The sequence below is a fragment of the Aphelocoma coerulescens genome, chromosome 1A, assembly GCF_041296385.1.
Source record: "Aphelocoma coerulescens isolate FSJ_1873_10779 chromosome 1A, UR_Acoe_1.0, whole genome shotgun sequence".
Lineage (NCBI taxonomy): Eukaryota > Metazoa > Chordata > Aves > Passeriformes > Corvidae > Aphelocoma > Aphelocoma coerulescens.
The window spans coordinates 66643019-66713306 of NC_091014.1; the positions used below are offsets into that span (position 1 = coordinate 66643019).

At 44.3% G+C, this 70288-nt stretch overlaps 2 protein-coding genes across 5 annotated transcripts in view; both read left to right on the plus strand.

The window, feature by feature from the left end:
• Nucleotides 1–5397: 5397 nt before the first annotated feature.
• Nucleotides 5398–57551, plus strand: PARVB (parvin beta). Of its 2 annotated transcripts, none has more exons than XM_069003382.1 (13): nt 5398–5682; nt 26904–26993; nt 28873–28943; nt 35444–35546; nt 38425–38565; nt 38923–39038; nt 44719–44777; nt 46394–46413; nt 48357–48418; nt 49622–49690; nt 50608–50709; nt 52873–52945; nt 57394–57551. In XM_069003382.1, the coding sequence occupies exons 1-13, from the start codon at nt 5568–5570 to the stop codon at nt 57468–57470; spliced, it is 1098 nt and encodes a 365-aa protein (XP_068859483.1). In that variant the 5' UTR covers nt 5398–5567; the 3' UTR covers nt 57471–57551. The 2 variants fall into 2 exon arrangements, with proteins under 2 accessions (XP_068859483.1, XP_068859484.1); XM_069003383.1 differs by lacking the exon at nt 5398–5682 and adding an exon at nt 24363–24469.
• A 4795-nt stretch (nt 57552–62346) lies between these two features.
• PARVG (parvin gamma) overlaps nt 62347–70288 on the plus strand; it is a 21216-nt gene continuing 13274 nt past the window's right edge. For all 3 annotated transcript variants that reach the window (XM_069003384.1, XM_069003385.1, XM_069003386.1), the window contains exons 1-3: nt 62347–62450; nt 67492–67593; nt 68100–68164. In XM_069003384.1, the coding sequence (XP_068859485.1) occupies nt 67515–67593; nt 68100–68164 (144 nt within the window). In that variant the 5' untranslated portion in view covers nt 62347–62450; nt 67492–67514. The remainder of the gene's footprint in view (nt 62451–67491; nt 67594–68099; nt 68165–70288) is intronic.

Genomic DNA, 70288 nt, shown 5'->3' on the forward strand with positions numbered 1-70288 from the left:
GAAGTCGGCTGTTTCAAATAGCAAAATTTGATAGAAAAAACTTTCTCAGTGTGTTTATCTAACAGATACTGTAGCAAGTATATATTTAACCAAGGATTTTTGATGATTCTTTTGTTGTTATGAGATAAAATATGAAACTATGTTAAGAATGTCAACAAATGTTATTAGGTTTTTTCCCAGCACTGTGAACATTTTGACATACGAAAATATTTTTAATGTGAATGTTTAGATACTAAAATACTGTTAGGGTTTTCTCCTAGGAGTTCAAAGTTAGCTGTATTTTGTTGCCTTAAGAGTTCTATTTTGTGCACACCGTGTTTTACTCAAGGTTGCTCAAGTGCTGTTCTTTAGTATGACACAAGAGCCCCAAGCTCAGCTGGCTGTTTGAGAGGGCTCAGCAGTGTTCTGAGCTGAGCAGGCCTAGGGGAAGAGCCCAAACTCAGTATGCACACCACACAGCAGCCAGGCCACAATTAAGCTCTGACCTCTGTGAGAAACAAGGGAGGAATGGAAGAAACTGCTGAAGGCTGAAGAGACCTTTGAGCACATTGTCTGACAGACCACTCTGTGCCACTCGCCAGAGAATCATCCAGTGGGATAAAGGGAGCAAAATGATGTTCCATGGGCCTCTGCCTGGGTCACTGTTTTCCTGCTGGGATTGCACTAGATTGAAAAGTAACATTTTCTTACGGTGTACCACAAGTGCACAAAGGCTATCCAGTATAGGAAGTATTTCTGAATTCTTCTGGAAGAAACATCTGGATTATGTGGTTGGTTCTATGGAATATTGGTATGATTAATACATTTCCATTTAAAATTTGCTGCAGAGGTCCAGATACTTAAAATGGATATGGTAGAAATCAGAATTCCAGTAGAAGCTGCCATAGTGCTCAGTGGGAGAACAGCTTTGGAAAGATATGAATCCATGTTCTTGGTGGTTATTTTTCTGGCCAGAGTTGAAAGGATAGAAGGAGTAAGGCCTGCAGTCAGAACTGTGAATCAGAAGCTTGGTGTTTGCTTAAATGGGCAGTTTTGGATATCATTTTACCTGTGGAGTAGTGAAGATGCTCTTGCTCTTCAGGCATGCTGCTTGCTGTTAGGGACAGCAAGGTGGTGAGGGGTGTCCCCAAACAGCACACCTGGGACGTGCTCGTGGGCTCCTGATTTCATGTCAGCAGTGCTGAGGCTGCAGGTCCCACCAGGTCGCAGAGTCCCTTCAGCTGTGACCTTAATTCACTATTTGCAGCCCTTTCTGGTGGCTGAGGGAGGCCTGGGGAGGAGTTTTGGGACAAGGTTTGAAGAGTCTCAGTGGTGTGGTGGGGCACCCAAGAGGCAGTGAGAAGGTGGCAGTAGCATGTCAGAAGCACGGCCAATATTTCCATCACCATTTCTCAGAGCATGGGTGGTTTACGGCTGTTCTGGTTATATTAAAAAGTTGAAATTGCACTTTATGTTTGGAAATCTGATGGTATCAGGTGCTGCTAATGAGTTAAGTTTCTAGGGGGCTTAGGGAAGGTGGAAGAGGAAGCTTGGGAGGTTGTGAGAATATAAGGGCAGGTTTCCTGCCATATTAAGGCCATAACTGTATTTGATTTGAAAATAGAAGCTTTACAAATAAATTACTATGCTGACCTCAATAATATGGAAGCGTGCTTCAATGTAAGTACCTTTGCTGTCACTCTGTGCCTTTGTTAACACAGTTGCCAGTCTTTGCAGAGGTGTAGCAACTAATGTTTAGCACTTCCTACCTTTGCAAAACACCTGCTGGTTTTGTCAGGCATTTGTGTAGGAAGTTCTGTCCCTATTGTGCCCTTTGAGGGAAGTGTTCAAGTCTCTCTCCCATGTGTGATCCCATGGAACAGTGCATGGGGGGTCAGGTTGGCTCTCCCTTCTCTGGGCTGGGTGAGCACTCACATGAAAAAGTATGAATTTTTACTGTGATGTTATGGGGGAAAGAAAATACCATGACTCTTTTGTGGGACTATTAAGGAGCTGGTCAGATGTCTGGAATATTATCCTAAACTTTGTATGGAAGAGCATAAGAAAATAATCCCGAAATTACAGAATTTGAGTGTACAGTAGTTTGTTCTGCTATTCTTGTCTTGTTTTCAAGAGGGCTGGAGCCTGCAGCCACAGCTTCAGTAGGAATCTTTTTCAGGAGAATTTTTGCACAGCTTCTCCACCATGGCAAACTTGTTGAAATAGTGTATGTATGTTTTATGAGAGCAGTGGTAAATCACTGTTAGCAGCTGCAATGCTGTTGGATAATTTTACCTTAATTTGTGCTGAGTGTATCCTGTGCTTTCTTCGTAAGCAAAAAATGCAACCCAGTCTGCAGCTGGTAGAGCCCAAGTCTGCATGGAATAAATTGTAAAAGCTTTGAAGTTAAATAGAATACATAATAGAAGGCACTCTGAAGCAAATCAGTGGCATCAGTAAGGTGGTACATTCCTACCTCAGTATTTAATAAATAACGTTATTAACCTTGCCCCCCAAAAGCCCCAAACAACGAAACTTAACCCAAACACCAGCAGTCACGCCCTCAGCACATTTTCATTCATCTGGCAGACCAGGAAGAAAAATGAATTGTGTCTTGTGTCTTTGAAATTTCTATCATCTTAGAAAGTCAGTACAGGTGGTGTTAGAACAAGACTGCAATAATTTGCTGGTTTAAGTGGGTGGGTTTGCCTTGCTTCAATATCTGAAGAAGAGAGACCATATATTCAATGTCACTTATTTTGTGATACATCTAATTACAGTAACCTCAGGTAGTCTAAAATTTTGAAAGCACTATAAAATGCTATGAGGTTAAAATAAAGGAAGAAACACCTCTATCAAAAAGAAGGTGAGCAATGTTAAAATGAGCAAATGTGGATTCAGACTTTTAAATGTTCACCTAAATATTAAAGTAGCAGTTCAGCACTGAAAAACAGATTTTAAACTAGGCTTAGTCTTTTCAATGTAATTCTCTAAAATGACATGTTTATGCTCTGGCAGTTTTCTTAATGGGTGTACAGTCATTATTGAAATACTGAATATATTCTTATATATAGGAATCTCCTTCCTAATGAGAGGAAGGTACCAGAGAGAATTTTCTGGCTGCAGAGGGCTGGTATCTCATTCATTATGGAGGGTTTAAACCACATTGCTCTGAACTGCAGGCCACTGACCTGGTGCAGCAGCAGCTGTGTCCCTGTTAGTGGCCATTAGCCAGTTAAATCACTGCACACTAACACTGATCAAAGCAGGGGTGACAGCTCTTCATTTCCTGTTTAGAAGAGCCCTATTTGTTTGATGAGTCCTAAAAAGGCTCCAAGTTTTGTTTCGGTGTTTCTGAAGTGTAATTGACTTTCTGTTGCTGTGGGCTCTCTCTTGTCTCACACAGCCCTGCCTCCTTTCGCTTTGCAGTAGGCTGAGTGCTTTTTCTACTTAGCTACCAACTGAAGCATTTTATAAATAGATAGGACATCAAAGTCAGAGGTGAATGGATCTATCTGTGTGGCTTTATTTCAATTATTAAAAGATACTTTCTTTTAAGTGGTTACATCTTGAGTGCTGTACTGGAGTCAGGGAAGTTTTATTTACCATTTGGTCTGTGTGTGTAAATTAACCAGTTTGTTTACTTTCTTGCTAAAAGTTTGTACTGACACATTTTTTTGACTGCAATTTCATTTTAAAAATCTGGTATGAGAACTGATCGATTTTTATGGGTTTTTTCCCCCCAGAGGTTGGATAAAATGCTTTTTCCATGCTGCCTTAAAGCTAAATGTAACCTAAGACTTCGGTATGCATTTTATGAAATGAAAATATCCACTCTGCTAGTCCTGTTGCAGATCAACATTAATGTGTGGGTTTTGTATCAGTTGAGGTTATTGATGAACTGAAAATTGAGCTTGCAATTGTAAAATGTCTCATGTGGCTTATGCCAGGAGAATGGAGTTGACATCCTTGCTAATTATTTAATTTTGCAAAGTGTTTTTTTAACTGGTATTGATCCCACCCCTGGTAAATTCTCATTTGCAGTCTAAAAGCCTCTACTACGGGCAACACACTGTTGTTGCAGGAAATGAAATTTATTTGTTCTTCCAAAGAAGCAGTTTCAATAAAGTTCACAGAAGTCTGCACTGCCATTTGAAAGAGTCTTTCCAGCCTGGTCATGTGTGCCCTCCACTTCCCTTCTGCTGGCACTTGCCCTTGGGTGACTCCGTGCTCAGTCACACCGAAAAGCTTGGGCTGGGTGATTTTGGTTTTTGTTTGTTGGGTTGGGTTTTTCTTTTAGTTGCCAAAGTGACTGTAAAAAAGCCACTGGAGGTGAGGGACAGGAGTGGGTCTGGGTGACAGAGGGGATTGGCTTGGGTTAAATCTCTAGTGAAACTAACTCAGAAAATAATCTCTGCTACCTTCTGCTCTGGATGTGTCCTGCAGTGTTGCTTCTGTGTCAGGTCAAGCCTGCAAATCTCTTGCATATAAGCTGGGTGTGCAGATCCTGAGCCAAGCTGTGGTGATTTGAATGCGGTTCTTTGTTGGGGCAAGGGCTGCTGACAGAGACGCTGCTTGCAGGAGCACAGCCAAAGGTTGTGTGTGACTTTGGGGACCCAGCAGTCCCCTTAAAATCAGTGGAACTACTTCAGGGACTTAAACAGTATCAGAGCCTAAACACTATAAACTCCTCAGGACATGCTTTTAACGTGTATTCCACAACCCCTTAGCATTCTCCTGGCTGCTGTAAAATGATAAGGAATAAGAAATTCTCCCTGTGGTATCACAACCAGGTTTCTGGCTTGGGCCGTTTCTGTGCACACACCCCGTGCTGATGGCAGCAGCAGTGCTAGGACACCTGGCAGGTGAGGGCTTGGCAAACACAGAACCTACAGCCCCCTTCTGGATCATCCCACAGAGGAGATGTCAGACCTGCCCGGCAACATGCCAGGAGGAGAAGGCAGGCTGGTCTGACCGAAGGGGCGCATGGCTGCAAAATCAGGAGGCACATCTGAATGAAGCCAGCAAGGAATTGCTGTGCCCTGGCAAACGGCACATGCTGAGCGTTTGCCCTCAGTTGTGTCCAATTGTTGCAAAACGTGGAATATATAAAATTGTTCTTAAGGAAGGATGTTCTTTGGTGTCTGATCTTTGTGTGCTTTCAAGCCTAACACCACTCTGGTCCGGCTGTGGTGGGATCGGGGGCGTTGTTTTCCTGCAATGCTTTTTACCCGCTTTTCCTGCACCCGCGTGGGTCCGGCGCACCAGGTGCCCCGCAGGAGGGGCTCGCCTGCCTGGCCGCAGGTGATGTTCGGGAGGGCCCGGGCAGCCTCCCGGTGCCCGCCCCCGGCCCCCGGGGGTGTCCGGGGCTCGTCCCGCCCCCGCCTCCCGCGGACTTCCCGGCCGTGGCAGGGCGCTGTGGCTGCAGCGGTTCCCAGTGCTGCGAGCGGCTGTGAGCGCACACGGCGGGCTGGCCCCGCTCGCTCGGGCGAGTGATTCCCCGCTCCCGGACGTGGTTCGGCTCCGCGGGCCCCGCGGCCCCCGGGCGGGATCGGGCGGGCTCCCCGGGCGAGCCCCCGGCAGAGCCGATGTCCGCCGCGCCCGTCCGGTCCCCGACGCTGCGGCCGCACAGGATGAAGAAAGAGGAGTCGTTCCTGGGCAAGCTCGGCGGGACCCTGGCCAGGAAGAAGAAAGCCAAGGAGGGTGAGTTCGCCGGCGCGGAGGGAAGGAAGGAGCGTGCTCGGGGCCGGCGTGACTTGCGGCTGCTCCGCCGTCCCGTCCCGTCCCGTTCCTCCGCGGGAGCAGCGGCGGAGCCTCTGAGCCGCGCTTTGTTCCGCGGCCCCGCGGAGGGGCCGTGCTCGCCCTCCGCCCCCGAGAGCCACAACGCGGCCGGGGACGGGCGTGGGGGGAGGCTGGAGCGATGGGGAGCGGCTGGCAGGGATGAGAGGCGGCTGGCAGGAAAGGGGGAGACTGGAGCGATGGGGGATGGATGGCAGCGATGGGGAGCGGCTGGAGCGATGGGCAGCGTGACCTCAGCTCATGTCGTACGTCCGGGAAGGTAACCCCAGAACCCGCTTTGTGCTATAAAATAAATTTCTGGTGACCAGTGAGACTGTGGCTGTCATTTTCTTGTGGTCTGAGAGTTGAGGAAGCCACGAGGGAATGGTTAAGTCCACCCGTGTTTCTTTCCAGATCTGCTTCATCCATAGGCTTTATGTTGATGCGGGTACTTTGCCCAGAGTGATTTTCATAACCAGATACATTCATCCAACCCACCCGGCTCTCAAGGATTCCGCATGGGTGCACGTACCCAGGCTGTACGAGTGTGGCCATGTGGGATGTCACTGCTGGTGCCAGCTGGGCAGGGAGGCGAAAGCCTCCCCTTCACTGCAGAGAGCCTGGAGAAGTTCACCAGGCTGAGCCCAATGCACCAGCACCCACACTGGGGGACTCAGTCCCTGTTGCACACCCTGACCTGGGGTGTGGGCATGTGTGCAAGGTGTCCCCAGAGCCACCGGCCCTGGCCAGGGGCTGTGCAGAGATAGCGCCGCTGTTGCTGTTGTAGATAGGGAGGTGTCTCATTGCCAGACTTGATAAAGCTGGCCCCGTCCTGAATACACAAAGTGTGCCCTTCCTCCGAGCGCAGTGTCCTCCGGGGATGGTGTGTGCTGCTCTCTTCGGCTTCCCTGACTCACCAGTGCTGGTTTCTGTGGAGAAACTCTGCCTCCGTGCTATCCTCAGACTCCTGGCATCTGCCAGCAGGAAATCTGTGTGTCCTCGCCCTATGGCTTAATGCAACTGACTTGATGGCTGGTTCAAATTGGCCTTGGTTTTGTCCTAGTGTCTGGTGTGCATAGGGTAGGGCTGTAATTCAAGTTTCAGCCTCCTTTCAGCTGGCTGTTGAGCGCATTTTGCCCATACTGAGTCTATGAATTGCCAGAAACATTCAAAAGACAGCTTTTTAATATTTAAAAACACAATATTAGGCCTTGAAACCTGGTTCAGGGAAATCATTTCCCTTTCCTTCTGCTGGCTGTTTTGGTGTAGCTTACTGGTATTTCCTTTATTATCTATTTTTAATCAAGTTTCCCTGACGTGGTTCTTCTGAGGAGCAGCAGAAGCAGTTGTTCCTTCCTGAGATGATCTCATTTGCTTCCGAAGGAAGATGGTGGAAAAAACTCCTCTCTGGCAGGGATGCTGAGCGTGTACTCCAAAAAAGCGCGTGCCAAAGGTGACTTCTAAGCTGAAACGGGTTGGCAGCTTCCCTTCTTAGGCATTTCAACATCCCCAGGCCCCGTTCTTGAGGTGCCCACTTTCAGCAGGAGCCACCCGCTGGTTTGGCTGAGTTTGCCTGTGGTTTTACTTACTTGGGTGGCCACGGCTCCTGGTGGCAATGGAAGGGCCTCTTTTGGTTGCTGTGCCTGGTCCTTAGCGGGGAACCACATCAAAGCCCCGCAGCTGCGCTTCTGTTGGTGTGACGGGGAGGAAACTGCAACACGAGGGGCAGCTTTTCATGTGAATATTCCTTCCAGTCTGAAATGAGACTGTCTGCAAGCCTGAGGACCCACTGGTGGGTGTGACATTGCCTGGTGCTGCAGGCGGCCCAGCCCCTTTGTTGTGAAGGGAAATGGCTTTTTTCCCTTTGTGGAGCAGATCTCTAGGGGAGGCTGTCCCAGCCATGGCTGTGCAACCGAGAGGGCCAAGAGTGATGAGCTGGGGGGTCTGCACCAGGGGAAGAGAGGCTTGAACGTGGCTTCTGGTAGGGCCTGGGCAGCCTCAGGAGCAAATTTCAGGGCTAGAAACTAATTTTTTTTTTAATGTGAATGTGGAGCAGATGCAAACTGGAAGCTCATCTGAGAGGCATTCCTTGAACGAGTTGCTAGACCTTATAGGAGCCGATGTGGTCAACGTTTCCCCATGTGCTCAGCCCTTGGGAATTCCTGGCCTTCCTCCAGGTTTCTGCTGGGTTTCCCTGAGGGGACCAGCAGAGGTCAGAACGGTCTTCCCAAAGCAAATCCTGCCCTCTCCATGGCCAATTGGAATGCTGGCTGCTCATTTGCTGCAGCCTGAAATCATCCTTGCCTCCTCTGCCTCCATCAGCACCAAAAGCTCCAGCCTGAGGGCTCTTTATGCGTTCTGCCTTTTTATTGCAGCTGTCAGTATCCCAGCTGTGCTCATACAGTGACCTTTAACAGGGTCTGTGTGAGAGCTAAAATTCACTTACATCAATCCTTTTCCTTTTTGTGCACAACTTCTGAGCGACACAGCTCAAAGCTCCTTGTAATGATACTGAAAAGGTTTTTATTTGTGGTTTCCATGTCTTTAATCACAGGTCATAAATAACCATGATGTGTGGCTGCCAACCCATGAGCATCTAAACTTAAAATTTTTTTTGGCTAATTCATAATTTGCTGCAATGCATTTTTGGAGAGGCTCTGTGGGGAGAGGAGAGTTCATTAGGCTTGTCAGGGTGGTCACTGTGAGCTGCCACCCTGGCTGTGTGACAGGAGGGTGGGTGAGGTTCGTAGCAGGCTGGTGATGGTCACTGTGGCAGCATTCAAACTCTGTAATTCAGCATGAAAACAGCTTTGCTGCTGCTCTTGCCTTAGCAGCGTGCTGTGATGCTTTGTGGCTATGCTGAGAGGTGAGGTAGGGTTAAGATTCTGGTCAAATTCATCAGTGTTTTAAGTCAAGTTCTGTACATTGCTTAACTGTTTGAATTTCTACCCCAAACCTCTGCTTTACACTGTTACACTTTGTATGTTTCTGCGTTTTTATGGCGTTTTTCTGGTTTTTATGAACAGACTTTTTAGGCAGCCCTGACTCGAGAGAAAGAGCAGCTCGTGGGGAAGCCGTTTTTACCCTGGTTTCCTATGGAAGGTGGGTGAGTGATCTCACTGTCTGTTTGGCTCCTCCCTTCCTCTTCCTTCCCAGGAATATTTTTAACCCCTAGTTTGGGTAAAAATGCCCCAGGGAGAAAAGTCTTGCTGATTATTAATGCCTGCAGGCTGTGCCAAAATGGGTCACCAGTGAGTATTTAGTGGAGTCCTGCAGCAGGAAAAGCGGCAGGTGAGTTCAACCCTATCATGCTACTACTAGAGAGCCCTCAGGGAAGGGACATGGCCAGAGAAAGGACAGGAAAGGCCATGGAGAGCATGGAGGGAGATTTGTGTTCCTGATCTTACAATCAGTCACGATGCCCATCCTTAGAAAAGTGGGGATGTGTCAGTTCCAGTGCTCTGCGACCACTTTGGTTTTTACTTCTCCCCTTGTCCCCCATTTAGGCCACATGGAAATCTGCAGATATCTAAGTTTGCCTGGTGTTACTGTTCCATGGCTCTGTCTTGGTGTATCTGAGATTTCCATTAGCTATTAGGAAGAAATTGTTCCCCGTGAGGGTGCTGAGGCCCTGGCACAGGTTGCCCAGAGAAGCTGTGGCTGCCCCATCCCTGGCAGTGTCCAAGGCCAGGTTGGATGGGGCTCTGAGCAACCTGGGATAGTGGAAGGTGTCCCTGCCTGGGGCAGGGGAATGGAATGATTTGGGTGTTAAGGTCCCTTCCAACCCAGACCATTCCATGATTCTGTGATTTGGTCTTTCAAGATGTGCCACCTGTTCAAGAGCTCCAAAATCTGCTTTAAATACCTTAGAAAATTGTTGGAGTTCTGGCAGGGCCCATAGAAGATACAGTTGTTAAGCCAGATGATTCCTTAGCTTCTTTTCAGATTTTGTAAAAGATACTGTTTCAGGTAGTGCTGTGTTTCGACTTCATCTGCAAAAGGAAATTGAAAAAATCTGCCCTTTCCTGTTTTTCAGTGATGTTGCTGTACTGAAATAAAGGAGGGGGTTTGCTGCAAGCTTCACTCCCAGCCTACTTGCAAAGCTTGGTTTCCTTTTCCTCATAACATGCTGTATGAAAGATCTGGGCAGCAGGTGTTTGGCTAAATAAGCTTTCTATTATTGTGACTCTGTGTGTGTGTGTGTGTGTATAGCCTATATGGGGAGTCAGTGAGAGAAATAAAACAATCAGTTGCTTAGTGTTATGTCCCAGTGACATGATTGAGGGTGGGCACAGGGGTGAGAAAAGTGCCATTTATTTGTGCCTGATGAAATCAGTAGGAGAGGGGAATGAAGGCGAGAGAGAGGGTGGGATTATTGCAACAGGAGCTGAATAAAGGGAAAGTTTTGTGCATATCAAGGGAGGCTAAAATGCTGTTCTTGGCATCTGTATCTCCATGTTACACTGAGATGTGCTGATGGTGTCTCACGCCCTTCTTAATTTACTTTTCCATACTCAAAGGATGTGGCAGCGAATTTTTAGGTAGATGGAGAGAAAAATACAAAATGTGTAGGGTCTAATTCTGTGGTCCTGGTTCACACAAGTACATTTGCTGCAGACTGAGAGGATGCCTGGCTGGAGGAGCGTGTCTGTGCATTCTGATGTGCTACTGCTGCTGAAATATCCCCACAGCAGACGAGATGAGTGCTGGTTAAGTGGAATTACTTGCTCTTTAAGAAAGGAATTTGCATGTAGCTATATTGAAGCTACATACTGTTCCAGATATGTGTGTATATATAGAAAGTCTGTGCAAACATATCAAGATTCATATTTCAAGTTCGATTTATTATCCTTTCTACCACTAACTTACACAGACATAAATTTCCAGTTGGAACCTGTGTAGCCTAATTGCTGTTTCTCCTGTAGGGCTCAGGCCTGACCTGGTTTGGTTTCAGTCTTGGTAAAGCAATGCTGGTTTGGGTTCTGTGTTCTATTCTGGCAAAAGCTGTACTGGGAATATAGTTTGTGTCAGTGTCTCAGCTGAAATGAACTTTACATGCACAAGAATTGTGCTTTTAACAGTATCATAACCCCCATATTTTCCTCCTGTAGCTGCACTTAGGCTAGGGTGGTTCACCCACTGCAGCTTTAGGTACAGTCTCCTGGTGAGGCAAGAGAGTTTGGAATTACAGCTCCAAGTTTTCTTCCAGACAGGATGCAGCAAGACACACAAAATAGCTCTATAGCTCTTCAGTAGTGTGTTGAAGAAATGCCTTGCCTTCCTTTAAGGAAAACAGACATTTAAAAGTCATTTTATTTCCAGAGTTGCAATCTCTTAAATAAGATTCATTGTAAGAATACTGTTAAGCTTCATCATAAAACCTTAGCAGGGTGGTTATCAACACTTCCAGTTTTCTAAAACCAGAACTCCAATCCTTTTCTCCTTAAAGTCTACCCTTATTTCAGAGCAATTGTTCAATGATAGCTAAAGGATTTATTAATTATGACAGCTGGAGAGAGACTTTTAGAAGGGGGCATCTGGCTGTTTGTGTTCCAAGGTGTGTGTGGGTGAGAGCCCTGTGAGGCTCTGATGTATGGAGAGCTGCACATGGCCTTGATGGGAATGGGGGGAGCTGCAAAGCCACAACTCCTGGAAAGTCTCTCTGAAGGGGGGACTTTTGATCTCCCTGGTGAATCTCTGCAAGGATATCAGGCTGTCTTCTGCAGTGCATGATCATGAATACATGAATCCTTCTGACTTGTGTGCTCGTGTTTATAAGAGTTGTGATATTTAGATCACTTTATTAATATACATGCATCCTCCTGATTTGCACATTGGCAATGGGGCAGTCCAGAAGAGAGAGTATAGTTATGCAGAGCAGTGCTAAATGCCTTTTTATGTACTTCAAGAACTGTTACAGGCCAGCTGATCTGAAAACAGACAAAGCTGGTGGAGTTTTCCAATGCACTGCTCTGAGCTTTGGATTGTACTTTGATGTTAGGAGATTTGGGAGATTAGCTGGCAAGCTTTTTTCATTGCAAAAGCATGTCAGAACAACTTGCTGCTAAGAGATCCGGGCTTATGTGGTCTGAGGCAAACCCAGGGCAAGGCAGAGTCTGCTGGTTGCAGGAATTGGTGTTTCAGCAGCCACAGCTTTGCTGTTCAGCTGGAAGGAATGCTAGTTGTGTACCTTGTGCACACAAGTGTCATGGTCACAGCCGAGGAGATTCAGGTGTGTAGCTGTGGTAGGCCAGCAGAGCTGCTACTTCAGAGCTGCCCATGTGGGATTTGGATGCCAAATTGCTGTCAGGTTTCCAAAAGGAGCCAGTCAAGTGTACAGAGCTCTCAGGCATCACTAGAAACTTTGGCCTGCAAGACTCCCAAGGCTGTCTCTGTCAGGGTTCCTGGGATATGATGTCTTGAAGGGGAATGTGACCATACAGAGACACTGTCATGTATCACAAGGAGAAGGAGTTTTCTGCCTCACCTGTAACATCATCGGTTTGTGATCCTTGTCACTCCTGCAGTGCAGGAGGGGCTGTGTGTGCCTTCTCAACCCTGGAGTCTTGTTCTCTTTTTCAGCCCTCAAGCTCCTCTCAGTCATTTTAGGAAACCTGGAGGTCGGCAAGGAAGAAGGAAGAGAAATCAATCATGTTGTCCAAAGGCTTCTCCTTGTGCTGACCTCATAACTTCAGCACACCTCCAGGTTCTTTGAACTAACAGGATCTGGATGTTTTGTTACAGAAGCCAACTACCTGAAGGTCACTGAGGTGTCTCCAGAGAGTGATCTGACCTGTGCCAGTGTCAGGATGAGGATGATGGCACCAGCTCTGTTCTGCTCAGCTCTCACAAAGTCCACGTGCCTTGCTCTGCACAGCCTTGAGCTCTTGTGCATGGTGACCTTGGTAGTTGCTTATCCCCACCCTCGTACAGCCTCTGCCTGCTCTCTGCCTGCTCTGTGAGTTGTGTTGTGGACATGCACTGTCACTGATGAAGCTCAGCTTTCTTCTCAGGGCACAGCCCAACTGAGTTGTTTACTCTCACAAGGGTTGTGCCTCCGTGGCAGGTTTTCCCTGGGGTCTCTGTGGTGTGTGGGGACTTGCCCTTGCTTTGCCTGCTGGCCTGGTAGAGGCCTTGTGTCCAGAGGAGAGCTACGAGTGTCCAGAGGAGGCTACTAAGATGGTGAAGGGCCTTGAGGGGAGTGTTATGAAGAGCAGCTGAGGGCACTGGGTCTGTTCAGCTGGAGGAGACTGAGGTGTGAGCTCACCAGGGGCTGCAGCTCCTCCTTAGGGGCAGGCACTGATCTCTGCTCTGTGTGACCAGGGACAGGACCCAGGGAATGGCTGGAGCTGTGTCAGGGAGGGTTAGGTTGGATATCAGGAAAAGGTTCTTCCCCCAGAGGGTGCTGGGGCACTGAACAGGCTCCCCAGGGAATGGTCACAGCCCCAAGGCTTCCAGAGCTCCAGAGCATTTGGACAACGCTCTCAGGCACAGGGTGGGATTGTTGGAATGTCCTGTGCAGGGCCAGGAGTTGGACTTCCATGCTTTGTGAGTCCCTTCCAGCTCAGGGGATTCTGTGATTCTGTGGTGGCTGTAGCATACCTGCCTCTGGTTGTTGTCACAGGCTGCATCAGCAGGTCTGCCCTGTGCTGAGGGAGGTGTGAATTGTTGTGGTGAGGAGGACGGAGGTGGAAGGGAATGAGGGGGTGTGTGATCAGTGGGAGAGCACCACTTTTCAAGGGGTTCTGCCAGGTTGCCTTCAGGAGGAGTTTCTGAACCTGGATGCTGAAGCTCTGCTCAGGACAGGCTGCTCAGGGGCCATGGGCAGGGGGTCTAAACCAGCAATTCTGTGTGAGCAAACACTGTTTGCCTTTGGGAATGGGCACAGCACTAATGGGAACTGGGAACAGAAACCTCTGTGTTGCACAGCTAATAGGCCAGTGGCCTCTTAGTGATCTATCTGCCAAGGGTGAAGCATATTGTGCTCAGGTATAGACTTCCTAATTTGTACTCTTCTAATGGCCAAGCAGAAAGCTGCAACCTGAAATTCGTGACTTCTGTTGTGTATGTCTAGTTTGGCTGGACAAGTGTGATGGAAAACACGTGGTGTCAGCCTTTTGTAATTTGAATCCTGTGAAGTTTTGCTCTGAAAACCAGATGTGGAGAGAACATGCACATCTGGCAGCGTGTACTGGGAGCAGTGGGTCTGTATGCTCCGGGCCCTTAAATCACTGTCACTTCCTCCTGGAGGAACAATGGGGCTCCTAATTATAAATCCTGTACACTGATTTGTTTCCATGTGCTCCCTGCAGACCCCTCTCGAGAGGCCTTAGGCTGAGAGGGGAGACCATGGGATTGGATTCTGGTTTTGGCTTTGCTGGTGGTGAACAAACTGGGAATTCAGTTTTGCCTCTCAGTGATTGTTTCTCCAGGTCAAAAAAGGTTTCTTTATAATCCCCAAGACCTGTCTGGCAATCAGATATAGACTGCTATAAAAACTCTTTTCAATGTATGCTGCATGTTGGTTATAAAACAAGCAGACTGTTCGGGCTCCTGGAATCCTAGCTGCTTCTTTAGTGCTTCTTTCATTGTGTGGTTGAATCATAATGAAATCCACTGAAAAAAGAAACAGTGTATTTTCCATTATAGCTGCCATATGGCCTTATTGCTAATTTTTAATTAGTTGTGGGATGGTTGCATACACAGTTTATTTGGAGTAAGGAAGTAGACTGAGAACTGGATGAGGAGATGTCTGCATAGAGGCATGGTGTCTTTTTTAGTGTCTTTAAATAGAAGAATGTGTAATGCTCAGAAAGCCTTGTTCCACTAGGTCTGTTTGGCAGATGCATGCATTTGTACTATTAAAGAGGTGCAGACGCTTCTGTCATTTAAAAATAGAATAGTGTTGTTTACTCTCTGGTTTGCCTAGTCCAGCAGATGGACCTGGAGGCTTTGCAAAAGTGGCAAGATTTTTGTCAAAAATGATGGGGAAAAAGTAACCGCTCGCACTTTCCACCTAACATTCTCCCACAGGAACAGGGTTATGAAATTCCACCTCAGGATTGCTGTTCGCCTTCTTGCCCGTGTATGGCTGCCAGTATTGTTACACTGGATTGGTTCCACTGGAAAATTAGGCATGGTAACACTATAGAATTTGGTCTGACAGGAATCTTGATGCTCTACTTAGAATTCTGGAGTTAAGTTGCAAAAGATTATCGAGTCCAATCGTTCCCCCAGCACTGCCAAGTCCATCCCCAAATCATGTCCCTGAGTGCCACATATACAAGTCTTGTAGGTGCCTCCAGCAGTGATGACCCCAACACTTCCCTGGGGAGCTGTTCCAGTACTTGACAGCCCTTCCAGTGAAGATGTTTTTCTTCATATCCAACCTGAACCTTCTCTGGCACAACCTGAGGCCATTTCCTCTTTGATCATTTGTTCCCTGGGAGCAGAGCCTGACCTCCAGCTGGCTGCCCCCTCCTGTCAGGGAGTTGTGCAGAGCCAGAAGGTCCCCCCTGAGCCTCCTTTTCTCCAGGCTGAGCCCCTTTCCCAGCTCCCTCAGCCCCTCCTGCTGCTCCAGCCCCTTCCCCAGCTCCGTTCCCTTCTCTGGACTCACTCAATGTGTTTTCTGCCATGAGGCTCCCAAAACTGATTCCGGGATTTGATCCGCTCCCTGACCTTGTTTTCCAGCTCAGGGGCTGGGTACAACAAGGACAACCAGTCTGACTGTTGAAGACTGAGGCAGGGAAGGCATGGAGTACCTCAGCCTTTTCCTCATCCTTTTTCATTATGTGTCCCCATTGCATCCAATAAAAGGTGGAGATTTTTCTTAGCACTCCTTTTGCTGCAGATGCATTTGTAGAAACATTTTTATTGTCCTTTATGGCAGTAACCAGATTAAGTTCTAGTTGGGATTTGGCCCTCTTAATTTTCTCCCTGCATAACCTCATGACATCCTTGTAGTCCTCCTGCATTGCCTGTCCTCCTTCAAAGGTGATAAACTCTTTTCCTGAAGAATGTCCAGCCTTCCTGGACCCCTCTGCCCTTCTGAACTGCCTCCCAAGGGACTCTGTCCCCCTTTGAGACAGGTACCCCATCTGTTTCCAGCAGGCTTTGTCATGCAAACTGACCCATGACCAAGAAAATCCAAAATTCAAGACCCTAACCAGACTTGGAGCCAGGTATTGATTGATTTGCTGGCTCTTCCTGTTACTTCCCTCATCATTCTCTGCAACTGGAAGGATAGGTAATTAAATTAGGTAATTAAATAAGCTTGGGTAATGGAGCCCTATCATTGGGAAACTGGATTTTAATTGCATCCAGGACGTCATGCTGTAAAATGGTCCTGCTGTGCCAGGAGCAAACCAGATGTGCTGCCTATAAAGCAGATCTGATGCTGTCTGCCACACAAACTGCTTAGGTTTTATTTTTGCACGTGGAAGGGAAGAAGCAGTCGTGACTGACCGTAGCTAGTGCAGCAAGAGTCCAGCCTCAACCTGAATTTTGTAGGTCTTTCCAAGGAAAGTTTCTCTGATTCTGTTCTCTCAGTTTCTGAGTTTCACTCTGTTTCTGAGTTTTTTGAGGGTCCCTTGTCAGTGAAAGAGACAGATGGTAATGGGAAGGTGAGAGGGACTGGCCATAGTGTCCACTCTCTGCCGTATTGTTGAGAGAGAAAGTTACATATTTGTTTCCACGTTTCCATCTGGTAAAAGAAATTGTAGCTTTTAGCGAGGGACTTTTCTTGTCGTGAATAGCATTAGGTGTAGGTGCTGTAGTACCCAGAATCTTGGTGGAAGGCATCCTCAGTGGAGTCCTTAATTTGCTGTTGATCCAGTGGTTGGTAAGAGCTTTCTCCAAGACTGCAAAGACAATTTGAAACTGTCTGAGCTGGGGAATTTCACTCTTGTACTGAATGCATAGGAGATGGGCACTGTTGTTCCGGGGGGGTTGGGTAGTTTGGCATGTTGCAGCATAGCTGGCCAGATGATTCTGTTTGGGGAATGTGAAAGATTTCATGTGCACTGTATTTATTGACAGAGTAAGAACAGATGCAAGAAGAGGAGGGAAAAGATCCTCCTGGCTACGCCTGTGTTGTGTGAGCTCTTTATCTCATGGTCTGTCCTGGGATGTGTCCTGTTCAACATCTGCATCAGCGCCCTGGAGGAGGTGATGGAGCTGGTGACATGTGCAGGTGACACTGAGCTGGGTGCCCCTGAGGGCAGGGATGCCATTCAGGGAGACACGTGAACAGGCAGGAGAAACTGGCTGACAGAAGCTTCTCAAGGACAAGTGGAAAGTGCTGCTTTGGGGCAGGAAGAGAAGAAGAAGAAACCCTGAGCAACCTGGTCTGAGCTCAGAGCTGACTCTGCTTTGAGAAGGAGGCTCAGCTAAAGACCTGCTGAGGTCATTTCCATGCTGTATTGCCCAATGCACTTGTGGCTCCCTTAGATGCTTCCAAGGCTGGACTAAGGGCTTTTCTTAAACATGAAAAGAATGAAGTCTTATTGGATTAAGCATTATGGGATTTACGAGCATGTGAATGCAACACTCTGCAGTGGAACTGTGCATCTCATCACAGACCTTTTGCTGGTTTTTCAATGAGATGCTAGTAAGAGTACAGTATTTTTTCTTTCTTTTTTGCCTGTCTTATCTGTTAGGAAAAAAGCAGGGATTCCACTGGGCTGCTGCTCTGGCTGCTTCCTTTGTGAGGGTGAGTTGGAGAGGCTGTGTAGTTAGAAAGCTGGTTTGGGACTGACCTGTAACTGAGCTTGAAAGTCTTTAAGACATCTAGCATCACTGAGACACCATCTTTTCTAGCTCACAGGACCTGGTATTATCAATGCAAAGGCTTTAAAAGAGACCACAGAAAAGCTAGAACTGCAAATCCTGTAAAACCTCAGTGTGCTGACTACGAATAATAACAGCTGCAAGTCTTTTTGATACTTTATGAAATGGGATGTTTTCTTGTGCTTTGGACTTGTTTTGATTTGATTCTTTGGCTGGCTCTTGTTTCATGATTGCATTTTGATATCCCTTGAGGGCTGTGCTTGGGAGACTGGACTGGAAAGTCAGTTGGAGGGCCCCACTCTTCCTACGTAGTCTTCAGCAGCTCCATTAGGAAATGCTGGTGTCTATTTCTTACTTAAATAATGTTTCTTACTTTAATTTCTTACTTAAATATCTATTTCTTACTTCTTATTTCTTACCTGGCAGAGCTAAAGATTTAAATGCTTTCATGGCAGCCACTATCTCCACTGTACCTTCCCTTCACGGACTGGCTTTTATCTGACTGTGGGCTCTGAGTTCCAGACTTTTACTGTGATGTCTGTAGTGCTTTTCACTGAAGTGCTTGTCTTGACAGGCTCCTCTGATGCTCAAAGCAACAAGTAAAATAATTTCCCCCATATGACATGTCTGGAAACCATTGAGAAAAACTCCCTTACATTTTGTAGCATTTACTTCCACAGATTTTCATCTCAGTTTTAATACACTGCTTTACTGCCCTGAGTGCAGGTAGGACACAGGAAGGGTAGAGCTGGGCATGAGCAACCTCGGGATATGGTACACTGAAAACTGTGTGTTGAGTGTTCAGGGTAAAGCTTCTAGTTTGGAGCATGGCCTATCCCAAACTCTCAGTGTGTGTGTTGCAAATAGAGTTGCTGTATGTGAGTGTTTCTCAGGGTTTTCCTTGTCTTTCTGGGTGACATTTGGGCAGCTGCAGCAATGAGGCATGTGCACTTTTTGTGGTCGGCAGAACCATTTATCTTGGCTTGTTCTTCCTGTAGAATCATGTTGCACGAGCAAAATAGTTGCTTTTTTTGAAATGCAAGTCCTATCTGTAGCCTCCCTTCCATTCCCTTGAAGTTTGGCTGCTGTGCTCTGTACTGTCAGCTGTGGAAGACAGAGCCTTGCTGCTGCTGCTGCTCACCTGCCATCAGGGCCTTCAGAAGTGAGTCTGTTACTCTGTACTTCTCGTGACACGTCCAGAAGAGTGAGCAGCATAAAATGTTCTCATATTTGCACAGTAGATTACTTGTGGTGGTGGTGGTGACCTGTTCATCCTTTGTGTGAAGGATAGGGGGAGAGCAGGAGGCCGAGGCAGGTAAAAGTGGTTTGGGCAGATAACTAAGGGGGGTTCATTCACGTATCTACCTACAAATGAAATGTCAAACCATGTGGAGGAGGGGGAAGGAAGCTGGTGGAGGAATGGAAAGCTGGCCACTTGTAAAATGTGCTAGCCTGAGCTGCAGTAGTGACTTTCTTTGAAGCTGAGTGTTCTGCTTGATAAAGTCTGCAGGGTTAGATGTCTGTGGGATCCAGAGGTAGAGCTTGTAAGAGGGTGTAAACTGAAGTGCTGTTTTCTCTCAGATTTCTTCACGGTGCAGAAGACGAGAGTTGAATGAATGGATTGGATGTCTTTCTTCCAGAGTAATGCTGTTAGCTCTGCTTCAGACAGCTTCTGCTCTCTCTCCCTTGGTGGTTTGCTTTCACTAGACCCATTAAATATGGATACCTTAAGCAGTGAGTTGATTCTGGTTTCTGAAGTTGCTTTTGGCTAAAGGAGCCTGTTGGTGCTTGGCATCTTGTGGAAATCAACCTGCTTCCTTTGGGATCTTGGGCTGAGTTCCTAGACATGAAGGTGCTGTTCCTTTACCTGCTTGTGCCCATCAGCTTTGCTTGTGGGAATACACCAAAGCCTGAGAGAGCACTAAGGACTTTCTAGGAGAACACAGTATTTCATGGAGAATGGATGGCAGTAAATTGAAAAGGGCCTTGAAGGTTTTCTACTCTGAGTGGTCACAAGCCCAAAGTCTCCTTCAGTCCTTTCCTTTTTTTACCAGACTTTGTCTTTCCCTCTGCTCTCATATGTCAGATTTGACTCCACATCCTCCTTTCAGTTGGAAGTTGTTCTGGTGCTCATGCAGTGTCCTTAGGAGAACATAACCCTCCACCATTACTTCGTGGGGAGAAATGACCCTTTCTGTGTAGGGAGGGAGTTGTGCCTGGGGGAGGCTGAGAAAGTACATTCTCCCCATCTTCAAGTAGAGCTTGTGTGCAGAGGGAGGAGTGTAGCTTTCCCTGGCTGCTTTTAGTGTTCTCTCAAGTTTCAGTTCTTGCCTGGCTTTTCCCAGTCAAAAATTTTGGGATTGAAGCAATCTGTTCAGGACAAAGGAAGTGCATGTCCTGGAGTGTAGAAGCTGTGTAGCTGTGGTGTGATGTTAGTGCTTAGGAGAGCTGGGTAAGGGGTAGGTACTTTAGAGGAGGGGAGTGTTGCTCCATTTCAGGCAGGGAGAACAGAATGTCAGAACTGTGTTGCTGGTCGCTGCTTAAAAATGTACTTATACCTCTCAGGCACGAGAAAAGGTGATTAAAAAGATGTGCCATTTTCAAAGCTGTGGGATTGCCACTGTAAGGGCAATGCAGGGAGACTGAGGCAGAGCTGACTAGGTCAGCAGGTCAGTAATCTGCTCTTGTATCCTATCAGTTGTCCATCTTTTTAAGTTGTACACCTTTTTAAGTGTAACTTTACAAATACTTTAAAGCACCATTCTTGTCCACACTTGTATTTCTGCTGGTTGGGGGTGGAGGTTTTTTTGTTTGTTTATTTTTTGTTTGTTTGTTTTTTGTTTTGTTTGAGTTTTTTGGTTGGCTCTTTTAATTAATTTTGCCCAGCATTACTGTTTGTGTGTCCACACAGTGAAAATTCACTTTATTTTTTTTTCCCTTTCTTATCTGGCTAGTTTTCAGACACACAGTTTCCTCACTCTGTGACATAATGTGGCTTCTGGAACCACTAATGCCCGCAAAAGGAAGGGGTGAGTGGCAGGTGGGGCTCAAGATGAAGTCTGAGTGCCTCTTTGCCCTGATGGATCTGTGCCTGATGAAGACAGCAATGTAACTGGCTTAGGGCAATAATGAAAGAAATGAGAAACAGCAAAATGACGAATCCCATGTTTGACTTTCAGCTTTAGTTCCAAAGCTCTCTGTATGTTCTGTCAAAGTCTGCATCTTGCTTTAATGCCTGGCAGAACCAATTTTGAAGGATTCCCAGTTCAGTGTTAGTAAGTGGGTGTTAGAGCTGTTGATGGCTTTGGTGTTTAGTTTCCAGTGCTGCAAATGCTGAAAGCCTCTTATGGCCACTGCTCTCTGTTTAGTGCTTCTCTCTCCTAAGATGCTGCATCTCTGCCTGTTCCCGTTCTGCCTCTTTTCAGCAGTGCTGGTCCGTGTGCAGGGCTAGGCCAGGACAGCTGAAGCTGTGTTAATACTGGCTATCTCATCACAGGGGTCACTGCCAAAAAATGGAAATCTTCTTTTCACAGACACCCCCCAAACAACTCCCTAGAAAGATAAGAACATTCTCATTTGTGAAAATACAAAAGCAGTATTTCACCCTTGCAAACGAAACAAAGCCCAAGCTTCTCGTAAACATTTCCAGCTGGCTCAAGTGTTGAATATGCTGTTACCATGCTAGATACATATTTTACCTTTGGCAAAAATAAAGGGGAGATCTCTGTTCTGGCAGGCACAGAATAGACCACTTACCTGTGTAAATTTTAACACATCCATTTAAGCAAATGTGGCCTGGTCTTTGCAACTAAACCAAAAGCGTTATTACAGCCCTTTCCTAAAAGTTGCCTTTGGCTTTGCTTTTCCCCTTTTTTTTATACATCTTTCCATTTCTTTATGTACCACAGTCTGGCCATTGTGAGTGCCTTGTCTGCTGAGGCATATAAATAATTTGCTTTATTACCATAGTTCTGCTTTGAATGCAGTCCCTTGATACAGTGCCTTTATGTGGATTTGGTCAAGTCTTTGCCTTTGATCTGCCTGGGATTATTAATTCTCTTTTATAGTTAATGGCTGCTTTGTCTTTCTCCCCCAGCCTCTACCAAAAGATCGGAGAGCCTTTTGTAAATGTGCAGTGATTAGTAATGCAGTAGCAGACTGAGCTGTGTGTGGTTCATCTCTATAAAAAGAGTGCAGTGTAGCAGCATGTTTGGGCCTGGTTTTGAAGCCCTTCTGCTTATCAGTTTTTCTTAGAAATTGCGAGATTTATTAAAAGTGCCTTTTATTAAATGTGCCCAGAAAGCGTGCAGTTTTGAGGACGACTTTTTGTAAGAGTTTTAGCTGTCAGATGGAAATTTGTTGTGTGCATGGCTGCCTGCGTTGGCCTGTGATAGGCAGAGGAGCAAGTTAAGAGGTCAGCACTGCAGAGTGTTCAGGGACTTGTTGCCCTCTGGTCTGACTTCTCCCATGGAAAGTGGGAGCTCCAGCTGATACCTGATCTTTTATGCAAGGGTTTGCTGCTTGACCAGGGGGATTTGTCCTGTATCCCCGTTCTCATCTGAGATGTGAGTGAATGAGGGTTGTGTCACTGGTGTGAAAGGGCTAAGAATGGTCTTGAATGTGGGCTTTCTATTTTGCACGTGGCGATCTGGACTATAAGGATATGAGCAGCAGGCAGGTGAGTCACTGTCTGAAAAAGTGCAGCTGCTTGCAGTTTGGCTCTGGTGAGAAGAAGGAAACTTGGGAAGCAGTAGGAATTTGGGGGCAGGAAGGGAGCTTCCTGTGCAGTTTGAGTTACCTGGGCATTGCACATTTGCTGTCCGTGTGCTGCTCCGACCAGAGAGGAGGACAAAGTTACCTGAAGGGATCTTCTGCAGTGGAGCCAAGGACAGCAAAGCAGCCTGACAGCTTCCAAAGTTAGGATTGCATCATGAGATGGAGGTGCATCATGTAAAAGTTGTGGTCAGGCAGTGCTGGGCACTGGCTGAATGCAAAGAAAAGCACAGGAACCCAAGATCAGTGCCACAGCAGCTGCTGCTTTCTTCAGGGTGGGATTCGGCCTTGCAGTCAGAAATAACCAGAGCTAAAATTAAGCAGCGTTTACCATCTGTTTTTGTAAGATGCAGGGGCTTGTGGTCAGTTTTTAATAACAAGGCTGCAAATGGCAGAGATTGAAGTGAACTGTGCTGTTGTTGATACCTTTTAAAATTACACTAAAAATTATTAAGAGTGAAGGTAGAAAGCTGCTGATATCAGTTTTCTCATTTTTTAAAAAGGAGAAAGCTGGGGCATCTCTCTCTTTTTTTTTTTTTTTTTTTTTTTTTTTATAGTGTTCCTCCTGACTTTAAAGGCCATCTCTTGGCCTTGGAGAAATCCTTGACAGCTCTGGTGGCACTTCCAACTTTCTGCAGCTAATTGCTTGTGCTGTGTGCAGTTTGCCTGTAATCCCATGCTCTGGGACAGCCTGCCCAGCTTACAGACACAGTGCTGTGTTCTGTGTGTGTGTGATCTGCTCATTCTATTAATCTGTTTGAAAGGCCAGCACAGCTTCCAATGTGACTTAATCATGTTGACTGCTGACACTGCCAGGAGACTGTCAAAATATTGCAGGGCTGCCAGGAACCCTTGCTGCTTTTGGGGACTGGTAGAGAAGTGACCTTTTACATGTGGATTTAAATTTCTACTTCAGGGGAAAACATATGGTTTTTGCTGAAAGCCAACCTGGACTAAGCAATGCTCCTTTAGCCTGTTCTCAGTGTCGTACCCCTTCCTGCCTTCCCCTGCTGCAGGGTTGCAGTGACTGGTCTCTGAAATGGCATGATCAGGCTTTAGAGAAAGGTGTTTTACACCAGTCTCGGGTAGGGAGCAAAAGAACTGCACCATCACCACGGGGGAAGGTGTTCCCTGTGAGAAGGGGAAGGGGAAAGGAGCCCTGTGACTGGGCAGAGAAGGAGCAGTAATACCTTATGTGGGATCTGCCATGACTATAACTCGTTGTACAGGCACAGCTCTGCTCTGCCAGTCAAATGCCTCTTGCATGGATGGCTCTGGTATAAACCTCACAGCAAAACCACTGCTATTGGTACCAAGTCAAGGAGGTTGGCACTTGCCAATCTGTTAATATCCATAATCTTGTACAGTACCTTTGGGTTTGTGAAAGCATGGGCTGAAAGCCATTCTTTGTTGTAAATTTGCATTAAAATACCTGTTGGGTTCTTCTCAGAAATGTACCTGTTGCTCCATCCTGCCTATTAACTGCCTCTGCTTGCTCATTTGTGGGTTCTCTTTTCTTTCCAGCATTGTGGCTCTGTTTCCTGTTCCTGCTTCTGTTTCTTTGCTCAGCAGTGATAAGTAAATACTGGGGGCAGTGAGCAGGGAAAAAGTCCTCAGCATTTGTTCCAGCACAGTGTGAAAGGTTTCTGGAGTGCTGCAGGTGAGGGGAATGCCCTGGCACGTTCATGTTCCTGAGTGCAGGTCCCTGTCTGCATGCTGCCTCTGTGAACCTGTGTGTTCCTTGGGGCAAGCTGTGGAAACCCAGCTGAGCCTTCACCAGAGGGTGCAGGTGGCTTTCTTGGGAAGCTCCGTGCACGGAAAATACCATCCTGGAGGTGCCTGCTCTTAGGCAGCCAGGGTGGGCCAAGGCAGGCGCTTGGCTCTCTTGGGACAGGGAGGGATTCTGGCTGGGACCACAGCCAAGTGCTGTGTCCTCCCTCCTGGCCCCCCGTCCCCAGCAGCTGGGAGCTGATCTTAGTGCCTGCTCCTGTGTCATTGTGCCCAAATTAGGGGGGTCTGGCAGTCTGGAGGTGGCAGTCCCTTATCCAGTTTCTGCCACTCCGTCAGCGCTCAGACACCCCATGGGCTTCGCCTGTCTGTGCTGCTGGGGCTGGGATGGCTGGACTGCTGTGTAAGAGGCGCAAAAAAGGAGGTAGGAAACACTTCCTTTGTAGCAGGAATCTCTTCATGAGGACCTGGTGTGCTGGGCTCTCCCTGGGAGGCAGCTTTGGGAAGCTTTCTGCTGGCAGAGCCTTGCTTTGCTGGCAGAGGTAGGAGAGGGCGTTTTGGTCCTATGGGATCTGGCACAGCTACACAAGGTCTGAAGACAAGCACAAAGGTTTTATGTGGTTCTTCATGGCATGAGGGATGGGGGCTTAATACACAAATTTTCATTAATGTTTTCTTTCATTTTGGTAAATTGCTCAGAAACAAGGTATTTTTGTTAGGAAGAGTAGAGATGATAATTTTTATTTTTATATTAAAAGAGTACGTGCATCACCTTATTTGAGCTTCTGGGAATAAATCTGGTTTAGCTGCATTTAAAAGTATTCTGGCATCATTTTGTTCATATGCATACACTGTGCCATGCATTCACTGCCCAGAGGAACTTAGCAGCTCTCCTCTGCATTTGCAGAGCATTGGGAACAGCGATGCCCTGAACTTTCTGAACACTTGGCATTCCCAGAATGACAGCACTGCTGTGATAATGAAGAGTGCTACATCTAGAAATAAGGCTGGTAGTTCCTAAATAAGTCTGACTTAATTGAAGTTTGGGCACTTACAGTCCTAGAATAGTTTTAAAAATCGAACTTCGGTTTCCACATTAATTGTTTTGTGCCTCCTGGTGGCATCACAGTGTAGGAGTTGTTGGGGTGAGAAAGCTCTAGTTTGGAGCAGTGCAAACAGGGCTGGGTAAGGGTTGTTAGAGCTGATTTGATCTGCTGCATGAGGCCTTCTTGCTCCCTGACTTTTTTGTTCGTGGACGTTTTCAAGAAAATGAGAAGGAATGCAGAAAAGGGGTACTTTAAGAATTTATTTACCAGCATCTTCATGCAGGAGGTTAAATTTCAGCCTGAGGACATTGCTTTCTGTTTGCAGTTGAGAACCATGGGGCATAAACCATCAGGTATCATAATATGAGACTGGGGTTTGCTGCTTGCACTTCATAATGAGGATTTTAGTGGTGTTCAGTATCATGCTGTGAACCAGAATTAAGTAACCTCTTGGGACTGCAATTAAGAAATGTGTGAACTTGTCTTAAGCACCTGTTCCAGTTTTCTGTGAGGGAAGGAGTGGGGATTGCAGTGTATTCTTGTTCTCTGCCCTCCTCTGTGGCAGTAAAATCTCTGTCTTTTCCACTTCTATTAGGCAGGAAAACAGCAAGTTCTGATGCAGGATTTTGTAACCTTCTCAGACTGCATGCAAACGACAAGCCTGTGGTTTGTTTTTCCAGTGGGAAAGGGGAATAGTGACTGCTCTGGAAGGGGAGAGCTTGAAGGGATACTGTGACCATTATTTAACTGTTCCTTCTTTTCTTTCCTGAGAAAAGTTTGCTTAGCAAACCTGTGTATTTGGAAATTGCTTTTCCCTGAAAGGAGTGTGGGACTTGGGCCCCTCCCAAAGGAGATTGCACTACCACAAATGCTGCCACAAGTCATTTTAGTTCATGCTTACACAGAACTGTCACTGAAAAGATGGGGCTGTTGTGGTTTCTTTGGATCTCACATCCATCTAGTTCAATATCACACCTTAAAACAAATGTTATCTGAGTTTAAGGGGAGATGTGCCTTGGAGAGTGTGGAAGTGTTACAGCAGTGCTGGTGCTTTTCTTACTGGCAAGCTCTGTGAAAACACTGAAGGACTCTTCAGTGTTTGTCCCCAAGTTTAGTTCCTTCCATATGGCAGGATGCAGGGAAGTATTTTAACATCCATTTTATTTATGAAGCATGCTTTACTGACTTTCCCAAAGGAAAGGAGAGTTGTAAGTTTAAGATGAGCTTGAAATAAAAAAAAAATTTAAAAAAAATCAGATTTGTCTTCACCAGATCATGGCACATCTATTCTATCAAGTGGCAACGCTGGAATTAAATACCTTTTCACCTTTATTTGGTAGGTCTCCCTGGGATTCTCTGAGGATTTAATAAGGCCAGTAGCAAGTTGCGATTCCTCCTGTTCTGCTGTTACGAAGGGAGGTGATGAGTGGTGGTCATGCTGTCAGAAAAGGGGTTTGTTTTCACACTGTGATGCCTGCTCTAGGTTGGGGCCATCCTGCAGGCAAAGCTCCCACCTCTTCCTTCTGGAGAAACAAGCACTCTGAGCTTGTTCTTACCACAGAATTGGGTTTCTTGATAAAATTTTCCAGCCACTTGTGTGGTAGCTCTGTTAAATAAGAAGCTATCAAAGGATGTTACTTCAATTTTATTTTCCACTGTGGCTGCACTTCTTCATGCCATAAACTGCCGTCCTGTTCTGAAATGGATCTACCAGATGTTGTCTCTTATTATGAACACTGTCCCCAAGCCCCCTACATAGACACCAACTGTGCATTTATTACACTCTTTTTTGGTTTTTTTCCTTCTATCCAGTGAGTGACCTCCAAGAAGAAGGTAAAAATGCCATCAATGCACCGATGAACCCAAGCACCGTGGACATCCATCCAGAAGACACACTATTAGGTAAAGTTTTCATGCTGCAGAGATGGTTTGTGAAGGGGGCCACTCTGGCCCCCACATCAGGGCTTCACTGCTGAATGCAGGTTGCCCAGCTGGAACTGAAAGGATTGGAAGTGACAACTGGAAAAGGTTGCATGGTACTTGTAGACTAGAAATTAGAAAGGCTAAATGGAGTTTGAAAAGCAGTGCCAAGCAAGGTGGTTTATGGACTGCCTCCCATGTCCATCCCTCCATCCCATTTCTTCCCTCTGAGGCCCTACAAGAGCAGCAGCATAATTTAATAGCAAAAAGGGTTTAAAACTTGTTGAAATAAACTGCTTTTGTCTTTCCTGGCCTTATGTCTCTTAATCTACAGAATTAGCTGAAGCAAGCTAATTATGAAACTGTAAATCAAACATCAAGACAAATGATAAAGCAGTAAATTAAAACCAGAAAAGTGTTAGTCATTTGGATTTTCTGATTAGGAGAGTAGTAGGAAATGCAAAGTACTTTTTTTCTAAGATGTGGGCAAAGTGTTGGGTTGCTCTGTGTCGATATGTCTGGATCAGGAGTGTCTCCAGTGATTTCTTCTGGATACCACTAAAGCTGTGGATGCCTTTAGAAGATGCAGGACTACTGCTGAAGGCCTGTCCTGCAAAGACATGATCACCAGTGAATGTTAACCAAGTTCTGTGGTGAATCATGTACTGTTATGGGTCAAGTCCTGCTCAGGGTTAGTGTTTTGGGTGTGTAGTGGGTGTCACTTCCTTACAATGGACTGCCTGACTCACCCTAGGCAGTAATGAGGAACTAAAGGAACGGAGGGGGGAAAGCAGCAAAAGAATTCATGGTTTTTTCATTGGTTTATGGAAATTTTTTGAGTGTGTTCAGACAGCATGGTCTTATTTTTGTTTGTTAATAAAAATGAAGAGCCCTGGAAAATACTGACCCCAAATGTATGGGTGAAGACTAAGGTAAGCAGTTAGATACTGGTTATTAAATAGTGTGTAGTCAGTCTTGTGTCCAGGATGTACCATGTTTCCCATCTGACAGCAGTGAAGTCTGGCACTGCAGTGGAAAGTCACTGTAGGCTGGTCACTGCCAGGTCCCACTGAGCAGTGTGACAATGGCCTGACCAGTGGGCATACCAAAACCCCTCCTTTGTTGTCCTGATAGAAAGAATTGAGCAATCAGTAGTAAAATAGGATTGCACGTGGCCTGCCTTCTGGCTGTTAGAGAGCACTTCTCACACATCTTCATCTCATCAGCAGAAGAAATAGAAGACTTTACACCTGGGAAGTCTCTTTTATGTTCTTCCCCCATGCACCAGTACAGCTGATACAAAGCAGGATAATTTTCTCTCTTAAGCTTAACTGAAGGTTAAGGAGTTCCTGCACTCAGGAGCACATTTGTGACCAAGTTTTGAGGAAACCAGAGGGTGGAGGCACAAACTCTCAGCCCAAATTTCAGAGCTGCACTGAGTGTAGTGTGTTAAGCTCATTATACTCTTCTAGGTTCTGTAATTTGGGACAGGTGTTTTCAAATAGAAGTTAAACTGAAGAGGAGGAGAAAAGTAGTCCACGGGGTTTTTGGTGTGTTACTATGAACATGCCTCATATGAGGACAGGGATTTTCCTGAAGCACTCTACATATGGCAGGGCCCGAGCAGGGGAAGGTCAGTGAAAACAATCCTGGTTTAGGGAAGTGGGGCTGTGTAATCTTTCTGTGTGTCTCTAAAATTGCCGGACACTTGGGTCATGGGACATCCCCTGGCTAAGAGGATGAGTAGGCAGTGCCATTTCTCGATCAGCTGACAAGCCCCTTCATGGTCAGGAGTTGTTGCAGTTTCAGCAGTGCACATTTGCAGTGGATCTCGCTAAGGTTTCCCCTTTTACTTGAACAGAGGAGAATGAGGAACGCACTATGATCGATCCTAACTCAAAAGAAGACCCCAAGTTCAAGGAACTGATCAAGGTAGGAAATAAAGTTTTGTCCTTCTTCAAATCTTTTAACTAGTGAGCTGAAGTAATTTATAAGCTGGTCACCCAAGAACACAGTTGAGGAATAGCAACTTGTTACTGGAAAACAGCTGTGAAAACTGAGATGAAGGTCAACAACAAGGTAAGGCTAAAAGCAACAGTGAGAGGGACAAGGAAAGGCTGAATGTCAGATGCTTGTGGAGTAGTGGAGTAAAGCTCCATTGTCCATTTCTATCCTTGTGATGATCACAGCAAGGATCAGTGCTTGGCTTGAGTCTGTCTGCAGTCCCTGCACACAAAATGTAGGTTCCTTCTATTTGTGAAAGCTGGGAAGGAGCTTTGGAAAACATTAGTGAGGTTTCAGGAGAAGAAAGAGTAGCACTGAAATGTTAGGGGACAAGGAGGGGACGTCTTGTGTCATGGGAAAGTTGGAACTGAGGTTCTTCTTGCCCTGCATTCTGCTCTCAGTTTTTACCTGTGTGCTGGGTCAGGGACAGGTGGTTCTGACTCTGTCTCGTCACTGGACACACCTGCCCAAGGGTGTGCCCAGATGTGCTGATGTTAAATGAGACTTCCTGACTCAGCAGTGCCCATAGTTCCTGCCTGGCATGACAGAGGATTCGATCTTGAAGGACTTGTGTTTAGGAGAACCTTTTCTATGCAGAAAGTTGTTGGGATTAACATGGTGCAAGCTCAAGCAGGAGGAGAAGGGATGGCAAGCCTGAAAAAGTGTGCTCTCTTTCAAAAAGGTATTTGTGCTGCTATTATACTTCCCACTACACTTTCCCTTTATTTCTTTAAAAGAACTGTAAAAATAATTTTTCTTGGAAATGACAATACAGCTCTGTCTGTGTGGATATGAAAACTTTGGATAATGCATACCATATACAGAGAGGGGGCTGAGCTGGGGCATATTCCCTGCTGGAAACCTGACGCACCCTGGCTGCTTCCCCAAAGTGAACTGCTTCAGCGAGTGCCTCAGCAAACTGCTCACCTGCTACATCTTTAAAACAAGCCCAGTGATCTGTTATTACCACTGCAATAATGTGCCTAGCATCACAAAACCACATCAGGCTGAGTTTAGCAAGGAGCTGTGCTCAAATTTCTGCTGTTCTAATTCACCAGGAGTATGTTGTGGCTTTGAATTAAGTGGCTGCACATTCTTTCTTTGTTGGTACCTAAATCCATTAATCCTCTCCAAAGTGCAGTGGTCTTGCATCACCCTCTCAGAATGTAATGTGGTTTCTCTGCTACTGGAGCAGTGATATTATCAGCTGAACAAGAGTCTCTGCAGTGGAGGAACCAGATGTAGTCTGTGATTCAGGAGACTTGATACTGAAACCACAATTGCTTTTAAATTGTGAATTGTCCTGCTGAGTTTAATACAAGTTTCTGAGTCTTCCCTGGATGTCATAGTCCAGCAAGGTTATATTCTTTCAGATTAAAAACCTGAAAACCTCCAGGAGGAATGAAAATCAGGGCCAAAACAGCACTCGAGGATATGTTTAAGTGCATTGCACAATCAGGTTCGGGGTCACTAGGCCAGTTTACACTTGCGCAAGGAGAGAGGTCCCAATGGAATGGGATCACCTGGTGCAGGGAGCAGCATGGAACTGGAGCTTGTTTCCTTGGGATCATCCTCAAAGGAGAGATGTGTTCTGTGGAGTGCCTGTGTAATTTAGCTAATTGCTAACAACTTGCATACCTCTCAGCAGTTAGAGTTTTTAGAGATTCAGCAGCATTGGTGTGAGCTCACACTGTCGTGGTGTGAATCTATGAGCCAGGGAGAGGTTTGAGTTTTGTTGGCAAAACTTATTTTATATTGCAGAGCTTGGATAATGCAAAAAAATGAGTAATTTATTCCTCATTTTCTGTTCTTTGGTGGTTAATAACATTTTCCAAAGCCCCAGTGCTGGATGAGAATTGCTGTGCTTTAGAAACCCAGCCAGCAGAAAAGTGTCTGTCCCCCAGAGCCTGAAAAGAGAACTCTCCACGGACTAGTGAGGAGTGGGAACTTGAATAGACGGAGGTTTTTGTAGTTCCAAGTGGTTCTTTCTCTCTTTTTCCCCTCAGAGAAGAATGTGCCAATAGCATCAGCAGAGCCTCATGCCTTTTCAAAGCTGGCAGAGACTCAGTTTCGTTGGGGCCAGCCCAGATCTCTTTCAGCACCAGGGTTAGACATGCCAATGGCTTGCCATCACTGATGCTGAGTGTTTCTGTCCTGCCAGTCACATGCAGTGGGGTAAATGGATCTCAGTGCAAAGAAGCAGCAGAGATATCTGCTGCTGACGCTGCTTTAGTACCTCTTTGTCCCCACCAAATGTTGGCTTAATTTCTGCTGACCTCATGCCATAGGAATTGTATGCATTGTGGATTGGGCATTTGGAAGTGATTTTGACAGAGCCTTTGTAACTCTGGAGGGACAGACTGTGCAGCACTGTGGTAGTACAGAGACCAGCAGATGAAAAAACACAACAAAAAGCCTCATTCCTCACTCTTAGTAAAGCAAATATACAGAGAAACTCCTTGTTGAAGGCTTCTTAGTTGGGCATGTGAAAATACCTGCTTTAAGTCTTCTTGCCCAAATGAAAAACAATATGCCTGGAAGTGTTGTTTGTTACCACCATAGCCAGTTTTCTAAAAACAGTTACAATCTATCAGGATGAAGTGTTCAACAAAATTCCCTCTGTGGCCAGCAGCTTTTTTAAACTCACTTCATTTGTCCTGTGTGTAATCAAAATTTGGTACGTGGATGAACAGACCTAAAGCTAAAAATTCAGCTCAGGGAAAGAGAGATGAGTTATTGTTTCTATTTATATGTATGTATAAATATTGTATTCACAAAATGCTCCATTTCTAGTGTCTGAAATATGTGAGCTTATTTTATTCATTGGCCAATATTTGCTCATTTTCAGTATTTCAGTAGGAAGAATATGAAAAAGAGCTTCTGCTAATTGAATGCAAAATTTTAGAACATCTGTGTGCAAGAATTGGGTCCCATCTGAAAGTGCCTTGACAAAAGGCAGCAAGCCACAGTTGTAAGGTGCTTTTCCTTCCTTCAAGCACTTCTGTAGGATTGGCTTATAACTGCAACAACTTCTAGCCATTAAAAGACTCATCTAAACTTTATGCAGATCCAAACATTGCCGTTATAGACACTGCCTGAAAAGTAAAACATTCACTGTCCTGGAAGATACCAGCTTTTCCCATGTCTGGTTTTATGGCTTTTTTAGATTTATGAGGTGAAGAGAAAACCAAAACGAAGCCACTGTCCTTTGAATGTGGTTTCTCACATGTGACCAGATGAAACCGAGCTCCCTAAATGCTCTGAGATCTGCTTTTGGCAGCAAGAAGCCTTCCCCTTGGTTACAGGATGCCAATGCTTAGTCAAGAGGCCTGAATAGGAATTTTTGCTAATAATTTTCATGCTCAGCCCTGAAGCCAGTTTTATACCTTTGATCTCTGCTTCCTAATTCTCCCAGAAGCTGAGGGGAAGTGGGTCATTGAAGCCAGGATTTTCTTTCTGTGCTGTTTTTGGTGGCTGGGCTTCCTGTTTTCCCGTTGTGCCAGATGTGTTCATGTATTTTGTGTTGTTTTGCATTTTTTTTCACTGCTGTACAGCGGTGACTGTGGGGTCCTTATGCCCTTGACCTCTGAATTTTTACAGCTACGAGTCTGTGTGTCTGAGCATTTGGCCCAGTTCAAAAGTGCTTTAGATGAGTGCAGATATGCATGAAATGTCAGGCATGGTTGTGAGGACATAAGAATATCATATTCAATTTTTAAAACCACACTACTAGCCCCAAATATTATAGAAGGCTATAGAAAAGCAGCTTTTTATGAGCCCAAATTGCAATATTGAGCTCTAGCTGTAAGAAGTGCAGGCACAGGAATGAAGGAATGAATAGAGGAGTGTGAGACCAGACAGATCAAGGTTAAGTATCTTTCCATGCATAGGAAAAGGTCTTGTCTGCTTCCCTCCAAGCACCAGTGTGCCTGTGTCAGGCTGTTAGAATTTTCAGGCATTCAGGTTATTGAATCTTTCCTGCTTCTGCCTTTTCATGAAGGAGAAATTACAAAGAGCTGCAGAGAGCTGACTTTCTGTGAGCAGGGTCAGAAAGGATTTCTGCACTTGCTTGTTTCAATAAGCAATGTGGTGTTTCCTCTGTAAAAGTTAAAAAAAAAAAAAAAATCTGTGCTGAATTTTTTTCCAGGCTTCTAATTAAGACACAATCAAGAAATCAAGAAAGGCTTGGGATTTTTTTAATTACAGTACTTTCCAGTCTTCAACAGCTGTTAAAAAAAACCCCACCTGGATTGGTTTCTTTAACTTTGCAAATTAATTTTTTCTAGTGGAGCTGGAGTTGTAGTCTGAATAGTAGAGAAGTTAGAACATTCTTTGAAATGCTTTTCTTTGATTGAGGTACTAAACTATTAAAATAATAAAATAAGTACGGCTAGACCTGTTTAATTTGTGTCTCTCTTTTGCCTAAAGTTTTTCTGTGCTAAATTTTTGTGAAACGTTTAATTAGCACACAGTGTAAGTATCTTCCTTTTTTAAGACCTTATACCTGTGTTTCCTGTGTATCTGTACTCTTGGAAGCGGGATGTTGGATCCTATGTTTTATTCTTCAATTTTAAATCCTTGGCATTTTCTAGATTCTGACTTCAATACCATTCAGCACAGGACAAACAAAATAAAATGTTTATTAATGGCTTCAAATAGTTTAGCATCCTGAATCTTCCTTTAACAAAGCTTTTGAGGTCTTCTTGAAGTCCAGCCTCTTCTTACAGGGACTGTAATGGGATCTGATTATTAAATGATATTTTCAACTGAGCTTCAGATAATTTTTGAAAGTTTGTTCTATAAATCTCATGGAAGGTCTAAACTTTTTAGGATTTTGGTTTCTTCAGTTGATTTTCTACGGATGTCTAAGTGAAAATCTCTTTCTGGATGATGTCTTGTTATCTAGGACTACTTTTTCTGTATCACTGGTGAAGTTTTTGAGGTGAAAGATAATATTGTGCTTCTCATTGGCTTCCAGCTGTGGTAATTCTTTGCTGACTTGTCACAGGGGAGCAGTGGGGTGATGCTGCTGCTGCTGCTGCAGTATCCTTGTGTATCCACGTGTCTTCAATCACCTCCCCTCTTCCTGTTCATGTGTGAGGGAAGAACACTTCTGACACAAGTTGCTGATACTGAATAGTGAATAACTTATCAGAAAACCTTTATTTTCAAAGACAGGTCTTTGGAGGAGTCATTTTTCTTATTGTGCCCTCTGGACAGCTTAGAGGGCAAAGGTGATTTACACAGGTGAGCATTGATGCTGATCCTTGCTTTCCATGGATTGAGCAATTGCCAAATCACTTGGCTAAAATTTGCCACTTACTTGCTGTCCCTATTTTTAGAGCTGACTTTGAGCCCTGCATATTTTCAGCATGCTTTGGAAGTACTAAAGATACGGACTAGAGGTACATGAAGCATTAGTATTTCATGTTAGGATTGTAAACTTTTTCACAGTCACTAAGCCTAGCCAAATTTATTTGAGGTTTTTAGGTTGAATGAACATCAGTAGCCAGGCTGAATAACTTAAATGTCCTCGTGACCAACATATTCAAATGCTTGTGTTCCCTAGGATTCCCAAGGTGGGTGTTTTCCACTGCAAGCCTGCATATATTTTTTCATTTGCTTTTGTTTTACCATCTCTTGTTTATTAAAACCCCAGAACTTTCTCAGCCATCACAGCTGCCAAGAAGAGGCAGAAATATGGGGTCTAAGCAGAAAGTGAATTTAAAGAATCCACAACTTTATATGATGCAAATTAAAGATTGCAGAATCTTTAAATGAAGCTTATTGTTTTTAGGTGGTTCTGGTTAATGGATTTTTCACATCTGTGATTGGCAATACTCTTCTCCTCTTATAGAACCAAGGACGTAGCAGGAATTAACATTTTGTCTCTTCCCACAGAACTGTGTTATTTTTGTGAAAACAATTTAATTTTCCAAGTAATAAATTGGAGGACAGCACTACTACCAGCCTCAGTCAAGGCTTGTTTTCCTGTAACTCTTTGGAAATTATTATCTTTGGCACCTGGAAAACATAGTTCAGTTCCTTTTCTTTTTAAAAGTTCTTTATGTTCATTCCTGTTTCACGTGTGACTGAATGATTTTATGGTAGTCAACATATGGGAACTGTTAAAATTTTAAAATGATTATCAGACCCATTTGACCAAGATCTTAATTCTGGACTTTTGTATTCTGCAATAGCTGGGGATAAAATGCCTTGTCCTGTTGTCAAGACCAGAATTAAAAACAATAGGGGACAATGAGATGCTTTTATTATATTTTTTTTACATTCAAGTCTTATCTCTGCAACTTGGAAATACATAAATATGCTTGCACTTCACATATTTTATATTCCTGATTACTGCCTTGAATGAAAGGAACATACTTCAGTTGGTTTTAGACATTTGCCTCCTATTTCTGTGCTTGCAGGTTCTAATTGACTGGATTAATGATGTGCTGGTGGAGGAGAGAATCATTGTCAAACAACTTGAAGAGGACCTTTATGATGGGCAGGTGCTGCAAAAGCTGCTGGGTGAGTTCACACAAGAGAACTGGAAGGGCCCAAAATTAACCTCTTCCTCCACACAGCAGCAGGTCTGTGCAGTAACTCAACATCTCAGGGAGATGCTTGATTTCACTGAAAGCTGCAGCCTCAGCTTCTCCATCTGTTCTCCTCAGGCTGCCTTCTGAGAGGGGAGGAAATCCAGATGATTCCTAGGTATCTGTTTCATGGACTAAGTGTAGTCCAGACAGCTGAAATATAGGGTAGAAAAGGAGTGAAGAGGTTTGTGTTTATGGTGCCAAGCAGAAGCCATGCAGTGCAAAATTTTGTCAGTATGGTTTGGTTTTGAAAGCTGTTGGGCTGAGAGCTGCTTTGAGGTCCTGATAGTATTACTTTTGGGGGGAAAAAGAGAAAAAGGGAATGCATGGCAGCAGGTATGTGCTCAAAATGTGCACTTTCGTGTGAATGACATGAGGGGATACACTCAGTTGAGAATTTGGGATTTTGCAGCCCCCTTCCATCTTTGCAATGTGTGTGTTGATGCAGGAAGCATAGTGGAGTAGACTTGTGATAATGAAGTGATTTATGGGGATGCTTTCAGCCAACAAGGAGGCTTGAGGTTTCCAGTCCCATGTAAATCCACAGTTTCTTAGCCAGACTGCCCTCAGCTCACTTCTGCTGTGTTTTCAAGAGTGGGCTGGGCTGTCAGGGGTGTGTGTCACAGTGGGGCAGGAGGACCTGGTGCTGATGGGTGCTACTTGCTGGATTTTCTGCATGTGCCCCTTAAATGACAGGTGTCTGGATGAACATCCACAAGCCTTAAAATTGGTTAATGGCAATTAGCTTCACGTGCAGTTGAAACCCCTCAAAAATAACAACTTGAGGAATGAAACAAGAGTACTTTTAACACTTGTGGGTTAGACTGCAGCCAGGAGCCTCCAAATGTGGTGCAGATCAGCGTTGTGCAGGTAATTTTAGCTGGGGAATATTTGTTGGAATCCAGTAGTTCATAGCATGCTTCACAACTCTGCTTCTGCAGCTGGCAGTGGGTTTCACTGCAGCTGTCTCAGGTATCACTGCTTCCTCACGCTCCCTGTGCAGCCATGGCTCCAGCCTCAAGCCTGCAGACATTTAGAAGGTGCTTAGTTGTACCTACATGGGTGTGTATGGAAGACACTGAGGGGCTGGAGCATGTCCAGGGAAGGGAACGGAGCTGGGGAGGGGGCTGGAGCAGCAGGAGGGGCTGAGGAAGCTGGGAAAGGGGCTCAGCCTGGAGAAATTAACTTCAAGTGGTAGTTAACCATTTATTTTGGGTGAAAGGTGTTTTGTCTTGATAGCCACGCCCAAAAAAAAGGGGTTAAGGACAATAGCTTGTTGCTGGGCTGATGCTGAAGCAGTTTGAAACAAGATACTAGCAAATGACTGATCGAGGTGGATCTCCTTGTTTAGTTAATTTAGCAAGGGACAAGTAGTGCCACTCAGAGAAGCTGGAATGGCTTGGTACAGAAGATTCCAGTGTGAAAGGAAATAAATTTGTTTGCTGACTGACAGCTAACCTGGGCTGAGAATAGGTAGAAGCCCTAACATGGGACTGAAAAATTAATTTGCTTGTTTTGGTAATCTTGATAAAATAATATTGATTAAAATTTCCCTACTTTAGATTGCTAGAAACAGTAAGGATGTTCAGAGTATTTATTAGTTGATAACCTGCAAGTCTTTTCTCTTTGGCTTACTGTACTACTTTCATATTGCTGCCACTTTGAAAAAATAAATAGATATCTTCAGCTGGATAAAACATCCAGAAGAAGCATGTCTTGAACTTGAGAGCAGAAATATATCCATTATTGGAATGATAGGTTTTGACGACTCTGAAACATTTCTGGAAGAATCTTTAGATTCTTTAGCACCTCATTTTGTGAAAGCAGTTTTGGTGAAGCATGTTTTTTTGTTTTAAAGAGTGGAATAGTGTATAATTGGAATATGGCCAACCTGACCTGACCTCCTGGACGGATCAGCACAGTGAGTTTGGCCACATTTTTCATGGGTGTGGAGAGAGAACAGAGATCAGCTATTCCCATTGCTCTGATGGCTGGAGGGCTCTACCCCACCTTCCTCAGCTCCCTGCTCTTTCTTTTTTTAGAGAATTTTAGCTCCTGTCTCTTTTGCAAGGGCCACAATGCAGAGGAAGAGAAGAATGACTTTTCTACAACTTTGGCCACAAATAATTATATTATGTTAACAGAACTGAAATGTTAGTAGTGGAATTTTACACATTTTCCTGCATGATTTCATTTTGGAAGTAATCAACTATGATGTGACAATGTCAACAACATGACAAGATTGTACCAACTTACTTTTTAAATTAGTTCCACTGCGCTAATCCTGGGTCATATGAGTCTTGAGGGTTTGAGGATGCAAAATGTGCTTTAGCTTAAATTCATACCTTCAGCTAACCTGAAATAAACCTTATCAAGCTGAAGTAAATGTTCACACAAAATATTTCCAATTTTTTGTCCTAAACTAACTTTTAAAAGAAGTCCTGTACACCTCTGCAGATTCCTTGCGTAGTGAAAGCTGTGTTGTGCCAAATGCTTTTCTGCAGTGAAAGAAATTGGGAGGCATAATTAATATTGCTGCTAGCTTGATGTCTAGCTGAAAGTTGTTACATATTTTGACACCTGATTGATGAGCATGTTCAGCTAGACTTTACCAGTTTTGTCACATTTTTATTGGAACTGACACGCTCTGGTGAAAGTTTTACTTCCAGCTATTTTTCCCTCCAAGGAAAAGAATTATCTTAGAAAAGTTCCAGTGGACTCCAGTGGTTTGTGCTTGTTATTCCCACACAGTTTAATCTGGTCTTGCCTGTCCTTTTTATTTATTTATTTCATTTATTTTCCAAATGCAGAAAAATTGGCTGACCGTAAACTGAATGTGGCAGAGGTGACACAATCTGAAATTGGTCAGAAGCAGAAGTTGCAGACGGTCTTGGAAGCTGTCCATGATTTACTCCGACCCCATGGCTGGACAATCAAGTGGAATGTTGACTGTAAGGACTCTGTTATATTTTCTGTCTTAGAAAGTTTGTTGTCACTTAGGAAGTCTGATAAGAGCACTTTTCTCCAGTATCCTCCAGAGCAGTGAGAAGCAAGTGGTTGGGTCTGCCTGTCTGTGTTGAGCAGAGAGGGTTTGGAGTTGTAAGTTAAGCTTAAAGGAAGGGCTGAATCCAGGCTTTGCTACCTGTGAAGTTACACTGTAGGCCTTACTAATTCAGGAAAAAGAGGAAGAAAGATAAAAAGACTGTGTTGACCAAAAGCATTTGTCGCTGCCTTTTCCCCCAGAGCTGTTTGCTTAAAGTAACGCCTCAGTATCCTTTTACTTGCTTCATTTCCCTTGTTCCCTGCAGCCATCCATGGCAAGAATCTGATTTCCATTCTTCACCTTCTGGTCGCTTTGGCAATGCATTTCCGAGCTCCCATCCGGCTGCCTGAGCATGTGTCAGTGCAAGTGGTGGTTGTACGGGTGAGTACCAGCTCCTGGGAGGAACAGAATGGATTGTGCAGTCCTGGGCTTCCCATTTCTTGTCATTTAGAAAATGTGTCCCAGTTGTTTAGTGAGTCCCATGCTCATGTGTTGTAACCACTGGACTCTGCCTAGCAGGCTGCTGCTCCCTGCGAGCTCAGCGAGGCTTTCCCAGGGCCGTGCGATCAGGCGCATCCCGGAGTCCATTTCGGATCTGGCTCTGGCAGCCAGCAGCGTTACAGCGCAGGGGGGGTAAAGAAGGCAGAGAAGGGTCTCTCAGGAGGGTTTGAGATGGCTTTAATCACATCTTGTCCCCTCAATGTTCAGAGGTAGAGAGACAACGGGGTCTGGGTGCGGGAGGGTTTTGTCCCTGGGCAGGGTTGGGGTACAGGAGGCAACAGGGAGAAACCAAGGGAGCAGCCAAGGCTAGGGAGGGAACAGGGGGAACATACAGAGTCAGGGGGTTAACAGGCCACCACACCCATGGGAATGCGTTTTTGGATTGCATGTGCTTACGTGTGACCCCAAGAACAGCACGTCTTTAGTAGGTTTGGGGCCAGCCTTTGCTCCTGCAATAGCAAGCTGGAAGTATGCAATGGGATTTTGTACAAGGGAGCATTGGGCCTGCCATTTGTCACTCCAGTACATTTTTTCTTGCTATGCATTTTTTGTAGAGAAGCCATTGAAACTTCAACAGCACAGGAAGGAGTTTCAGCTCTTAGAATCTCCCTAGTCTGGAATGCTTGTTAGCAGTGTTGTTTTTCCCCAATGACTTTATGTGCAGACTTAGACATGTTGTTTTCCTTGGCGGGCCTGACAGACTTTCATCATTTTTCACAGTGTTGTGTTTTTGTTAGCTTTCCTTAGATATGGAGAAGAGATCTGACCTAAGGAACCCTGACTGCTTCCCCCCTGCCCTAGATACTGCTCTAGTTATTCCTTTCTCTGCTTGGTGTCGACCATTTCCTTTCCCTCTACAAAGACTCAACTTTCAAGCATCTGTACTTCTGCTTTATCCTTGCCTTCCATCCCAGTGAAAGCTTCTCATATCTGTAACATGGGAAGCCAGTTTTTCTCCCAGCTGCTGAACCCCAGGCAGATGCATTCCAGCTGGCACTCTGCTCCTGTTTGCTGTGGCACTCGCTCTGCAAGTGCCATTTACTGTTCCAGCTGTCAGGCTGCAGTGAGTTTCCTGTCAAGAATAAAGAAGATAAAGTGATCCCACACCCTGTTTTGAAAACTTGGATCCCCTTACAAGATGCAGGGGGGTTGATTAGATGAGCCCCATTTTGCTTTATATTTAAGTAATGGTGTTTTCCAGGCTGCCTGCCTGGATGCTCTAGAGGTTCAGGGTGTGATGTTAAATGAGAAATTGACGGATACTCCCTGGTTCACAATAAATGTGTGTATTATCTACAGGAGGTGATTTTGAACTGCTTTAGTTCTTTCAGAACTGAAGTCAGAACTTAACAACAGTGAGTTAGTTATAAGGTAACATGAATGTAAATAGGAGACTGATTTCTTTTTAACTTTCTTTTGACTGTCTTGGAAAGAGAAGGAGGAATATGTAAATATAAGCTGGTCAGCAGTTCTCTTACACCCTGATGTTAGAAACCTCCTTTTACCCAGTACAGTGAAGTGTCTTCTGTAACTGCAAAGTCAGGAAAAAACATTAGATAGAGAGGTAAAGCCTCCTTTTCCTTGTCCTTAGTTCAAGCTTCAGAACCCTCCACCTCCCCAGCAGAGGAAATGCTGTGGAGAAGGTTTTCACTTCTTTTCCTATTGGAGGGATATAGAGGAGACACCATCTGGTTCACCAGAGTACCTGGATCTTGAGACTAGGATGACAGGGTGACATGAAGGCTGACAAGAATCTAGGGATGAGAGAGAGAGTAACACCTGTGTCCCCAAGGGAGTGCCTGAAGGTGTCAGGTACAGTGGGAGTTAAGTCAAATCCTACAGGCTCTTGCTCTTGGATCTAGAGCCTGGAGTCCTGGAGATGGTCTTGGCTGCAGCTGGCCCCGAGCAAGAGGAGGCTTGTCTCAGCCCCTAATCTGCTGCTAGGAAAAGCTTGCAACTCTCCAGCTTTGTTTATTTAAATGGAAAGCAAGGGGTGGTATGAGACAGAGCATGTTTGTTCTGGAACGAGAACTTTTGCCTTATAGTTTGGTAAGCTGAATTTTTGTAGTTCAGTGTCCATAATCTAGTTTAAAAATACATGCTGGTTCTGTAACACATCTCTTTAAATGCATTTTGTTTAGCTTTGTTATACTAATGGCAAACAGAATGGTGATGAGGTTAATATTGTTCCTAATCCACGTAAGGAAACTACTATTAAGAAGATTATTGCTATTATTACCAATTTGTTGTTAAATGATCTCTGGTTACATATCCCAGTAATGAATAGGGTTCTGTCAAACTAGATCACAGTTAACATAAGGTGTTAACTGAGAGGTTCTCTTTTAAATGCCTCTTTTTGCTTGGAAATACATTTGAAGGGGTTAATAAACAGTTTGTTAAGAGACTTCTGTGCAAGTCTTTCAGAACTGACCCTGCAGCAAGAAAACCATGCAAGATGCTGTGGGAGTATGGTGCAAGAACACACCCACACTGAAATTTTCAAAACTAGCTAAGTCTCATTTTTGTGGTTGACTTTGATTATCTTTATCCACTTGTTAAACTGTCCTCACACTGTGCAGATCCCCGAGGTGCTTCTTCCCCAAAAGGACTGTGCTTACACCATGAAAATAAACTGGTTTAGCAAGTTACTGCTCAGCCAAGTTGTGTGCATCTCCACAGCCCATCCCAGAGCAATGCAGGACACCTTATGAGCTCGTGTAAGTGCTGTGGGCTCTTTTTTTCTCTACTTTCACTGTCCTGATCCTTAAAGTGAGATAATATGACAGCACTGTGCTACATGGAAAGTATTTATCCAGATCTCCACAGTTCAGTGGTGATTCTGCCCTTCCATTAAATTCTTCTCCTCATTTAACATCTTGAGGTGTCAGAGGGAGACTTTCTTAAGCTGCTGTATATATATATATTTTTTTTTTATTTAAAATAGTTGATTTTGAGTCTGAGAAAGATCTGTAGTTAGTCTGGATCTGTCAAACAATGCACTATCCTTTTTTTGGTCCTGCACGGTTCAGTTTGCTCAGAAACCCACAAGTATTTTGGAGATGACTTCCTGTTTTACCTTCCTTGGCAGGAAGAACCTTTACCTATCTATCTGTCTTTCTGTATTATATGGAACAACTAAAAGACCAACCCAGTGGAAAAACCCTTTTGTTTTTATTATTTCATAATGGCCTCCATGATGTAGCCCCTCTCAAGAGCAGAGTTCCTGAAATGTAGTTACTGGGAAGTAACTTGAAAGCCTTTTCGAAATCAGCCTCCAGAATTAGTTTCCTTTCTGGTTTCTTTGTGTGAAATAGGAAATTGGGTGACCATGGCAATATATGCCCAAGTTATTCAAGAAGGGTCCCAGCAGAGCACGGGTTTAGGTGGGCCTTCTAATTAAAATCCTGTGAGTAGCTACTTTAAGTGCTGAGTTAAGAGTCTAGGGTGATACCTGCTTTAATGCTGGTGTCACTCAACACATGCCTGTCATTCCAGCCCTCCTCAGTGAGGGCAGGGAGGAGAGAAACTGTTGGTTTCAGTGGTGCTTCCAGTGAGAACTGAAAATACTGAGATTTTCCAGCTGACTCTACTGCCTGCTATTCAAAATGTAAGCTTGCATGGTGACGAAACACCCTAATTCAGGAAAACAAAAAAGTTCTCAGAATGAAGTGGAAAAATTGTCCTTGAGGCTCACTGTGTTGGTTATTTTTACAAGGCTCAGGAACTGTCATCTTTTATGCTTAGCTTGCCTCAGCCTTATTCTTAAAATTGCAGCATGCCCCACCTTGGTGCTGCTGGGAGATCTGGGGTGTTTTTACAGTAATTCCCTTCTAGTCTGAGTTGCAGACTGAAAGGTCAGAGTCAAGGCAGGATGAAGAATAAATGTGTCTGGTGCCAGTGGTGGAAGGAATCAAAGTGCTATCAAGGAATGACATTTGCTTTTTGATTGCAAGGTCAGGGGACCTAGGCTTGCTGTGAGAGCAGCATGCTCAGCTGCCTGGGAGTGGGGGCAGTGCTTCCTTTTCCACCAGCTGGGGAGCCAGTGTTGGAATCCATTCCTCTTTCTTATCAGGCACTTGGAGGCATTACTCACTAGTCATCACTTACTGAGGTTTTGTTCACAGGTTACAGCATCTTCTCCCTGGGGTACAGGATGCCTGTAAGGTCCCGAGCCCTGTGTTAATAAAGCAGAGACGTGGTGGGATGGAATAAAGACAGCATTGTTTTGTATGCAGGAAAATACTGCCCTGTCAGATGCTTCCTCATTTTTCCATCCATGCTGTCATCCTGGCTTTTCCCCCAAACCTCCTGGCACCATTCCCATGGCTCCCTCGGGGGAGCAGGATGAGATAGAGGTGTGATAGGGAAGTGAGGGATGTGAAGATGTGGCCAGCTGGCAGCACCCAGCCCAGGGCCCCATCGGGCACGGAGCTGTAACAGCTCCCCCCATGCCTCCAGCCAGGCTCCCTCCCTTCCAGCAGGTCTGCCTGCCTTCGTTTCTTCAGTAGGAAGTGGAGGGGCAGGAGTCCCTCTTGCTGATTTTTAGATCTCATTTCTCACACTGCTTCTGGGGAAGGATGTGTTTCTCCTCAAAGCTGTTTTCCCTAATAAGTTCTTGCTTGGGCTTCAGCTGGTGAAAACAATTGAGATGGTACAAGTGTGCAGAACTTGTGCCTGGGGGGTGGCTTCCCTGCTTACCTGAGCTAGGAAGCTTTATTAACCCTCCCCTAAGTCATTCTGACAGACCTGGTTCCTAGATGGCTGCTGAGATTTGGGCTCTTTCTGTCAGCTTTTTGAGCACAGGGAAGGGAGGAAATAAATTCCTCCATTCAGGCATAGTTTTGAAAGGAACCCATGGAGATGTTAAGCAAGCTTTTCACTCAGATGAAAGCACTGCCAGCCTCGGAGGTGATTTGAAATGGAGTCTCAACATGTGCTATTTCTCTTGGGTAGAGACTCCTTATTCATGCAGAAAATTATGCCAAGGAGAGACAATCCAGTGTCAGGGAGATACTATTCACTGCGAAGTCATTAGCTGAGCTTTTTGTGCTCCCTGTGTTTCCTTGGAGGATGTGTCCCTGTCAGGTGTGTGGCAGTGGCCCCAGTGCCATGCCTGCTCTAGGAGAGCTGTGCCAGCACTCTGGAGCCCTGGCCTGGGAACAGCCACCTGTGTCATTTCAGTCCCAGAAGAGTCAGGCTGCCAGATGTGGCAAACTGCTGGTTGACACCGTGACGTGAGCAGCTGCCCTGTGGGGATCTCAGACGGGCTGACAAACTCTAAATTGTGTTCTAGGCATGATGTTGACTCTGGTCTGAGGAGAATTGTTAGTGAGTAGTTGGCTGCAAATATAGGTGTATAAATACATTTCCCAAACATCCCTTTGGCTGTCGGCCTGATCAGTGCCCCTGTTCTGGGAGTGAATCCTCCTGTGTCAGTGGTTTCACCTCTGCCTCTGTGAAACTTAGTGAATTCATCCAGTTCTGCCCTCTGGTGTTCTGAAAGATGCTGAATGAGCCCCTGATGAGCTTCTCCTTTGCTAATTCCATTCTTCCTTTCCAGAAACGTGAAGGCCTCCTTCAGACCACTCACATTTCGGAGGAGCTGACGACCACAACAGAGTAAGCACAAAACGCTTCGGTGCAGGATGTGAGACCATTTCTAAAGATGAGAGAGAAGTTTCATCTTCCTCTTTCCTTGCTAAATTAATGAAATCCCTTCATGTGGTGCTTTTTTAACTATATGGAAATGACTTGGTCTCTGGCAGTATGCTACAAGGGAGAAGTGTCCTCTGGACACTTAGAAGTCTTGTGTCTTAGAAGTTTTTAACTGAAAGTGACTTTTGTGAGCCTTTTTTTCCCCCTGCCTACAGGACGTAGGTATATATATCTGCTTTCTGCTTAGTACTGTTTTCTCTATCAAGTGAAGCGCTAATATGTAGATATTTTGGGGAAGAATTAGTTTGACAAAAGGCAATTCTTCAACATACCTCTCAAAACTGAAGTGATACGGTTAAAACTGTAAGGGGAGAAAAGCTCAGCAAAAACAAATAAATAAACCTCTTCCCTCTCCAGTTTTTGCACCAGATTACTTTGCTTTATGTTTTTACAGCCATTTTTATAAGGGAAAGGCTAGACAATGCATTTGGGTTTCAGCTGAAAGCTGAGATTTTCCTTCACATGGCCTGAAGGCAGCTCTTCTAAGAGGGGCTTACATGAGCCGTCCCTCAGTTTATCAGTGTATTGGCTCCCTGTAGAGTTGGCTCAGCTTCCCGTGGCTTTGAAGATAAATGAAGCACCATGTGGTGCTTAGTGGGGAACATCTTTCAGATGGAAGCACTCAGAAATGAGATCATAACGTCTCTGTGTGGACATTAAAGGTCCTGTAGTGGTTTTTGTAGGATCAGAGCTCTGGCTCAGGTTTGTGGGCCGAAATTCCTCCCCTCTCTCCTATGCCCTTGAACAATGCAGTGAGCTTGTGCTCTCGTCCAGATGTGGTTTGCAAGATGTAATCTGCAGGCTGGGGCTTGGACATTTTTTAGCAGGAAAGATGTTTGCAGATTTGCATGTGTGTTTATACACATATTTTATGGAGCTGTTTAATATTACACAATATTAAGAGGTTATGCTGTTTAACGTGTTGCATATCCAGGTACAGGTACACCTATGGAAAATGCAGTGATAAGCAGAATCCCACATTCACTGAATACTTTCAAATTCCTCTGTGCAAATCAGGGCCTGATTCTCAGCTGATAAAAATGTGCATATGTCTGATGATGTCACTGGCTATGTATGTATTATGTGGCAGTTTTATTTACATAATATTCACATATAATGCCTGTTTTCTTCAGAGAAAACAGGCTAAAGCAAGAGAGATGGCTTTGCTTCTTGTAAGCTGTTCGGTTTAGATTATATTTGTGGAAAATGCACACACAAGCACATTTAGTCATTCACCCTTCATCATAAAAAGTATGGAAAACAAGTCATAATTATGTGTAAAATGTAATTAAGCATTTTCATTAATTGCAAGTGGATTTCCCTGACATGACTGGTGCTTTGCTGGAGACATTCCTGCAGCACGTTGGGTCTGGTCTGTGATGTGCTCAGCCCCCTGAGTTTGCACAAGTGGTTGGCCCTCTGGATATTGCAGGAAGGGCTCTTGTTAGGGCCATACTCTTGTCTTCCAAAACTGATTATTCATGGACTAACTTCATGTCTTTGAATGCTCTGACTTGCAGGATGATGATGGGAAGATTTGGTAAGTAACAAACTTGACTGTGAATTTTTTATTTATGTTTTGATTTATTTGTGTCAGGCGCAGAAATCTGGTCACTTTTTCTTTCAGCAGATCAAGACAATGGGGTTGAGCAATTCCATGAGGTTGGAATGTATTGCAGGGGGGCAGGTTTTGTTACTTCATGCAGATTTGGAAGTGTAATGGGTAGGAGCATTCTTGAGCTCTTTAGATTGGTCTGTGTTGTTTTGGTTAATTTGTAAGTAATGAATAGTAACCCTCCACAACAAGATGGACATTGAGGGGCCGGAGCATGTCCAGAGAAGGGAACGGAGCTGGGAAAGGGGCTGGAGCAGCAGGAGGGGCTGAGAGAGTTGTGGGGGCTCAGCCTGGAGAAAAGGAGGCTCAGGGGGGACCTTCTGGCTCTGCACAACTCCCTGACAGGAGGGGGGTCCCTGACAGGTGGGGGGTCAGGCTCTGCTCCCACAGAACAAGAGGAAACAGACTCAAGCTGTGCTGGGGAGATGAGGCTGGATATTAGGGAAAACTAGGGAAAGGGTTATCAGGGCAACCTGATGGGTGGTGGAGTCCCCATCCCTGGAGGGTTTTAAAGCCATGTGGATGTGGCAGCAACACCAAAAGTGATCAGCTTTATTTAGAAGACCAGGGTTAGTGCTGGCCTTGGGAGTGCTGGGGGAATGGTTGGACTTGGTGATCTCAGAGATCTTTTCCAGCCTGAACAATTCTATGATTCCAGAGCTGAAATGCTGCACAGGGCAATGTTTCCTAGGACTGTTTCTTGGTGGCTTTCAAGTAAAAATCTGTGTGATCCCCAAAAATGAGAGTTAAACCTTCCTCATATTATGACTGTTTAGTTCATACATGAAAACTGCTGAAGCAGAGGGCTGTGGCACAAGGTCCAAAGCTCTGTTTATCTGCCCACCTTCAGCAAACAGTCAGCCCTATCTAATTCCCTTTGCATGGAGACTCTTATCTCCTCTGTATTTGCTAGATGTTAGAGTTTAGGCCTTACCAAATATATGTCTGGTCTTCTAAACAAAACTGATAGCTTTTGGTGTTGCTGCCAAGAGATTTTCCTTTCTGCATTTATTTTTTTTTTTAGTGGCATTAAGACATTTCTCATTTTAAAGATGTGTGCTTTTGTAAAGGATGGGAAAAAGTAATTGACTTCCTTTATTTGCCCATTATAATATGTGAACACTATGATTTCTTCTCTTGTAGTGTACCTACATTAAAAAATTATAAGGCACTTGGAAAATAAGTAATGTCAGAGAGCTATAGGGGCTAAATAATAAATCTTCAGATACCAACGGAATTTAGATAATAAATGTTTGTTTATTTAACAGTAGGAAACTATTAAAATGTGTTCTGTAAATAAAAAGTATTTAATCATGGAAAAAAAACTATGTTGAAAACAGATTGGATTAGATATTGATAGACAGTGCTTTGAAGGCAGAAACATAATTTAAATCTTTTTACTGTCTGTAGGCTTTGCTCTCCATACACTGCTGAATCAGAATTATCTTGAGTTAGTTCCAAGCTTTACTGATGCCAGGGGTGCTACCAATAATTTTAAATTAACCAAGTTAATATCTGAATTTGATGCTGAGTGTGGATGCAACCATAGCTATTTAAGTTACAATGGGGTATAATCAGAATTTGTGTTCCATTTTAATTTTTCTTTCACCCACATATTTTGTGTACCAATTTTGAATGGCAGAAAAGGGAAATCAGTGAATATGTTTATTTTCAGGTACCTCTCAAATTCCCGGGGCAGTTTGTTCTGGCATGTAGCCAGACACCAAAATATGGTGCTGGCTTTTAGCTTGGGTCTCTGTTTTGTGACTTTCTGAGGAAAAAAACCATTAAGCTTTGGGCAGGTAACCTGCTTCCTGCACTTGGCTGTTGGAGGTGTTTTGATTTTTATTATTTTTCCCCCAAACCAGAGCGCGATGCCTTTGACACGCTTTTTGATCACGCGCCAGACAAACTCAGCGTAGTCAAAAAGGTAAAAAGCTTTATTTTCTACATTGCATTTTTTTCCTGTGCTTTTGGAAAGATATTCAGAAACACCCAGCAAATAACAGAAGAGGAATCTGAAGTAGTGAAAAGGGTGTTTTAGGATCACTGTTTCAAAGCCAGGTGATGTTTTCCACAGTACCCTAAAATGTGATTCACCCATAAAGAAGTTTGCTGAATATAGAGCTTTTACAGAAGAGCTGCTTTTATCCAGGGCTCTTCTGCTCAGCACTTATTCTTGTGTTCCCCTGGTTTGTCCTTTAAGGCTGAGCATCATTGCACAACGTGTCCATCCAGACATATTTTTGACGTGGCTCTTTGTGTTAGAGCAGAGGGGTAATGTAGCTGTTTATCTCTCTCTGCCAGCTCTTGCTGCTTTGGGGGAATATGTGAGAGACTCCATGTAGTTCCATCAGATAGTTCCAGCCTGGCTGTTAAGCTGCTTCTTAGGAGAGTAGTATGTGAAGATCAGTGTTGTAAATTGTCCCTTCCCCTTCGATGAAACAGAGGATGTGTGCATTTAAAATAATGCTTTGAAGTCTCGGGAAGATTTTTATCTTTCCAGTCTGAAATGTCTTTTAGGAAAGTGTTTTTAAGTGGATAAAGAGCTAACTTAACTCTTTCCACACAATAAAAGTGGTAACACGCAGCTCTGTGTCCCTTCTGGCAGTGCTGTAAGTGGGCTGACAGATCTCTGTGCTTCAATCCATTAGCACAGATCTGGTTTGTAGTGGCAGGATCTTGCATCTGGAATAGAAATCCCAGACCTGGGCTACATCCTGACTGTAATCTGTGTGCTGGCTGCACACATCCCTCCAGGAACAGAGTTGTGTGGACAACACCATGCTGTTGACACCTCCTTCAAGAATCTGAAAAAATTAGTGGGGACAGTGGATGCACCTACTGCTCCCTTCATCTTCGGGCACCGATGTCATCTCAGCCTTTTCCCAGGACACTAAAGTTTGCTTAATGTGCTAGGAAAGCTGCATGTAACAGCACCATCTGCTGAGTTCTGGCATCTGGTGCAACAAAAACAGCAGTTCTGTCTACTTAGCTGTGCAAAAGCAGGCACCAAACATCACATTATGTTTTTAAAAATGTCTTTAAGGGTTAGGTTAACACTTTCACATTGACACTGAGTGTAGTTGTCTCACATCGCTGTTTCTGCTGTTTTTGTTTTTTTTTTTAATAGTCTCTGATCACCTTTGTGAACAAACACTTGAATAAACTGAATTTGGAAGTAACAGAGTTGGAAACCCAGGTAGGAGGCTTTGTCATCTTGTATGTAATCTGTGTAAATTGCAGATTTTCAGATGTGGCTTGGCTAAGCAGAAGCAGATCTTCTTTCCAGAGTTTACTGAGCTGTGAGAGATGGTTATCTTATTGTCTCAGCAAAAAAATAACTACAGCATCCAGAGAATTATACCAGGAGTATGGGTAATTCATTTGAGCCTGGGTTAGTATAATACCAGTCATTCATTCACTGCTGTTTTACTGCTTTGCTGAAATAAATGGGTGACTGGATCTGATCTGTCACAAGAAATTGTTGCTTCATGCCTTAGAGATACCCAAGAATTTATTTTTTAGAGGATATCACATGTGCCATATCAGGATCTCAAGCGAGAAGTCTTAGAACTGCATAACATTATCCCCCTTAGCCAGTCAGTAGCCATCTGGTCTGATAGGAACACTGAATAGGATGACTGAAAATATGTAGGATTTTATTTAGTATTTGCTGAAACCATAAACAATTTATTTTGACATGGGGAAAAAAAATCTTTTATGAAATTCAACTCCCTACGTGTGACAGGGGAGACCTAATTTCAGATTTTGATTAAGGGCAAAGATTCGAATGTCTAACATGCATGATTTAAGAGGGATTGTGATTGAAATGACCAGGTTACTGTAGTTGTAGGGCTGGGGGTGTATATAATGTGCAAACATGATTCCCAGGAAGTTTGGGGTTTTTTAACTACTGTAGTGAAGTTGGCAAGATTCCTCAAGCAAATTAAATGAGCATGAGGAAAGCAAGAACAGACTCCTGAACCATCTCACACTTTTCATGCTAGCAAAAAAAAAATAAATCAAAATAAGTAATTTGGGCCAGGCATTCTTTGTTCTCCTTGTTTATGAATGCTGATGTACAAACAGATGCTTTATCCTCGTATTTCTCCTTAGTTTGCAGATGGTGTTTACTTGGTTTTGCTCATGGGTCTCCTTGAAGACTATTTTGTTCCACTTCACAACTTCTACTTAACACCTGAAAGTTTTGATCAAAAGGTGGGTAGAAACTCCAGGTTATGTTCTTTCTGCATTATTATCACATGATTTTTTTTCCAGTTGTTGCATCCTTTCTCCTTGTGCCAGGTGAAACAGCACCTGGTGTAGTCTCTTCAGGAGCTGTAGCAAAGAGGCACTGGCTGTGGCACTTGATGGTTAAAACCACTAAAAATTGTTTGTGAAATAAATGGGTAAATTCCCCATAGTTGAGGAAGAAAGGTATTCTGTTATTGGCATCAAACAACACATAAAGTTCATGAATATCCAGGATGAATAAACAGAATAACTAGTGCTCTGTACTGTACAGTACTTTGCATAATCAAAGTAATTTTTAGATCGTAGTACTGCCTGAAGTGTTTGTGTGTGTAGGTCTCTTGCTCTCAACCCCACACTTGCTCCATTGTCCTATGTCCCTCCGTGTGTTAATGATGAGAAAAGTGTTTAGGCTGTGTTTTTATGTCATCACCAAAAGTTTGCCTCTGTCTGCAGTTGTTCCCAGACCTGCACATGCATCTGTGTGTATTTGGTATTTATCAGAATGCCCTGAGCCTGGACCTGCTGCACTCCTGCGTGTGCCCCCTGCTTTTTATTCTGCCAGGTTCTGCTGTGCAGAGGACAAGTTTTGTGGTGGCTGAGCTGCAGCAGGAGAGGGGCTAGGTCAGGAGTGGAAACACTGGCTAAAGTTAAAAGATGGAATGTTTTGTAAGGTGAGCGCTGTTTAAAATGCGGTTTTCATAATGGCTTCCACACAGATTGTTGTGTCAGCCCCTCAGCAAAGGTACATCTGTGGGAGGGATGGTTATCTCCTACACCTGATATCCTTTATAGCTTTCTCTTGCTGCTTTATCCCATTATCTTGAATTTTTGCCCTTGTAGAAATGCAGGGTGCTGAGCTGCAGCTAGCATCTGTTCAGTTACAATTTGATTATTAATGGTTGGAATTCATAAAGATTACCCAGTATTCCTGAAGTCATGTTGTGGTTTTGTGTGGAGACTCTGCCTTGAGGAATGAGAATTTGTAAATTGAAGAAGAAGAGGAAAGCTCTGTGTTTTGGGGGGAAAAAAATACCACGTTGAAAGTGATTGGTTTTGTCACAATGAATGAGGAGGAACTGCAGCAGGTAAAAGAGATTAATAAACTCCTGAGTAATAAGCTATGTATCTCCAGAACTGTCATGTGCAGTAACAAAACTGCACAGAATTCATAATGCTAATTATCTTGCCTAAATTTCAGTGAGTGTGGACAAGAAATTGGCTATGCAGATCTCTTTAAATCATAATTTTTGTTCCTCAGAGGAGAGATTAAATGAAGACACCTACTTTCACTTTTTCTTTTTGTCCATTTTCTTTCCTCTGAATTTATGCTCCTGTGTGGTCTGTGGGGGCTTATTCAGAAGCTCTTTACGTACAGTTGCATGTAGCTTGTTTTGGAGGTTCTTTGCACAGCCTGCCCAGGAACTGCCCCCACCAAGCACTTTATAAAGCATTTACTTCATTAGACAAACTCAATTTGATTTTTGTCTCTATTTTCAAGTAGAGGAAGCCAAAGCACCCCGAGAATAAGAGATTAGCACAAAGCAAGCAGCCTGGATCCTTCATGATAGGATGTTGGTGTTGTTTGCTGCGCAGCTGATAATGATGCAGAAAAGACTAACGTTGTTTGAAAATAATTCTGTGTGATGTCCTCATTTCCTCTTTCTTACTTGCCCAGGTGTATTTTTCATCTCTGCTTGTTTCTGTTACCTTCCTTGTTGCCTGGATGGCAGTGATGTCTTGTTGTTGAACTTGGGGACAGGCAGGAGATAAAAAATGCAGCTCTGTTTTAATTGTTACTGGGAGCTCTCCGGCCTCTGCCGTAGAGGCTGAGACTGGGGTTTAATGGGGTTTCTTGGTCCCTGTGGGACCCAATCCTATTTTTACACTTGAATATCTGGAAGTCTTTTATTACTTTGTATCAAAAAGTGAGTATTTGCCCTATTATGATACAGGCTTTCATTTCTTAGTGGCTTGTATTTACTTTCTGCCATGCTTAAACATGTAAATGTTTAATATTGATTTAAATAGAATTATCAAGTATGCAGAGAATAAAGCATCTAAAAATTTTGTTTGAAGGTTTTTGTTGCCTATACAACTCAGACATTCTAAACACTTTACCTCTTTCAGGTGCATAATGTTTCTTTTGCTTTTGAGCTGATGCAAGATGGAGGCCTGAAGAAGCCAAAAGCTCGCCCTGAAGGTATGGATGTGCCACGTGGCTTTGAACTGTGTATAAAGTCATCAAAGTGCAATTCCATTTGAAGTAGCAGTAGTACCACAAAGTGGAGCTGTGAATGGGCCCCTTGACAGTTTTCCAAAGGATTCACTGTCTGTGCCTGGGGTATATCCTACCCATGCTTCTTGTCTGGAGCAGATTCACTGAGGTGTCCAAGTGGAGTTTTAGTGAGTCATTCAAGAGCTGTTCAGTGCTACATTATAAATTCAGCTGGTGCTTTCAATACCAATCCAAGCAGAAAGCTTTTCGTGGTCTAATTCTTGTAATTCTTACAGCTGGTGCTAGTCTGGACTCCTGTGATCAGATTTCAGTGACAGATAACTGGAAGGCTTCAGGGATTTTTTTTTTTAGGAGAACCAGTAGCAAACGATCTTGATTTATGTGGATGCAGGAGTCAGAACTAAAAAGTGTAAAAACTTGAAATTTCCCTTTAAAGTCTCTGAACTTTAATTATTGATGAGGTCTGCATTGTTCCTTACACTAGGGATAAAAAGAGGAATTAAAACTTTATGACTGCTAAATGAGCAATTTTTATTCCTGGTGTTACAGACTATGTATGTGTTAAAAGCCTCTGCACAACAAAGGAAAATGAGGAGCCTCCAAGTAATGTTTGGCCTGACTTAAAATGAGACAAAGTGGCGATAGTAAATAGATGAACAAACAGTGGAGCTGGTTATAGAGGGGGGGAAAAGGCTAAAGATAGTACTAAATGGCTTATATATCCTGTCAGTACTGTTGTTGTAAACTGGGGGATGACAAGTGCTCCTGAAGAATGCTGAAAATATTGAAAAGAGTGATAAAAACAAGAAGAGGTTACCTTTCCATAAGGCTTTCTTACATCCTTACACTATCATGAATGGTAAAACACTACAGCAGATCTTTTGTTTGCTTGTGTAGATTCAATAAACAGCAAAAACATGCTTTTAAGTGTTTTACTGATTGAAAATGTAATAATAATTAATTTGGCTGGAGAGCAAATTACCTTGTATGGCATTCCTTTTTTGCTTTTTGGTGCTGCAGGATACACAATTTCTTGTGTGTTTTCCTTCCTTGTCCCTATGTGTGGCCATTCCCGGCAGCAGTTCCCAGCTGTTGGAGTGAGTGTGCTCGTGTGGTGTCTGTGTGGCTGGAACTGCCTGCAAAACTGGCTGTGGCTTTTAAAAAACTGCTCCCTTGGAGAGGACAGTCACATCTTGGGAATGGCTTGTCACTGTAGTGTCATTTGTAAGATCTTGGCAGTCATGTAATACATGTTTCACAGACCAGTAATTCATTGTGACAGAATCTGAAGCTCTGCAAAAAAATTCTCTGTATAGTTGTGCTCTGTTAATGCCGTACTCTGATCCATTGTTTGTTCATCAATAGGCTGGGAAACCTGTCATGTGAATCCATGGCATGAACTGGGTAGTAAATGCCTCTTGAATTAGAATCATAGAATTGTTAAGGTTGGAAAAGGCCTCTAAGATCATTGAGTTCAACCATTAACCCAGCACCATCGTGTTCACCACTAAGCCACATCCCCGAGTGCCACATCTACGCAGCTTTTAAACTCCTCCAGGGATGGGGACAGCACCACTTCCCTGGCCAGCCTGTTTTGATGCTTGACAACCCTTTTGCTGAAGAAATTTTCCCAATACCCAATCTAAACCTCCCCTGGCACAGCTTGAGGCCATTTCCTCTCCTCCAGTCCCTTGTTCCCTGGGAGCACAGCCTGATCCTCACCTGGCTGCCCCCTCCTGTCAGGGAGTTGTGCAGAGCCACAAGGTCCCCCCTGAGCCTCCTTTTCTCCAGGCTGAGCCCCTTTCCCAGCTCCCTCAGCCCCTCCTGCTGCTCCAGCCCCTTCCCCAGCTCCGTTCCCTTCTCTGGACATGCTCCAGCCCCTCAATGTCTTTTTTGACATGAGGTTCCCAAAACTGCCCCCAGGATTTGAGGTGGTGGGCCTGGCTGTCCAGCCAGTTTAATTAGTTGCAGGATTTAAGGAAAAATGTTGTCTAGAGCAAAACATAATTTTTATCCCTATAGTCTGTGCTTTCTGCAGTGCTTGCAAGAAAGAGCTCTTGTTAAATCTTGTAGTGTGTCTGTGTACAGGTGTAAACAAAAATAGGACCATACAGGTCATCTCCTCTTCTCTTGTTCTTCCAGCCAAATTCAGTAGATTGGACCAGCAGCAGAACTTGGTGCTGAGTCATTGCAGCAGAACTACGTTGTGGTGGATTAATTTAGTATCTTCTAATGAGGTTGTTTTGGAGTGTGAAAGTTTGAAATTAATGGATTATTTTAAACTACTTTCAGAGTGTATGGCCACTTTCAGTTAGCATTTTATTAGCTGTTGGTAATGTTATGGCTATGCATGTTTTTATCTTATGGTGAGAAACAGGAGGCTGAGAATATGCTTATCCTTGGAAATACCTGTTAGACACTGATCAATAAGGAACACTGCAATTGCCCACACAGGGAGGATGCATTTCACACTCTGTGCTCTTTAGTGCAGCAGTCAAAGACATAACAAGGTCTGGAACTTGGGAAAATGGCAAATGGGAATTACAGTATAGATTTTGCAGCAGTGGTTATTAACCATTGGTCTGCATTGTCAAGGAATGGAGGTGACATTTCCACCACTGGAAGATGTGAAAAGAAAAAGAAAATTAAGAAAACATGCAGTGTTAAGATTGTGTTTTAATTGTAAGCTCAATACAGGCTTTTCAAGGTAAAGTCTGTTGTACATCAGATCAGACCTTGTGGCCACAGTAGTTTCTTCTGGCCCAAAATTGACTTGTCATTGCACCACTGAATAAAGGATCTGGGTCCATTACTTATTTTTGTGATGGGGCAGGGTCTGAACCCTGCAAGACTTGACCACTTTGGGCCGTGTCAGCTGGGAGGGAGTTTACAGTGGCCCAGGGAAGGGACCCATCCTGCCTTCAGTGAGAAACTGGAAATGGATGGCATGGGACAAAGAGAGTCAGTTGGGAGGAGTGGGGCAAATACATGCTGTGGATCTCTGACCCCTAGAGAGCTGACTGGGCCAGCTTTCTTGGCGTTTTCATAGTGCCAGCCCTGTGAGTTTTAATTGTTTAGCAAACAGAAGTGACTGCCAGCGTCGGTGGGACAAATCTCTTGGTGGTGGTCTCATCCCCAGCTATTTGCCTTGGTTTCCCAGCTTTAGAAATGCATGGCCCCTGCAAAGTGTGGTTTCCCATGGCTACTTTACATTTTAAATCCATCTCTGAGGAAACTCTCTTGTTACACAGGAACCAATGCTGATTCTGGCTGTTGACTTACTGAGAATTCTGTGGTAGTAAGCAACTTTCTGTGATACCTGGAAAAATCAGAAGCCTGTTTTGTATTTAGTTATCCAGATAGGACATTTCTTTTTCCAGGGTGTATGACTTCACAGCAATTAGGATCTTCCTTTGGGGCAGGAGAAGATTCTTCTGCAAATGCAAATTGAAAATCATAAATGAAATATGTAAAATAATATAGGAAAAAAGGGGTAGAAAGAATGTTTGAAAGATCACTGGATGTACCAGATGAAGTGTGGGGGTTAGAGTGGTATCCAGTGTGTGGTGGGAAGGGAGGGGTGGAGAGGTCCTGGCAATGATTCTTCAAAGCAGGCAGTAGGGGTTTCCCTTGCACCTCACCTTAATTGCACTTGATCTGTTAACAGTTTGCTGTCTTCCTAGGAAATTTGATGATGTTTTAATTGTTCTTCCTTACTTCTGTTTCCATATATATTGTTCACTGTATATTTTTTACTTCTTCCTCCTCATTTCTTACCTGTTATATCCAAGCTTTCTTTCTACCTCTTCAGCTTTCTCTGTGCTGTGCCTCCCCCAAGAATCCCTGCATTCTTGGCATTTTATTATAGTATAGGTGGAGAGGTGCTAACAGGAAAGCTTTTTCTTGAGAGCTGTTCCAGACCTGTTCCCTGGCCTGGTATGATAAGAAGGGATATTAAATAATAAAAAGCTTGGAGTCTGCTAAGGCTTCAGGCTTTGTTAGTTCATGGACTGTATCATTGCACTGCTGTACCTCATGGTGTGTGACTGCTTGTTCACTCCTTCCATGGCCAGGAAAGTCATCAGGAGTATTTCCCAAAGCCTTTATCCCAGGTCTCTGGCAGAAGCAGAGATTGATTTCTCTGCTGATCTCTACTGATTTCTCTGTAGCAAATTTTAGCTGAGGGGGAGTTACTTTCCCCAGAGAGAAGTTAGCTGAGATTGATAGTAAAGCTGTTTCAAAGTGCATCATGCAGGACATTTAAAAGGCTTGTCTTAGGGAGATCAGAACTCTGTGGATTTTTTTTTTTATTCCTGATTCCAGTAGCTCAGAGATGTGGGGACTTCTGTTCCTGTCAGGACAAACGAGGGAAAACAAAATGCAAAATAAGGATTTCTCCTTTTCTTCCACAGATGTTGTCAACTTGGACCTGAAGTCTACCCTCAGGGTTCTGTACAACCTTTTCACGAAGTACAAGAACGTTGAGTGATGCTGGAAGCTGCTGAGGTCTCTTCAACCTTCAACCTCCTCAGACAGAAGTTACAATAAACATGCCCTCTGCATGCTCCCATTGTGCCTTATGCTATGTACTTCATGCATTCTTCCTACAGTTGATGTGTTCTCTCTGTAGCTGTTTGTAAGACAATCCCACTAAAAATGATGCATGTGTATTCTCTAGGTCACTTGAAAACGTGTAGGTATTTCACACTTCTACCAGATGGATCAGTTTGCTATAATCCACAAATGTTCTTTTGAGAAAGGAAATACACCACTAACTACTTTATAAGCAGGGAAAACATGAGACCCCTTTGTGGCTCGAGACTCTTTGCTTCTGCAGAAGACTTCCTTTTGCATATTCCTTGGTTGCAACTGGCATTTAATGGTTTTCCAGCCTTAAGTGTTAACAATAGAAAATCAGCATTGGAATTTGTTTAGAAGCTGAGCCTTTTCTATTAGGTAAGATTTTGTGTGTTCTGTTGGGTGGGTTGGGCTGAGGGGAATTACTTCAGGCTCTGTCTGAGGCTAATGGCAAAAGCTTCAGTTTTTGTGTTCACCTCGTTCTACTCAGTGTTACTTCCATTCAGTGTTTACACAGAGTAAGTCTTGCAATGGGATGACCAACTAATCTTTTGATGTCTAGTTTTTATTTAATCTCTTATCTAGGAGAAATTTGGTTGCTAGGGCCACTGTCACCCATTAAGCAGGCAGCTTCAGTCAGGATGGTCAGGAGCTGATCACACAGGCACAGGTTGGATTAGTGCATTTCCCCCAGTCCTTCCTGAAACTAATGGGGGAATGATGAGTTTGGTCTCATGTGTGGAACTGCTCCTGCCTGCTGATGTGGGTGGTGCAGTGCTGAGTGTTGGGGGCTGTGCTGGAACAGGAGCCATCTGAGTGGATTTTTGAGGAGAGCTTTGTGGAGGAAATGGGATTGGCATTTCCGGAGTAAATGATTTGTGGAATGTGCGTTCAATATTGCACTTCTCCTTCGAGCACAGAGAGGAGAGATTTGATTGCTGCTTTTATGTTCACAGCAGCAACTTCTGTTTTATGGGCAGCCATTCCTTTGGGTGAAACACTAGGCAGAGTGCCCTGAAGGAGAGCAGGTAGAATTTCTCTGCTCCATGGGTTCACTTGAGTCCTGTTGTAAGTCAGCATCTTCTTTCCCTAAAAATAGATTTCTTACACCAACATTATTTGCCTTTGAGTGCAGGTTCAAGAGGAAACATGCTATTTGAATGGTATAATTTTACAAATGGGATGTTTCTTCTTCCCTTCTCAAACATTTGTTTCATCTCAAAGGGAGAGAAATGAGCTTCTGCTTATTTGGTTTGTATTTTTGGATTCTGAGTTCCAGTATTTGGATTACTTGGGTCACCTCCCCTCACACATCTAAAAAAAAAGATGGAAGGAAGTTGCCCTTTCTTTGCATGAAAAATTCAGATCTCCTCTGCTCTGCAAGGCTCTCTGGGGAATCTTTGCTTGCCTGTACTTTAGGAAGGAGGTAACCTCTCACTGTTTATACTGAGCCTGGAACAAGTGGATGTGAAGTTCAGATGAGGCCGCTGAGCTCCACCACAGCACCAATAGAAGAGACTTGCACAGATGCTAAAGCCTGGTGGGACAGCTCTCCTGGCAGGTGAATGAAATTGGTCTAACTTTTGTGCTGAGAAATAAAGGTATCATAAGACTGGAAGGTCATTGAACTGAAAGGTCTCTCAAACTTTTAGTTTAATGCAGGGTTATTTGCAGGAAGCAAGTCTGTTAAAGAGTTGTCATTCACCCCCCTCCCTTCAGGTGACAAGGAAGTGCCAGCTCTCTTTATATTCTCTGAGTGGCTGGGAAAGACCTCCTGAGAGTCTAGTTTTGAAATTGCAAGCAGTATTAATATCAAAATCAATCAGAAGATAAAACAAAGAGATTGGTGAGGGTGATTTGGCCTTGGAAGAGGGAATGGCTGTTTCTGAGCTGGGATCCTACAGCTGGCATCTTCAGGGCACATGAGCAGGTTATAAAAGAGTGTCTGTATTGTTGAATTACGTGTTTCTGGTCCCCTTGCTACAACCATGGGTCTCCTTTAGCATTCCTTCTGTTAATATCCCTGTCGGGGGGGGCTGCTGCCTGGGTCAGGCTGGGGGCGGGTGTCACAGCCTGTTCTGTTGTGGTCTTGTTTGGTGGTAGATGTTGCACAGGGAAAATACTTTTTTCATTCCTTGGCTCCTGGCTGTCTAGCCAGCTCATTGTTCTGTAGACACTGTCTTTATTGTTAATCAGAGTTGTGAGCAGGGCAGATTGAACTGAAGTGTAGCTTCATCCCAATCAGCCCAGTTTCTAGGAGGAGCCATGTAGGTAAAGCTTCTCTGAATGCCTGCTTTTGTCATGCCTTTCTGTGACACATGCACCATAATTCTTTGCCTCTCAGAAAGCTGAGTCAGTGTTAAAAATGTTATTCATTATGTCTTTGTGTTACTGGGGTTTTATGTATGGGTACCAGTCTGAATCCTGTTGAAGTTCATCTGGAATGCTGAAGGCTGTGCAGCATTAAAGCTCCTGCATTTGTAAGTGCTTAATGAATGTCTGTCTTTTCCAGTCCATACAACTTGACTTTTAGATGCATCAGAAGAACTCAGATAGTCCTCAGCTGCATTCTTTTTCAAGATGAAAAACCGACAGTGGCAGATTTTTTAAAATAATTTTAAAACTTGTAGGATTTCTTACTCCTCTTCCCCACGCCCCAGTGCTTTCAGTATCAATGTATTTTTTAAGAGTCTTTTCTACTGTTTTTAACAGTGTTTACTCTGGATTTCTAACTACTAAAAACCAGCCTTGCAGATAAAATTCTGGACTTGTCATATGTTGGAGACATCCATCTTAGTGATAAGAGTTGTGTACTGTAAGCAAGTTACAATGCAATGCTATGTTTGCTAAAATTCACAGCAGGAGTGTTTATGCATGGGTTTTGACAGTTGTACTATTTATTCAAATAAACAAATAATGACCACTATGTTTTCTACTTCTCTTTTTTTTTTTTTCTCTCAATGGAAAAATCTGTGGGAAGAACTTTTGAATGGTGAGCTTCCCTTTGCTCTGGTGTGGAGGGAGTGTAGAGTGCCTCTCCGATACAGCAGCGCTGTGTGGAGAAGCAGGAAAATGCATGATCAGAACTTGTTATTGCTGTTGAATCCTTGAATTGTTCTTCAGTGGCTGTTTTCATGTGGGGGCCAGGTGTGAGTGGTGGGGGTGTGTGCATGAGATGTGCCTTGAGAACATACAGAAACACCCACCCCTGGGTCAGCCCCTTGGAGCTGGTCCAGGGGCTTCTTTGCCCTATCTTCTTGTGATGTCTCCTCAGATTCTGGTTGCAAAACAAAATGTCCTTGTTAGAGGTTCTCTTCTTGGGAATAAGACTCAAGAGAATGTCAGGAATGTTAAAAGGGTTAGCTTATGATTCTAAAATCTAAGAGAAAGGGTAGGAAAAATACCAGGAGCTATATAAACGTGTATTAACAGTCTGCAAAGCTACAAATACATGAAAAATGTATAAAAAGAAAAAATCTTTAGGCATCATAGGCATGAAATCAAATACAACTCACACAAGATTGACTGCTGCTATTCTACACAAGTCTGAATGCTCCATGCACTGGTCACAACATCAGGTTTTGGAGGAAAATAGGTGCTTGTCCATCGTGTGTGTTTCGGACTTCAGCACTGACATGCTGTAGCTGTGAATGAGACTTCCAAGTCCTTTGTGCTGCCAGTTGAAGCATGGAGAAACCTAGTAATTACAGAAAGATTTCTCAACATTTAGTTCTTCCTGCTCCCTCTGCCTGCTGATATGAAACTAGAAATGTCCAAAGTTCCCAATAACATCTCCAATAACACTTTGGTTTTGGTTTTGACTTGCTACACGTGTAGACTGCAGCATGAACTTCTGAGTATGTAAGAAGGTACTCAGTCTCTTTTCTAAATTGCTGTGTTGTTTTGTTGTTTTTCTTGTTATCTGCTGACAAAGTAGGTTTGCCCTTTGATTCAGGATTTTGGGTTAAGTTCTTGGTTACTATGAATTCATGGCAGCTAGAAATCTGTTTTCAACCCACTTTCTTTTATCCCATTTATCTCATGCCAACTGTCCATTCTTATCTTTGGCATGCAGCTAAACACAGGAGTCACTCTCTTGTCAAACCAGACCAACTTAATTAGAGTGACTGGCTGCTACTATTAATGGGGTTCATGGGGGGGCTGCAGAGTTGCTTCTGCTGGCTGGGAGAGTTAATAAATGCGACTCGTATCTGAGGGAAATGTCCAGGGAAGGTGGTTTCTGTAGGAGCCCCTCCTCTTTAATCAATGCTGTAAAAGGGGAGGAGGAGCAGCAGCACTGCCTGCTGGAGATAACTCTTGTCTCACATGAGGGTTTTGGGCCCTGGTGTGGCCAACTACCTCTCTAAGGACAAATGAGTTAATTTTCTGTCTAGGTTTCTCCTCCTGCCAGGTAGGTAGAGTAGTCCTGATCTGCTTTATAAAATGCTCTTGAAGGAGCATGAGGAAAAGGTGTAGTGGAACATGATCTTGTCTGCTCTTGGCTAGTTTATTATTATATACAAAGTAAAAGTGCTCTGTGAGTCACCCCAGAGGCAGCGTAGCCCAGTCATGCTGGGCAGTGCCATCCAAGAACGATCATGTCTTTCTGATTGTTTCTGGTGTTTCAGGATTTGCAGGGCTGCATGTTTCCTGCACCTGTATTCCTGTTTATTTCAGTCTCTGCAGCTGGGACCAGCACACAGACGATTAAGTTCCGGATGGGAGCGTGGTTTCATTTTTAAGAGCAGAGCACGGCCACGCAACTTCCCCTTGCGTGCTTTGTGCTGCCCTACATGGGACACCTCTGAACCTGGGCTCAGCTCTCTCCCCAGAAATTGCATCCTGAGTGCTGGGACGAGGTCTTGGAAGAGCTTCTGGAGAGTTACTTGAAGTAAGTTTGGAAAATGGGACTCCTTTGGGTGCTTTTTTTCATAATTATTGTTCTTAACTGGAAGATTTTCTGTCTCTATGTGGATTGTTCTTACTAAGATAACATCTCTTCTGATGCTAATGAGCAAAGATGGCTCCTGAAAAGTCTGGCGCTATACAGGGAAGTCAAAGTAAGTTTTAAACTGGGTGCACAATGCACACACTCTTTTTTTCTTACTTATGTTTTAATTCTGGTTTTCTGAAGGCAGAAATATTACTATTACCATTCCCACTTCGGTTTTTTCTCTCCTCCTTTGTGTGATCTACTTGGGCAACCATTCCTAGGAAATGTGTTTGAGCTAAGGCAGAGTAGGGCTTTTGCCTGTTCAAGCAGGAAATAGAACAGTTTGGTAGCAGTGGTAAATGCCTTGTGTATATTCTACAGCTGTAAGCCAGAAACCACTGCTCATTAGTGCTTTGTGTGGTACCTTGGGGATATCTGGGAGCTGGACTCTGTGAGGACTCATGGAGGAAAAGTGAGCTGCCCTGACCCAACTTGAGAATTAGCTGTTTATCAGTAGTTGTGACATTGCAAGGTTGTGCAATAGCCCGGCTCCTGACCTAAGAACAATGCACTTCTTGGCAGCCACTGCAGGTGACCCACAAAAAGTCAAACACCCCTTGGCTTTAAAGCAAAGCCTGTACATCCATGGCATCCTCAAAGAGCATTTCATTCAGAGAATGCCATTTCCTTTGAATAGCCCGTAATTAAACATTTATTTTATTTAAAGATGCCATAATGAAATGCCTGTACAGTCAGTATTCAAGCAGTTGTCTCTTACAATGTTCTCCTCTCCAAGTACTGATAAAGAACTTGTGCAGGAGGATGGGGGCTGGAAAAAACAGTCACAAAATTTGCTGCTCACAGCTCTGAGCAGCAAATTTTTACTGATGGGTGGCAGGGGCTGGTTGCAGCAAATATGGAAACTTGTGTGTGAGAACCAACTCTTCCGACCTTTCCTGTTTCTCATTAAACAGCTCACCCAAGGAGGTGTCCCAACCCTGGCAGGTTCCATTTTATGTTGTTCCTGCAGTCTGTTATTCTTTGAAAGGCTGTGTCTGGGACCAAGGCTCACTAATATGCTGCAATGCCACATGAAGGACTGCTTGTGAATGCTAATTATGAGTAATAAGCAATGAGTCTATTAAATGGTGAAGAACTGCAGTTCTCTGGCTCTGAAATGCCTGTGGGAAACCAATATTGATAAATGTGATCTGAAACACAATAAATGATGGGCTCTGAATGGTGTGTTGCTACTTAGGAATAAAATCTTGGAGAGCTAATAGATAATTCCAAATAAAGTGTCAGCAGTGATGAAAAAAGCAAACAGGACTTAGGAGGAGAGGAACAGAGAGCACTGTGAATGCTGCAGTGCACCTTTCTAAATCTGGGCAAGTCTAGTTCCTAGCACTTCCAAAAGGCTGTGATTGTGCTGGAGAAAGCTCAGAAAAGAGCACTGAGGATGACCAAAGGTGCTACCAGCTGGTTTTCCAGGGAAGGATAACTGTAGGCTCTCTTTTCTCGGTTTTGGAAAGAGATGCACATGGAGGGTTTGGGGTAGTAGGGCAGTAGTAACATGGAGCATTAACACAGGGGTGTGAAGAATGGGGATCAGCTGCTCTTTGCATGGTGCCTTCGGGGGAAGCTGGTGGGTCAGAGCAAGAAACAGGAGATGGAGCTTCACGTAATTTAGGGCCACGCTCTTCGCCTTCTCACTGCTGAGAGGTGAGACAGATACAGGCATATGTTCAAGGAGTGAGTGGGAAGTTCATGGGGAGTAAATATATTGACAGCTTCTAGTGACCAGGCCCCCAGCTTTGCTTTAGGAAGGCTGAGCTGCACACTGTTAAAGAGTTTTGGGGAAGTAACTCTGTATCCTTGCACTGCTTATAGTTTTTGGGGTTCTGGTTTTTTCCCTAAGGTACTGGAAGGGACTGGATACCAGGCAAGTTAGTCTTACCCAGGGTAGCCTGACACACAGGACTGAAGCCCTAGAGGATATTATGCCACATTATTGCAAATTCTGAATTTCAGGCCCTTCCTTACAGGTTTCCAGCTTTTAGAGTGGCTTCTGATGTTTAGGTTCCTTGGCCAAAAAGAGCCCAAGGGTGTAGCAGACAGCACACACCACTTTGCTAGTCGAAGGAAGTAAGAGACCCACAAGTTGAATATTGCAAAGCTGAGTGAGAGTAAGCTGTGGTTTACACAGACCATTTCTGTTATGAGCAGGACTCCCCCAAGGCATCACAGCTGTCAGAAACCTAATTTAAAGTAAGTAAAGTAAGTTGTCCTCGGGTTGCTCTCTATTAATTAACTTTTCTCAGTTAATTTCATCTGGGCAGTCTTATCTCAGATAGCTCAGTTGTTCCTCAGGCACTACATCACTCTATTTCTCCTATCTTTTTATATCAAGCACCTTTTTAAAAGATAGCATTCAGTTTTGCCACCACCATAATGAAATGAATTCTCTTGTGACCCTTTCTCCTACTGCCTTGCTGGCAGTTTTGTAGCAATTTGTTTTACCAGATTGATGTGCAAAAGCACCCAGTTGCTATTTTCTACCAATATTCTCAGCTTTGGCAAAATCTGTATTAAAACACGTTCAGAACACACTTTGACTGGAGCTGTAAGAAATATGTGGATGCCTTCAGAGCAGCACTGTGCTGCTGTGAAGGTACCACTGTGGTGTATAAAGATATCAAGCAGAGGAATGCCACTTTGGAAATGTTTTGTGCCACAGCATTTTCAGCAGGTGCCTTGCTCTGGGTCATAGGAGCATCTTACTTCAGGCACCTGCAGCAGCAGCCAGGGCTGTCTCTGGTAACAGAATGGAGGGAACTCCATTCCTAAAGCTAGGATTAGCCACTCATTTAAATGCTCTGGATTGCTCTTTAAAGGTAACATTCCCACTAATTTCACAGGAAGCCTTAGGAGACCGGGCTCCCAGTGTGGGTACCCTGGGCAGAGAGTGGGAGTCCTCTCCTGAAGGAGACTCTAATATGGAACATCTAATTTTCTGTTGAAAAAGCACAAAACCAGCCAACACCCCCTCTCCTACAGTGGCCCAGTAGCTCTGAACTTCAGAGAGAGCGTTTCCCATTCACAAACAGCAGCGCTCCCAGTCAGAGAGCCAAGCCCCAGGTACCCTGTGCCCAGCAGCAGCTGGGATTTGATGACTCAGAGGAGTGTAAAAGTCTTCCTGGTCATCACATCTGCTCTGCTCTGACTTCCAGAGATTTTTGGGCTGTTGGGAAAGACGAGTTCTCTTATTCATGCTAGAACAGATATGGAGTAAACCATGCTCTGCTATGAGTGTCAAGAGCCGTCATCCTCCTGTAATTTCCTTCACCTTTGCAGGCCGCAGTACAGTTGCAGTAAGTAATTCTGATTTCTGGCAATTAAATCAATACACATTTAGGTTATGAAGAACCATCTTGCTTCTTGCGTGCCTGGAAGGCTGAGCCCAGAGAGCGGCGGGGAATGGAGTCAAATCCAGATGGTGACCAGTCAAAAGTGGTGTCCCCAGGGCTCAGTAGTGGAGCCAGTCCTGCTTAATATCTTTACTGATAACCTGGACAAGGGCATGGAGTGCACACCCAGTCAATTCATGGACAACACGCAGCTGGGTGGGAGTGTGGATCTGCTGGAGGGCAGGAAGGCTCTGCAGAGGGATCTGGACAGGCTGGATCCATGGGCCCAGGCCAGAGGTCTGAGGGTCCACAAGGCCAAGGGCCTGGTCCTGCCTTGGGTCACACCAACCCCCTGCAGCTCCAGGCTGGGGCAGAGGGGCTGGAAAGCTGGGAAAGGGCCTGGGGGTGCTGGGGACAGCGGCTGGACATGAGCCCAGGTGTGCCCAGGGGGCCAAGAGGCCAATGGCCCCTGGGCTGTGCCAGCCATGGGGTGGCAGCAGGGCCGGGGCAGTGACTGTCCCCTGTGCTGGGCACTGCTGGGGCCACACCTCAGATCCTGGGGCAGCTCTGGGCCCCTCAGGACAAGAAAGGCATTGAGGGGCTGGAGCGTGTCCAGAGAAGGGAACGGAGCTGGGGAAGGGGCTGGAGCAGCAGGAGGGGCTGAGGGAGCTGGGAAAGGGGCTCAGCCTGGAGCAAAGGAGGCTCAGGGGGGACCTTCTGGCTCTGCACAACTCCCTGACAGGAGGGGGCAGCCAGGGGGGTCGGGCTCTGCTCCCAGGGAACAAGGGATGGGAGGAGAGGAAACAGCCTCAAGCTGTGCCAGGGGAGGTTCAGGTTGGACATCAAGAGGGAAAATTTTTCCACTGAAAGGGTCATCAAGCATTGCAAGGGGTTGCCCAGGGAAGTGTTGGAGTCTCCATCCCTGGAGAGATTCAAAAGCAATGCAGATGTGGCACTTGGGGACGTGGTTTAGTTTAGTGGTGGGTGAACAGCTGGGACTCAATGATCTTAGAGGTCTTTTCCAATCTAAATGATTCTATGACTCTGTACTGGAGTTTGTAAGAGGCTATTCAGATTCCAACATCTGTCCTTGTTTCCCCACAGCTGTACCAGCTGGTTTAATAAAGAAAGCTGCTTGTATTTATAAACTTGTGTCAGTTATTTAACTACTGGGTTCTTGATTTAATACTCCTTAAGTATTGGTAGTTTTTGTACTTTCTAGCACATATCCATTAATACGTAGGGACTGAAAGCTTCTTTTTCACTTCAGTTGAAAGAGGATTTTACTTATCTAATACTAATAATATCCAATAAAGGGAAAATGGAATTAGATGTACTTAAAGTAAGTTTTAGTACTTCAGGTCTTTTTTCTTATATTTTGATGATTAACAGAAAAAAAACAAAACCTGTTTTTAACTTCTTTTTCTTTGTACACTTTTAAATATATTTTTAGATTTTTTTTTTTAAAGCAACTAGTAATGAAATAGTAACCAATAAAAAACCCCTTCGGTTTGTTTGTTTTCTTCTTAGCATTAATTTTGATCTTTACATTACTTTACTCATGTTCCCTTCCCCCCTATGTTTTTTACCAGTTTACCAGGAGTGATTAAAAACAATGGATCCAGACTTCTTAAATGCCTTTACACAGCCTTCTACACTTGATCGATTCCTAACTGAGGATGTCCTTGCTAAAGGTTTGTGCTTTATGAACCAGGACAGAAAAAAGTCCAAAGAACCACCTGAAAGGCCAAACAGAAAATGTGCTGTACAAATGAATTGTGTATTTTTCAGCAGTGATCCCATGGTTATATCAGAAATGAGTAAGCTTTGTGTGTGTATTTGGCTGCTGACTCTTTGGGGGCAGATCATGAAGAAGCAACACAAAGTCCAGCTGGTTCTTTAACTGAAATTTAAGTTTCACACATAAGAATCTGACCAAGTTTGTGTTTTCCTGTTTCCAGAATTGCCCATCTAGATCTTACTGATTTGGAGTACACTGAAGCATAATTTCCAACCACAGACTTAATAGTCTGCTATACCAGTTTCTTGCTCATGGGGAATTAGTTAAAACAAAAAATGAATATTTCTACATATGGCAATTAGCCATATTTGGAATATCAAACTGGTAGCAGATTTAGCTACAAACTTGCTTTAGTCATATCTGATAATTGTGATGGATCTTGTTTGCTTCCTTCCATAGGTGAGAAGAGGAAACTCATAAAACCAACCTCAAGGAACAGCCCCAAACTGGAAGAATTGAAACTGGTACCACTTCTTTTACTGCATATTTTAACCCTCACCTCACCAGTTGTTTTAACCTGTTGTGTTAAAGGAAGCAAAGGACCTGGTTCTTTAACCTCTTTCAGCCCACTAAGTTGCCCAGCTCCCTGAGCCCAGCTCCCCACTCTCTACAGACGGGAATGAGCACTGCTTTTGGCATTCGGGCTCCACACAAGTGAAGCAGGGCTTTTGTTTCAGCACGGTGTCAAGATGGCTGGGGCCAAACAGGATCAAGCTTCCAATGCAGTGACCACTGCTGGGTGTGGAGTGCAGATATAAACCTGAGTGGCTTCTGATGTGACACCTCTGCTGGGTGAGCCACACTAGAAGTGCCCTGTTGCTCTTTCATTGTGGTGATAACGTAACAGTAACAAGAATCCAGCTGAAACACCGGGCTGGGACCACAAGCAGACCCATGTCAGCATTTGCTGTGACTGAAGAGAGATGTGCAGACAGGTGCAGGTTTGCTGCACTGATCCCATGGTAACGTTTAGGATTGCTCTACTGAATTGTGACAGCCTTCAGCAGCAGCTGGCTCAGCTGGCAAGGTTAGCAGAGAGCAGAGAGGGATAGGAGGAAGAGTATGCAAGTCACCAGGAATTCAGGATAAAAGCTTTCAGGCCATTGTATGGTACATTGCATGCTTGAGGTAACTGTGAAGGATGAATCCTATTCCACAGGCAAGTACTTTATTTCCATCTAATTTGGAGGTCTCCCCAGGGTGTTCAATCACTGTGTTTCTCTACCAGCACAGTCCAAGTATTGAAATTTCCTGGAAGAAAAATGGCATGTGTCTTATGAGACCAGCACTCCTTGCATTATAGAGGTGCTGAAATTGTTATAAATACTACGAAAAGCAGCTTAAGGTATGTGCTGTTTGTATTTTGTAGCATTTATAAACATGTAGGTAGGTGTGTTTCTGTATTAGGTATTTGTGCACATTGGATCAAAAAGATTTGATTTTGTGTCAGGCTTTCAAAATATTGTTATACAAAAGGGAAAGTCTGAAAGGTGGTGCTTCAAAATGCAATTATGTTGTCTACAGAAAGACTGGATTTGTTATTTCAAGACAGCCAAAAATGAAGAGTTTTCCTCAGTTATGAAGATTTCTGTGAGCTTCAGTGCTTAATCCATTTCCTGTCAGAGATTCCTGAAATGATGGTCGTCACTGTCTAATTTCTTTTTGTTGGGTGATGAGGAGATGGAAATTGTGTCCTGAGGGAGACAAAGTCCTCTGGGTACCCATCAGTGCCCCTTGATTGCCTCCTTAATCTAAAGATCTGATGGCTTCTCTAGAGAAGCAGTTGGGATGGAGACAGGGACAGGGAGGAATCTTCAAGGGAAGAACAGGGGAAGCAAAGAAACTCTCGTGGGAGAGAGACTGTTTCACTGCATTTTCATTTTGAGGTGGCTTTGGAGAACTGAGAAATACAAAATGGCTCCCTGTAGTTGCTATAAATATCCAGCTGCATGTAAAATAGAAGATGGTTACATTTGGAAGCCAGCAGCAAACTTCTGGAAGTACTCCCCTTTCTACTTTCCCTGTTTACTCATTTTTAGACACAAGGCTCTGCTCTGCACCTGAGTGGGGCCCCCACAATTGGACAGAAAGCAGAACTGTGTGAGCTGCAGGCTCTGAATGTGGCTGTGTTGACCTGGGAGAGAAAAGAAGGGATGTCATAGGTCTGTACCCAGCAGTACTTGCTGCTTTTCTGACTTCCCTCTGGCTGTACTCTTGTGTTTGGGTACTGCTCTACCCCTCACACAGCCAACGTGTCACCAAGCATCAGCTGAAGAGCACAGCTTTCTGCTCTTGATATTTCTTATCAGAGGACATGTATTACAGTTTGACAGCTTCTCAGTTCAGGCCTCTTTATTTCTTGTGCAGTTTCAAGCATCTCAGAAACTTTTCAAACCCTTCTTACACTTTTGTTAATGTTGGCGAGCTTACAGGAATCTGCTATGAATTTTCTCCTCTGTTTACAGCAAGTGAGAAGGATATTATCCACTCCAGACACTGACTCATAGTAATCCCAGCAATACAAGCAGTACCCTTCCCTCTTACAAGAGGGATGTTCATGTTGGCAGCCAGCTGGGGCTACTGCTTTT

Coding starts and splice junctions, on each gene's coding strand:
- PARVB (XM_069003382.1), top strand. CDS start 5,568: ATGTCCGCCGCGCCCGTCCGGTCCCCGACGCTGCGGCCGCACAGGATG. Junction 49,691..50,607: donor TAACAGAGTTGGAAACCCAG/GTAGGAGGCTTT, acceptor ATTTCTCCTTAG/TTTGCAGATGGTGTTTACTT. Junction 50,710..52,872: donor CTGAAAGTTTTGATCAAAAG/GTGGGTAGAAAC, acceptor TACCTCTTTCAG/GTGCATAATGTTTCTTTTGC.